At 41.3% G+C, this 72,089-nt stretch overlaps 2 protein-coding genes across 5 annotated transcripts; both read right to left on the reverse strand.

Moving 5' to 3' along the window:
• Nucleotides 1-33,808: 33,808 nt before the first annotated feature.
• OTOR (otoraplin) lies at nt 33,809-38,188 on the reverse strand. Of its 2 annotated transcripts, XM_063633991.1 has the most exons (5): nt 38,103-38,188; nt 37,492-37,575; nt 37,001-37,140; nt 35,988-36,095; nt 33,809-34,894 (listed from the first exon to the last, which is right to left on the reverse strand). In XM_063633991.1, the coding sequence occupies exons 1-5, from the start codon at nt 38,128-38,130 to the stop codon at nt 34,871-34,873; spliced, it is 384 nt and encodes a 127-aa protein (XP_063490061.1). In that variant the 5' UTR covers nt 38,131-38,188; the 3' UTR covers nt 33,809-34,870. The 2 variants fall into 2 exon arrangements, with proteins under 2 accessions (XP_063490061.1, XP_055122772.2); XM_055266797.2 differs by lacking the exon at nt 38,103-38,188 and having other exon boundaries at nt 37,492-37,606.
• A 6,521-nt stretch (nt 38,189-44,709) lies between these two features.
• SNRPB2 (small nuclear ribonucleoprotein polypeptide B2) lies at nt 44,710-56,315 on the reverse strand. Of its 3 annotated transcripts, none has more exons than XM_055265823.2 (7): nt 56,182-56,315; nt 54,480-54,578; nt 53,915-54,087; nt 48,845-48,985; nt 47,042-47,092; nt 45,517-45,605; nt 44,710-45,089 (listed from the first exon to the last, which is right to left on the reverse strand). In XM_055265823.2, the coding sequence occupies exons 2-7, from the start codon at nt 54,541-54,543 to the stop codon at nt 44,930-44,932; spliced, it is 678 nt and encodes a 225-aa protein (XP_055121798.1). In that variant the 5' UTR covers nt 54,544-54,578; nt 56,182-56,315; the 3' UTR covers nt 44,710-44,929. The 3 variants fall into 3 exon arrangements, with proteins under 3 accessions (XP_055121798.1, XP_055121797.1, XP_063490059.1); XM_055265822.2 differs by having other exon boundaries at nt 56,082-56,221; XM_063633989.1 differs by having other exon boundaries at nt 56,032-56,212.
• Nucleotides 56,316-72,089: the final 15,774 nt, after the last annotated feature.

Raw genomic sequence — 72,089 nt, forward strand, 5'->3', positions numbered from 1 at the left:
TTCCTGCCCTCTCAGCAGCATTTGACACAGTTGATCACACTTTTCTTCTTGAAATATGCTCTTCCTTTGTTTCTGGTTCACTGTTTATTCATTGATCAAATATTTACTGAGTGTTATTTGAGAAAATCATGTCATACTTTGAAATAGGAGAAATACAGATTCCTGGAGTCCTTTCAGAGCCTGCTTCTGGAATTGTCTGCCTTTTATTGACTTTGAGATAGTTTATAACTCTGTAAGTTGTAGAAAACTAATAACAAAACAAATGATTTTTGTCCATAGAAATGCAAATGATTTATGTTCTGTGGAATGCAATTAGCTATTCCTTATAGACAGATCAATTTTGCATCCATCTGAAAATTCTTTTCAGCATTTCTTCCTACTTATATACATTAGGTTCTTGTAATTCTCTTTTGAACCAGTTGTAGTATCTTATTGGTTCTCTCATTAATAAATCAGTTAAATAAGATCTTAGACCCAGTCTCATTTTATATTTCTTGAAGAGTCATAATTTTACCTTCAATAAGTTTGCCCTTTAACATTTTGGACTGTTTTCTACCATCATATTTTTAGGGCCTAGAAGAATGGCACACAGCGTATGTGCTCATTCAATATTTGTTGAATAAGCATTTGTTGAAAAAAATGTTGGAGCCATTTTTTGTTGAAAAAAATGTGGGTTCATCCACTACCATTTCCTATGCATAGCCTTCTCTGATCTCAAATAGAGTCAAATAAATTCTACCCAGTCCCTAATAGTAAAATAAAAGAAGAAAGAAGCATATTTATAAAAGAACTATAAATTAGTCTTTGTTCTGCTTTTAGGGATAAAAATTACAACATCAAAAACTGTCATCACCTCCTTTCTCTTTCCCTTCTCTTTCATCTTTTCAGGAGGCTCATCAATCGGCTTCCCAACCAGCTATTTGCTATCTGGAGACCCAGGGGGCAGAACCTTTACCACCTGCTGGCTGATGCCTGTGGCAGTGCCATCCTAAAGGGCTGCCTATCTCTTTTATGTCTCACCTGCTTTCTCTTCTACCTGGGCAGCCAATTTACCAAAATAGTGAGACTTCATTATGTTATTTTGAAGGTTTTCCATGTACTCTGAAATCGCAAATAAATGCTTTCCTTAGCTCTTCAGGCATCTATTCATTAAAACAGAAAAAGGAAAAAGAAAAAGAATCATCCACTTTTGAAGACTTTTCTAACTCACAAAACAAATGGAGATGGTGATTTGACAGTTGCTTGACACAAACGCTTGACCTTTACAAGAGTTCCTATACAACAAATACTACCACAATAACCATGATACTCACAGTATTTCACTGGCCTAGAAATTGAAAGTATTTCAAAACTATTTTTTGTATAAATAAATGCTTCTCCCATTAGGAAAATTTCTCATCTGTGGTACAGCTGAAAACATGGGGGCTCGTAAGAAGACAGAAAACATTTTAAAAGGGGCAAAAAGCAAACTGGAAAAATAAAGATATTTCAGGATCCCCATTATCTCTTTACTAAATAAATTTTCTAAAATGGAATGACAAATGCCCTTCCTATGTCTATGCAGCATTCCCAATTATTGGGACACATTTTCCTGCAGAGCCTGGGCCATGTTTCAGTATCCTTTTCAACAATGTGTCTATACAGACTCTGCCAGTTGATCAGAGTTTTCACATGAGATAAATTCCATATGTTATCCTTGGCACAGGACCAGTGTTGTGCTGGGAAAGCCAGCTGTGTTCACATCTTCCTAACTCTTCACTCAGTAACATCTTGTTGGTAGCTTGAAATCAGCAAGGGTGGGAGTATTTGCACCATGAAAATTGACAAATGCTACAAATCAGGATTTGTTTTTTCTCCTGAAGAGTTTGTTGTTAAACATTTACCAACAAGCCTAAAAATGAGCTTGTTGTTGTTCACCCAAAAAATGGGCACTTACTATGTCTCAGACCTTCTTCTAAGTATTAAGGTTACATGCAGTGAGCAAAACAGATAGAAATCCCTGCCCTGGTGGTGCTTAATTTCTACTGGAGGAAATAGAGAGTAGACAATAAGCGCAATAAACAAATAAATTGTGCAGCACATAGAAGATAACAATTATTAATAAAGCTGGATAGAATATGAGGGTTTCAGAATGTTGTGAAGATGGTCAAACTTACATAAAGGGGTCAGGGAAGGCCTCAATGAGAAGGTGAAAATTGGGCAAAGATTTCAGGAAGGAGAGGAACTTCGCCAACAGGATATCTGGGGATGAAGGTTTCAAGCAAAAACAATGCAGCATAGAGAAAGACACTTTCCCAGAATGTTTGAAAAACAATGAGAAGGTCATTGTAAATGGAAAGGAGAGAGCATGGAAAAGAGAAAAATGAGAGGATATCAGAGGGGTAAGAAGACCAAACTTTTAGTGCCTTGTAAGCAATGATGAGGACATTGGTTTTAATCTAAGAAAGATTGGATATCACTACACAAGAGTAGCACGGTCTACTTTGCATTTTAACAGGAGCACTTGATCAGTGTGTTAAAAAAGATACAGAAAATGTACACCACCCTTTTACTATACAACACCCTTTTACTATAAAAATACACAACAAACTCAACAAACTAGGAATAGAAGGAGCCTTCTTCAACTTAATAAAGGACATCAATGAAAAACCCACAGCTAATGTCATACTTAATGGTGACAAAATTGAATGCTTTCCTCCTAAGATCAGGAAAAAGATAAAGTCTACTCCCCCTACTTATATCCAACATTGTCTTTGAAGCTCTAGCCAGGGCCATTAGGCAAGAAAAAGAAATGAAAGACACATACAGATTGGGAAGAAAGAAGTAAAACTATGCCTTTTCTACATATAGGATGACATCATCTTATACAGAAATAATACTTTTTAAAAATTCACGAAAAAATGATTAGAGCTAATAAGTAAGTGCATTAGTCCACTTGCATTACTATAAAGGAACACCTGAGACTGGGTAATTTATAAAGAAAAGAAATTTAATAAGCTCTCAATTCTGCAGGCTGTGCAGGAAGCATGGTGGCAGCATCTGCTTCTGCTGGGGCCTGAGGAAGCTTACAACCATGGTGGAAGGTGAAGGGGGAGCAGGCACATCACATGGCAAGAGCAGAAGCCAGAGAGAGTGAGGAGAGAGGTTTCACACACTTTTAAACAACTAGATATCGCATGAGTAAGAACTAACATATCACCAAGGGAATGGTGCTAAACCATCCATGAGGGACCCACTCCCATGATCCAATTACCTCCCACAAGGCCCCCCCACCTCCATCACTAGGGATTACATTTCAATATGAAATTTAGAGGGGACAAATAACTAAACCATATCGTTCTGCCCCCAGTTCCCCAAATCTCATGTCCTTCTCATATTGCAAAATACAATCATCTCTTCCAAACAGATCCCCAAAGTCTTAACTCATTCCAGCATCAAATCCAAAGTCCTAAGTCTCATCTGAGACTCATCTCCTTCCACCTATGAACCTGTAAAATCAAAACAAGTTATTTAATTCCAAGTTACAATAATGATACAGGCATTAAGTAAACATTCCTGTTCCAAAAGGGAGACATTGTCCAAAAGAAAGGAATAATAGACCCCACACAAGTCTGAAACCCAGCAGAGCAGGCATTAAATCCTAAAGTTCCAACATAATCCTTGACCCCATATCCCATGTCCTGATGTGAAGAGTGGGCTCCCAAGGCCTTGGGCAGCCCCACCCCTGTGGTTTTGCAGGATGCAGCCCACGTAGCTACTCTTACAGGTTGGAATTGAGTCCTTGAAGGCTTTCCAGGCTCCAGATGCAAGCTACCAATGGATCTACTGTTTTGGGGTCTGGAAGGCAGTGGTCTTCTTCCCACTGCTCCACTAGGTAGTGCCCCAATGGGGACTCTGTGTGGGAGATCCAGCCCCACATTTTCCATTAGCATTGCTCTAGCTGAGTTTATCTGTGGGGCCTCTACCCCTGTGGCAGTCTTCTGTTTGGGCGACAGGCTTTCTTCTTCTTTCTTTTCTTTTCTTTTTTTCTTCCTTTCTTCTCTTTCTTCCTTTCCTTCCTTTCCTTTCTTCCTTCCTTCCTTTTCTTTTCTTTCTTTCTTTTCTTTTCCTTCCTTCCTTCCCTCCCTCTCTCCTTTCTTTCTTCCTTTCATTCTCTTTCTTTCTTTCTTTCTTTCTTTTCTTTCTTCCTTCCTTCCTTTCCTTCGTTCCTTCCTCCCTTCCTTCCTCTTTCTTTCTTTCTTTCTTTCTTTCTTTCTTTCTTTCTTTCTTTCTTTCTTTGTTTCTCTCTCTCTCTTTCTTTTTGACAGAGTCTTGCTCCATCACCTAGGCTGGAGTTGCAGTGCTGCAATCTTGGTTCACTGCAACCTCTGCCTCCTGGGTCCAAGCTATTCTTCTGCCTCAGCCTTCCAAGTATCTGGGACTATGGACATGCACCACCATGCCCCACTAATTTTTTTTTTTTTTTTTTTGTATTTTTAGTAGAGACAGGGTTTCACCATGTTGGTCAGGCTGGTATCAAACTCTTGATCACAAATGATCCACCTGCCTCAGCCTCCCAGAGTACTGGGATTACAGGCATGAGCCACCATGCCCAGCCCAGGCTTTCTGATACATCCTCTGAAATCTAGGTGGAAGCCACGAAGCCTTCATCACTCTTGTATTCTGTGGGCCCACAGGCTTACCACCACATGTAAGCCACCAAGGCTTATAGCTTGTGCCCTCTGAAGCAGTATACCAAGTTGTACCTGGGGACCTTTTTATCTGAGGTTGAGGCTGGAGCAGACTGAATACAGGGAGCAGTGTCCTGAGGCTGCACAGGGTGGCAGAACCCTAGGACATTAGGGTTTCTAAGAAATTATTCTTCCCTTCTAGGCCTATTTTCCTCTGATGAAAAAAGCTGCCTCACTGATCTCTGAAAAGTCTTCTAGGCTTTTTTCCAAATGTCTTGGCTATCAGCATCTGGCTCCCTTTTAGTCAGGCTAATCACTCTAGCAGGTGAATAATCCACAACTCACTTGGATTGTTTCCCAGAAAATGGGCTTTTCTTTTCTATCACATAACTAGGCTTCAAATTTTCCAAACTTTTATGCTCTGCTTCCCTTTTAAATGTAAGTTCCAACTTTAAGTCATTTCTTTCCTCCCACATATGAATATAGCATTTTAGAAGCAGCCAGTCCAAACCTTGAATGCCTTTGAATGCTTTGCTGCTTAGAAATTTCTTCAACCATATGTCCTAAGTTATCACTGTTAAGTTCAAATTCCTAAAGATCCCTAGGACATAAACACAATATAGCCAAGTTCTTTGCGAAGGCATAACACAGGTGATCTTTACTACAGTTCCCAATAAGTTCCTGATTTTTATCTGAGATCTCATCAGCCTGGCCTTCACTATTCATATCCCTATCAGCATGTTGGTCACAACTACTTAACAAGTCTCTAAAAGGTTCCAAACTTTCTCTCATCTTCCTGTCTTCTTCTGAGCCCTCCAAACTCTATGAACCTCTGTCCATTACCCAGTTCCACAGCTGCTTCCACATTTTCAGGTATCTGCATAGCAATGTCCCACTCTTCAGTACTAGTTTTCTGTATTAGGCCATTGACTTTACTATAAAAGAATACCTGAGACTGGGTAATTTACAAAGAAGAGAAGTGTAGTTAGCTCACAGTTTTGCAGGGTGTACAGTAAGCATGGTGCCAGCATCTGTTTCTACTGAGGGTCTGAGGAAGCTTACAATCATGGCAGAAGGTGAAGGAGGAAGAGATGCATCACATGATAAGAGCTGGAGAAAGAGAGAGTGAGCTGGGAGGTGCCACACGCTTTTTAACAATCAGATTTCACATGAATTAACTGAGCAAGAACTAACTTATCACCAAAGGGATGGTGCTAAATAATTCATTAGGGATCTGCCTCGATGATCCAATTATCTCCCACCAGGCTCCATTTCTAACACTGAGAATTACATTTTAACATGAGATGTAGAGGGGACAAATATCCAAACCATCAGTGAGTTTGGCAAAGTTGCAGGATGCAAGATCAATATTCAAATATTGATTTCTATACATTTGCAGTGAACAAACAAAATAAAATTTAATTCCATTTGCAATATCATCAAAAGAAATACAGTACTTATGAATAAATGGAGCAAAGTAATTGCAAAAACTTTAGATCAAAACAACAACATATTGTTAGAAGAAATTAAAGAGGACCTAAATAACTTGGAGAAAAGCCTCATAATCATGGATTAAAAGACTTAATATTCTTAAAATGGCAATACTTCCCAAGCTTATCTATATATTCAATTCAATTCCTATCAAAATTCCAGGTTTCTTTTGTATAGAAATGGACAAGCTAATCCTAAATATTATATGAAATCATAGGGTAATACAAATAGCTAAAATAATCTTTGAAAATAAGAATAAAGTTGAGGGGCTGGGCATGCTTGCTCACACCCGTAATCCCAGAATTTTGGGAGGCCGAGGCGGGTAGATCAAGAGGTCAGGAGATTGAGACTATCCTCGCTAACATGATAAAACCCTTTCTCTACTAAAATTACAAAAAATTAACTGGGTGTGGTGGCGGGCACCTATAGTCCCAGCTACTCAGAAGGCTGAGGCAGTAGAGTCACCTGAACCTGGGAGGTGGAAGTTGCAGTGAGCCGAGATCACGCCACTGCACTCCAGCCTGGGTGACAGAGCAAGAATCCATCTTAAAAAAGAAAAAAAAGGCCGGGCGCGGTGGCTCACGCCTGTAATCCCAGCACTTTGGGAGGCCGAGGTGGGCGGATCACGAGGTCAGGAGATCGAGACCATCCTGGCTAACACGGTGAAACCCCGTCTCTACTAAAAATACAAAAAATTAGCCGGGCGAGGTGGCAGGCGCCTGTAGTCCCAGCTACGCGGGAGGCTGAGGCAGGAGAATGGCGTGAACCCCGGGGGGCGGAGCCTGCAGTGAGCCGAGATCGCGCCACTGCACTCCAGCCTGGGTGAAAGAGCGAGACTCCGTCTCAAAAAAAAAAAAAAAAAAAGAAAAAAAAACAATAAAGTTGGAGGACTCATACTTTCTGGCTTCAAAACTTACTACAAAGATACGGTAAACAAAAATGTGTTACTGGCATAAGGACAAATATATGTAACAATGGGATAAAATTGAGAATCCAGAAATAAACCCATACATCATTTGATTTCCAACAAGGATACAAAAGTCATTTCATGAGGAAAGACTATTCTTTTCAACAATGGCTCTAGGACAACTGAATGTCCACATACAAAAGAATGAATTCGAGCCCCTTCCTCAACATCACGTAAAAAAAAATAACTAAAATGAATCAAAGACCTCAATGTAAGTGATAAAACTCTTTGAAGGAAAAAATAGATGCAAATCTTTATGACCTTGGATTAGGCCATGGTTTCTTAACTACAACACCAAAGCACAAGCAATAACAAAGAAAAGAGATAAATTTGACTCATTAAAACTAAAATGTCTTGTGCATCAAAGAACACTACTAAGAGGTCTAAAGACAATCCACATAAAGGGAGAAAATATTTGCAAACCATGTATCTGATAAGGGTCTAGTAACCAGAATGTATAAAGAACTCTTACAAAAAGACAAACAACTTCATTAAAACATGAGAATGGGACTTGAATAAACATTTATCCAAAGAAGATATACAAATGAGCAATAAGCACATGAAAAGATTCTGAACATTGTTAGTCAGTAGGGAAATGCAAATCAAAATTACAATGAAATACCACTTACATCCACTAGAATGGCTATAAGACAAAATAATAAGTGTTAGAAAAGATCTGGAGCCCTTACACATTGCTGATGAGGGTGTAAAATGGTACAGCCACTAGAAAATATCCTGGCAGCTTCTCAGAAAGTTAAACATAGTATTACCATATGACTCAGCAATTTAACTCCTATCTGTATATCCAAGAGAAGTGAAAACATATGTCTACATAAAAATTGTACATAAATGTTTACATAAGTTTTACTCATAATAGCCAAAAAGTAGAAACAGCCAATGCCCAATAACTTATTAATGGATAACAAAATATGTCATGTCCATACAATGGAATATTATAAAGCCATAAGAAGAAATGAAGTACTAATATATACTACAACATAGATAAACTTTAAAATATTATGCTAAGCTAAAAAAAAGTCAGGCTAAAAAGGCCACATATTATATAATTCCATTTGCAGAAAATGTAAAGAATAGGCAAATCCATAGAGACATAAAGTACACTAAGTTTTCCAGAGGCTAAGGGGAAGGTAGAATGGAGAGTTACTATTTAATGGGCACAGGGTTTTCTTTTGGGTGATATTCTTTGGAATTAGATGTTAGCAATGATTGCATAATATTACAAATTTTAAGAGTATAACCATTGAGCTATACTCTTAAAATGGTTAAAACGGTGAATTTTCAGTTATAAGAATTTTATTTCTAATTTCAATTAGAAAAAGAGAGAGTAAAAATGACTATAACGTAGGGGAGAAAACAATTAGAAGACCATCAGTGTCTGTTAGGAATAAAAGTTTTTTAAAGTCCCAAATTCCAATTTTTAGATTTTTCAGGGAATATAATAAACGAATTTAAACTTTGAGCCACAGTTGTCTCATAATATGATTGCTATGATAGTGAGCTTCCAGTCAAATCCTAGTTTGGTGTTGTTGTTAGGTTACTTAACCTCTCTATGCCTCAATACTCTCATTTGTAAAATGGGAAAATAAAATTGTTCATCTCATCAGATCAATTTGTAATTCAATGAGGCAAGGCAGTACTGACACTTAGCAAGTATGCTATGTTTTTAATTATCATTAAAAAAGCAGGCCGGGCGCGGTGGCTCACGCTTGTAATCCCAGCACTTTGGGAGGCTGAGGCGGGCGGATCACGAGGTCAGGAGATCGAGACCACGGTGAAACCCCGTCTCTACTAAAAATACAAAAAATTAGCCGGGCGTGGTGGCGGGCGCCTGTAGTCCCAGCTACTCGGAGAGGCTGAGGCAGGAGAATGGCGTGAACCCGGGAGGCGGAGCTTGCAGTGAGCCGAGATTGCGCCACTGCACTCCAGCCTGGGCGACAGAGCGAGACTCCGTCTCAAAAAAAAAAAAAAAAAAAAGCATTAAAAATGAATCCATTATTTTCACATGACAAAAACAATAGAACCCCATTCACCTAATTAGCTTTTTCCAACTCCTTATTGAAAAGGAATCACTCTTGAGATGGAAATTTCTGAGTGGTCCAAACTAGGAACACAGAGTGAATATTATCTTTTGATACTTAAGTCTTGGTTCATGTCTTGTGGCCCTGTCTGCAACATTTTCAAAACATATTCCACCTTTAAAAAAAGGCTTTTCTTTCCCCAAATTTGTTTCCAAGATTAAAAGATCTATCCAACGACAGTTTCCTTTTCAGTTTAGGGATCCTAAGCTGAGATTATTGATGGATTTAATATGGACACAAAATAAGCCTTCTTGAAATTAAGCTGAATGAGTGTGTCTCTGTGCCTATGGACAAGGTATAAGCACCTCATGAGAAGCAAGAAACCATCTTTATTTTCTATTTGGCTTGTCTCTTCTCACATTACACAGACATTACAAACCACACAAACATTAGAGCAAGCAGAGCCAAGCAAGAGGCTCCTAATTACATGACCGGTTAACAAGTCCCTGAGGTGCCACATGGCCGTATCATCATGTGCTCCTCATCCCTAACCTTGGGTCCTCCACCTGTGTCTGTTTCTGGAGGAAATGCATGAGGTTCAAGTCTTCAGAAAGTTACTTCACCAACAGTGCGTTGTCAAGTTGTCTTCTCAACAATAGCAGCACAGTTGCAATTAAGGCATTCTCCCGATTTGATTCCAGAGCCAGAGTTCTTGCCTTGGTCTCCAAATCATTCACACTTTGGTGCACCTAGGTGCAAGTGTGGGAATCAACCATTTTTATTTATCAAGAAGTGGTTAGATATTTCATTAAGGATATATATAACAGTATTTTTATGATTTAACATTATGCTATGGTTTGGATGTGGCTTGTCCCCAACAAAACTCATGTTGAAACTTGATCCCAATGTGGCAGTGTTGGAAGGTGGGACCTAGTGGGAGGTAGATTCCTCATGAATAGAGTAATGCCCTCCTGCAGGGGTAAGTGAGTTCTGGTTCTCATAAGAATGAATTAGTTCCTGAAAGAGCAGGTTGTTAAAAAGGTTCTGGCTTCCTTGGTTTGTCTCTCTTGCTTCCTCTCTCACTGTGTGATCTCTTTGCACATGCCCACTCCCCTTCCACTTTCTTCCATGAGTAGAAGCAGCCCGAGGCCCTCAGCAGATGCAGCTGCCCAATCTTGAAATTCCCAGCCTACAGAATCATAAACTAAATAAATCTCTTATCTTTATAAATTACCCAAGCTTAAGTATTCTATTACAGTAACACAAAACAGACTATTACAATCTATCAGGCATTTTTCTCATTACTTTACATATGTTTCCTTACTTAGCACCAACCAGGTTACTATTATCGTCATTATATATATATTTTTTTTTTACAAATGAAGAAACTGAGACACAGCAAGATTAAGCTGCCATCCAAAGATCGTACAGCTGACAAGTGGCTGAGCCAGGATTTGAACCCTAGAAGTCTCGCTCTAGGGCTCTAAAGTTCAAAATCTTAACTGCTGTACTAAGAAAGTTGAGACAACAGGCCATATTCTAGCACTGTTGACTAAGGGAAACAAAAGAGTCACCACAATTTATAGAGTAACAGCACAGGGAAGCAGATCAGTTTCATGGTGACATCTGGCTGCAAGAAAAGCTGGGAAATGTAATTGTGTTAGTTGGGGTTTCTTCAAAAGCAGACCCTGAAATAAGGACTTGGGCACAAGTGCTTTACTTAGGAGGTGCTTCCAAAATATAGAAGTGACTGACTAATAAAAGTGAGTCAACAGAAGAAGAAAAACAAGTAGAAGGAGTGTCATTGAGCTTCTTGCTGCTCTAGGCATCTGGGGTTCAATCCCACAGGAGGCCTTTGGGGAACCTTGTAGAACACAGCTCAGAGTTAGTCCATCCAAGGAAGAGAAGGTGGCGGTGTCTATCCACCCACTACCATCCCCCATTGGCCAAGGGCAGTTGTCCCTACAGGTCCAGGTTATGCCCACACTTGTCCTTCCACAGCTTCAGAGAAGAAAGAATAGAAAGACTCCATGTGTGCTTGATGCCTGAACCTGTCTCCCAGGGCTGCCATGAGGTTACACGGACTGCAGGGCAGCAGCATGAAGCTTCACAAGCACCTGAAATAGGAATCTTGATTCTGAGTGGTCTGTGCACTGCTAAAATTCAGGAACTTACTGCTACTAAAGGAAGAAGGAGAAAATGAATTTGGAGATTCAATTGGTGGTCTCTGTCAAATACCCTTTGACTTTTATCTTTAATTTTTTTCTCAAAAAAGCCACACACAGGGGCCTTAAAACCAGTATCATTTAAAGGTTGGGGCCAGAACTGCCTTTATATTTCTGCCAATCATCTCCACAAGGAAAGACCTCATGCCAGATCTAGATAGAGGCTTTATTAAGCCAGAGCTTTGCCTTTAATGTTTGTTGGATCAGCTAATGTTCCTGGTACACTGTATGTCTCTCCAGGTTCTTTCTCTGTCTTAAGCGATATCTGAGCAACTCTCATAAGCATTACACGCAGATATAGGGAAGAGGAGTTAGCTGTTGCTGCTTGAAAAGCCACTCCTAAACTTAGTGGTTTAAAACATGTATTTTCCCTATGAATCTGAAAAAGGAGTTTCTCAGTGGGGACAGCTCATCTCAGCTCCACGTGGCATGCTCAAAGACTGGGGCAGGGATCTTCTGAAATCTCATTCATATGGCTGCTGCAGATGATACAGATGATGGGTGGCCAATGCAAGCTGTCATCTAGGACCTCAGATAAGGCCTGTGGCCAGAACAGCCTATAGTGGCCTTTCCATGTGGTTGGTGGCAGGATCCAAAGTCAAGAGTTCCAAGAGGGCTATTGAAAGTTGTATGGCTCCGAGGACTTATCCTTAGAAGTCACACATTATCCTGTTCACCTAGTCACAGGCCCACCCAGTGCCAAGAAAAGGAACATGGGTAATGGGACATGCTGATAGGGCCATATTTGGAAAATTCAATGTGTCACAGAAGGCATGAAATTTAGACAGGCTATTCCTACCACTACCAGTGTATGTGTGCGTGCATAAGCATTTTAACTGTCTCCTTTAATCACTTATACCCATGCCTAATGTCTGACCTCGGAAAAAGCCCTTTATCTCTCCCTATTGCAGGCTGTGGGACACCTTGGGAGGTTTCAGGCTTTATTTAATACTTTTTAATAAAATCTGCAGAGCTCTGAGTGTTATAAATCATGTGCCAAAAGTTTCAGCTTTGTGCTTAATGGCAAAGCTAAAACAAAATGACTTCCTCTTGAGTTGCAGCAATTTAACTTAGAAATATTACCATTCAGCAGTTTCCAAACCTTTCTCTCTAATAACCATTTTACCCTGTTAGTATACTTTATGGATCTCTTCCCCTTTTGTTTCTGAATGAAGAAATCCAAATTATCCTTCTCTGATTACCCTAAGTATTTACTTTGTTCTGGAGTCTGCTTGTTATAGTTCTCTTCTCTGATCAAGGCAGCTCGCCCAGTCTCCTTCCTTTAGACCACACACCCAAGTCGTTACACACATCAACATAGCATAGATCCACACATAGCACAGTCCTGGCCATAACAAGCTTAACAGTTAAGAATTCATTTGGCTGCAAGTAATCAAACTCTTAACCCGTAGGGACACATCTGTTTCACATAATACACGGATGGTTCCTGCTGCCAGTGGTGATAGGCTGGCTTATGACTTACCAACTCTCTCAATAAGAGAAAACAGAAAAGCTGCACAAAATATATGAATATGTTTGTGCTTTCAGAGAGCTACCAAAGCAGTGAGGTCTTGAAGAACCAGATCCCAGAGAGAAGGAAGTACAGTCTCACTGAATTAGTACAACAGAAAGAGAGCAGGCACCAGCCCATCAGAATGAAGCAGAGTCCTGGAGGACAGATGCTCTTCCAGGCATTCACCCTGTAACTGTTTGAGGTCCTGGTGATACCAGGGGAGGGGCTTATGAGGCAGGTGTGGCAGTGAAGGAACACTCTTGGGGGCTTCAGGGAAATAACTATTTACCAACCAGTAAAGAAGTGTTTCAAAATATATGAGTACAACTGGTACCCATGTATCTAGGTGAATTAATCTACCTTCCATACATCTCACAGAGGCAACAACATCTATCAAATCCAGATATTCAAAATGTCACTTCTACACAATATAACAAGTACAAAGAAGTTCCTGAGAGGGTTTGATTAAATCAGATTTGGATGAGAAAATTTGCTGGAATTTAGAGAGCGTGGTTAAGAGCTTGGGAAAAAAACAGCATCCCCAACTCTTCATCTGACCGTGAAACAAGTATGTATTGACTGGTGCTTGCTTGAAATCTTGGTGGCCTCTACACGTGGGGCTTCCAGAAAATTGAGAGGCTTCCCAGACCTGGGTGTTGTACCCAGCTCCCTGCCAGCCTCACAATTCCTTCCTGTGGCAGAAAGGCACTGTGCTAGCTGCATCTGTGAAATGTAATATTTCTGGCCCCAGAACAAGTTCAAGAGTTGCTGCTGCATTTCCCAACCCAGTTGTGCCCTTGGGAAATGGGATCTGATGGAAAGGGTGAAATGGCAGCAAATGGGGCACAGTCTGGCAATCTGGAACACGGAGCTGCCTGGAGAAGCCAGGTGCTGTGAAGGAGCCGGTTAGGTCTTGCTGGGAAGGAGGGCGGCTGGCACCTCCAAATGCTTGAGAACTTGCCTCCTGTTTAAATTGGAGGCTGCACTGAGGGCCAGTTTAGTGGCACTGCTTCAATTATATATTTGTTTTTAAGAATAATTGTGTTTCAAAACTGACATATGAATTTTTGAAACTTTGAAAGAAGAAGCAAATCTCCACTTAGAACCTTCAGTCTCCCTTTAAAAAAAAAAAAAAAAAACTATTTTAAACTATTTTTCTTTCCCATTATGTTTTAGTTTGACCTTTAAGTAAAGACCTTTCTCAACCTAGCAGCCATTTTATTCAGCCTCCTGACTTGAGAAAATGTTCCCTCTTTGTTGAGTTCTAAGGCATTAAGCAAATGTTTGCCTAACCTTTGCTTCGAGCATTATCTTGTCTTTTAATAAAATGCACCCAAAAGGCTGTACTACAAGGTTTTCATAGCTCTGAGTCATGTTCCTACCAGAAAGTGGAGAAATTAAAGAACTGTCTTGTTTGAATAGTCAGTCCTAGCTTGATGAATTTGAAAGTGACAGGAGGCTGGGAATGGTAAGAAGCTTTGAATATGAAATAGAGACAAATAGTATTTCTTCTTCCTGTAGGGAAGCTTTCAGAGAGTTCTGACCGAGGGCAGCTTGAAGTGTCTGCTACTCTGAAGTGGAAGTAGCCTGGGATAAACCTGAACTATAGTGAGGAGAAACATTTGTTTCAGCTTTGTTCTTTTATTTGGAGTGTGGAGTGTGAAATGAAAACCTGAAAATAAATTTTGCAATTATTTTGCTACTGTGCTTTCCACTGTCACTTCCCCAGTGAAGAAAGAATTGGAAACCCTATTGGTCAGAATCTGAGAAACTCGTGGGCCAAGTTCCACTAGTGGGTAGTGTCTCACTCAATTTAGTGTTCCTATAAAGGAACAATTGAGGCTAGGTTATAAAGAAAGAGGGTTTGTTTGGCTCATGATTCTGATGACTGGAAAGTTCAAGGTTGGGTGTCTGCATCTGGTGAGAGCCTCAGGCTGCTTCCATTCATGGCAGAAGGTGAAGGGGAGTCACTATGTGCAGAGACACCACACGGTGAGAGAGAAAGAAAGATGAAGAGGGGAGTTGCCTGGCTCTTTTCATCAACCAGCTCTCTCAGAAACTAATAGAATGAAAACTCACTTGTTCCCCCAGCCAAAGGAGGGGATTAGTCTATTCATGTACGACCTGCCCCCATGACCCAAACACCTTCCTTTAAGCCCCACCTCCAATACTGGTGATCAAATTTCAACTTGAGGTTTTGTGAGAACAAACATCTAAACCATAACAGGTGGACACTACAGGGCTGAGAGGGCATGCAGCTATGTCGACACATTTCTTTCACCTCCTGTGCTTTTGAGTGCCCAGGTGCTTCCCGTTCTCCATGCTTTCAGCAGCTTTGGACAGGATCTGCCTATTAAGGACAGAATCAGTCATACATTTGGTCTTAGTAGAGGCTTCCCCAAGAAGCAGACACTGAAATAAGGATCTGAGTACAAATAATGTATTTAGGAGGTGATTCCAAGAAACATCAGTAGGAGAGTGGCAAAGTGAGGCAGGGAAGAGAAAAAAGCCACAAAGGGTGGGTGTGTTATCAGCAAAGCCATCTCTGTGTGTCCCTGAAGCTCAATTCACTCTAGACCTCTGGGAGACAGAGCAGACTGCATACCTAAGAGGTATCCCCTCACAGGGTGGAGTGTGCTGATATATTATTATCCACCAACCCCTGTCAATCATTGCTTAAGGACCCTCCCAGGGGGGTGTTCATTGCCTGCACTTCCAAACTGCCATGAAAGAATAGAGCAAACTCTGATGACCATAAATGCCATCCGACAAAGAGATGTGGGAGGTGTGGACCAGGTATCAATAGCACCTAATCTTCTTCCTCTCTCTTGCTTTAGCTTCTCCATCTGTAGTTGACAGCATCGGCCATTGGTCTAAATGGCTAGTTGAATCCTGTTTCACAGACCAGGTGACTTAGATTCAAGGAAGCCAGAAGTAGAAAAATCTCATGTCTACTTCCCAGGCTGAGCCCCATCATCGAGTCCAGCCTATGCTACAGAAGCTCTTTTTTGGGAGATGCTGGCATCTTTGGGTGCTTACCTAATGGTTAATTAAGGTGACATTTTGCAGCCCACTGGGTTCTTTCACCTTGTGGATGCCCTTCCCTGGGCAGGTCTCAGGGGCAGAGAAGGCACAGAGTGCAGGGTTTGGGGTGATCAAACTGATTTCCAATCCCTGTTATGTATTTTAGCCATCTTTTACTTTCTTAGTTCAGATTGTCTATTTTGAAAAACGCAGGGCGGGAGGTTTTTGGGAGAAGGGCGGGGAATGTTTTATTTATTGTAAACTTAAATTTGATAGCAACATCAAAAAAATGTCACGCAAGCCCTATCCAAACTCAAAACCAATAACAGCCTGGCCTAGAACAGGGATTAAGTTTAGGATTCATTCAAAATCTATGTTCACAGATGCTTGGAATATGAGATAAAGTAACACATTTCAAATGAGGCTTTGGGTCTCCAATTACACATATATTTCAAACAAACTCACAATTCTAATAGATGAGAACTGCATGATCTCTTTCTCCCTGTCTTAGAATTGATGCACTAGAAAGTACTTCGCACATCTAGTTACTAATGTTTAAATAAATTTTTCTCTACAAAATGAATAGTGTCAACATTAGACTAAATATGCAGTGTTTAAATTTTAATTGTATCCACAGATGCACAGAGACTCCATAAATATAATTGTGTGCCTAGGAAGCTCTTCTGAGAAAGATTGAACAGGATGACAATAGCAAAGGAGGGGAAATAAAGAAAAAAAGAGATCCACGTTGGGGAGAGACAGCTGGTGCTATTGAAACCGACACTGCATACATTACAGAGGGGTAAAGAAGCACTATTTTTACTTGAAAAATAATAAGATGTTGTAATCATCTTTGGGAAGAAGCTGTAAAGCTAGGAGGACATGATAGCTGTTTGAAAAGCAATTAAGCAATCTCCTAGAGGAGACAGAAAACAGACCCAAGAAGAAATGCAAATAAGCCTTCAGACCCCATCATGTGTCAACCCTTCACACCGGGAGGCTTGCTGGAGCACATGAAGGGCATTTGGTGAAATGCTAAATCGGGAGCCAGGACGTGCACAACTCAAGCATGAAGCAAAAGGAACGTGCTTAAAATCATGGAGAAAGGGAATCGCCAGTGCTCATTTGCAACAAGCAGAATGAAGGTTCTGTCTTGACAGTTCTGGCCAGTGCGATAAGATGTGTGCCAGGATAAGCATGAACAAACATATTTTTCAGGTACCAGCTCTACCCAATGGCTTGTTAGTGAGCAAATATGCCCCAGAATAGACTTAGAAAACAAATGCACACCCAGATAATTGCTTAGGTCTTCCAGCATTCATCATTCTTCATTCTTTCAAAATTCACCTTTTGATTAATATCGTCTCTTAGAGTAGGGTTTCTTAACCTAGGCATATTGTCGTTTGGGTCCTGATTATTCTTTGTGAGGAGATGTATTGTGCTTGTAGGTTGTTTAGCAGCATCCCCGGCCTTTACCCACTAGATGCCAGTAGTGACCCCTTCAGTTGGAACAAGCAAAAATGTCTTTGGACATCACCAACTTTCCCTGGGGAAAGGGGAAGAGGGGAGGAATGAGAGGTCAAAATAGCCCTGAGTTGAGAACCACCCTGTTAGATGAAGTAGAAACCCAGATTTGCATTTGTTTAATCATATTCTGGCAGGGTGTTGTGGACAGCTTGTGGGTCTTGAAGCCAGGTTATCTGGTTTCAAATCCCTGCTCCCAGAGTGTTTGACTCGAGACACCAGGTTCTGTGCCTTCCAGCCACCCCATGGTGCTCCTGGAGGGAACTACAGGTTGTGTTAATTGTTTTCTAGGAAATTTCTACTCTCTGAGCTCAAGGTGCTATTGCTGCTTTTCTATAAATGGATTAAATCAACTAAAACTATCTACGAACTCTGCAGGGCTCCATATCAAAACAAACATACAAGTAAGTTTGAAAGTGAAATGTCATCACGCTACCTGACTTCAAACTATACTACAAGGCTACAGTAACCAAAACAGCATGGTACTGGTACCACAACAGAGACATAGATCAATGGAACAGAACAGAGACCTCAGAAATGATGCCGCATATCTACAACTATCTGATCTTTGACAAACCTGACAAAAACAAGAAATGGGGAAAGGATTCCCTATTTAATAAATGGTGCTGGGAAAACTGGCTAGCCATATGTAGAAAGCTGAAACTGGATCCCTTCCTTACACCTTATACAAAAATTAATTCAAGATGGATTAAAGACTTAAATGTTAGACCTAAAACCATTAAAATCCTACAAGAAAACCTAGGCAATACCATTCAGGACATAGGCGTGGGCAAGGACTTCATGTCTAAAACACCAAAAGCAATGGCAACAAAAGCCAAAATTGACAAATGGGATCTAATTAAACTAAAGAGCTTCTGCACAGCAAAAGAAACTACCATCAGAGTGAACAGGCAACCTACAGAATGGGAGAAAATATTTGCAACCTACTCATCTGACAAAGGGCTAATATCCAGAATCTACAATGAACTCAAACATATTTACAAGAAAAAAACAAACAACCCCATCAAAAAGTGGGCAAAGGACATGAACAGACACTTCTCAAAAGAAGACATTTATGCAGCCAAAAAACACATGAAGAAATGCTCATCATCACTGGCCATCAGAGAAATGCAAATCAAAACCACAGTGAGATACCATCTCACACCAGTTAGAATGGCCATCATTAAAAAATCAGGAAACAACAGGTGCTGGAGAGGATGTGGAGAAATAGGAACACTTTTACACGGTTGGTGGGACTGTAAACTAGTTCAACCATTGTGGAAGTCAGTGTGGCGATTCCTCAGGGATCTAGAACTAGAAATACCATTTGACCCAGCCATCCCATTACTGGGTATATACCCAAAGGACTATAAATCATGCTGCTATAAAGACACATGCACACGTATGTTTATTGCGGCACTATTCACAATAGCAAAGAGTTGGAACCAACCCAAATGTCCAACAACGATAGACTGGATTAAGAAAATGTGGCACATATACACCATGGAATACTATGCAGCCATAACAAATGATGAGTTCATGTCCTTTGTAGGGACATGGATGAAACTGGAAAACATCATTCTCAGTAAACTATCGCAAGGACAAAAAACCAAACGCCGCATGTTCTCACTCATAGGTGGGAATTGAACAATGAGAACTCATGGACACAGGAAGGGGAACATCACACTCTGGGTACTGTTGTGGGGTTGGGGGAGGGAGGAGGGACAGCATTAGGAGATATACCTAATGCTAAATGACGAGTTAATGGGTGCAGGAAATCAACGTGGCACATGGATGCATATGTAACAAACCTGCACATTGTGCACATGTACCCTAAAACCTAAAGTATAATAAAAAAAAAAAAAAAAGGAAATACTACAGGGACTCCTTCAGGCTGAAATGAAAGGACACCAGACAGTAACTAAAATTCATATGAAGAAATAAAGAGCACCACCAGTAAAGGTAACCATATAAGTAAAAAAAAAAAAAAAAAAAAAAAAAAAAAGAAAGTGAAATGTCAGCTTTCCCCTAATATGTGAATTTTCAAAATCAATCAAAGTTACTATTGTTAGGTAACAAGAGCACCCTAATGGCACTGGTTCCGGGTTCTTCTTCCTCCCCAACACAGGCCCGCCAAAAGGAGCCAATCAGAGGTCACGCCTTCCCGCCTCAGCCTAGACCCAGCCCCTCAGCCAACCAGCCACCCCCACGTAAGGTCCCTAGGCATAAAAGACGGAGGCTGCAGAGCCCTCGCTCTCTTTCTTCTTCCTCTTCGGCTCTCCCTCGGACTCCTCCAATAAAGATCTCTTGACTGCAACCGGTGTGGGGTGGTCTGAGTCTGAGCCTGAGCCTACAGAGTCACCCTTTCATTGGTGCCGTGACTCAGATTGGGACTCCCCGCCTTTGGTGGGACCCCAATCCCTCTCAGGCTCAGACCAGGCCCCGGTCAGTCTTCGCCCATTTTCCTGTTCGCCATGCTCTTCGCCCACCACCAGCCTCATCTCGGTAAGTTTTCCCCTCCTGGGCCTACCTCTCGGGCAAATCACCAGACCGTAGCCACTCCCGTGACAAACACATTTTGCTCGACGCCCCTATGGCAGTGGTAGGCCCCTATCATTCGCTTCCCCTCCTCGACCCGCAGGGAACGGAGTTTTCTCCCTCTCCTCCTCGCCCCTCTGGCCTGAGCCTCTGCCCCATGCCATACTGTTGGCTACATACAAAATCCTGGTACCAGGTGGCTCATGGTCCCTTGGCCATCCTGTTGGCCCTTCAGTCCCTTCACCTTGGTGATGACCAACCGAAGGCTCTGAACCTGGTTACAGTGTTCGGCTAATTAGGGGACGCCCTCTTAGCCATCACTGCCCCTTCTCCCACTATCAGAGGCTCCACATCCCTGCTGGCCGACTCCCCACTAAAATGCCTTCTAGACAATCTGGCTACCCTAGACCTTGCCGCCAACCTCAAACCTAAACGCTTAATCAAATTCACAACCCCTTAAACAACCAAAATAAATGACCCATTTATGGGCCTCTAAATATTGTGAATGAACAGGAGAATGGGAAGAGATCCCCTATGCCCACAGGCCCGTATAACCCTCAACATCGTATCGCTGCCCTCACCTTCCCCCAATCTTAACTCCATATCACCACCCTCAGCCCCACCCTCCGGCCGCCACCTGGCCAGCGGCAGCCCTGCCCTTTACCACTTCCCCCAACCTCTCTCTCCTTTCCCCTTCCTCCACAACCCCTCCAGCTCCCTCCCCTCCGCCGCTCAGCCCTCCCACCTCTCGTTCCACATCACACCTTTCTGTCCTCGCCCCTCTTACGGAAGTTACACGAATAAAATATATTGTTCCTGTCCATGTTCCCTTCTCTATGACTGTCTTGTCAACGCTTAGGCTCATACACTTCTAACTCCACCTCTTACATCAGAATTTCTCTAACCCCCTCCTTCTCAGAAAGCGCAGACCGGTCTAGGAGCAGGCCCGTACTTATGCAGATCAGGTTCACCAAACAACCCCAGCCCTACCCATCGGGGCGCAGGCAGTCCCCGAACACGACCCTGGCTGGGACTATAACTCCCAGAATCGTGTCTTGGCCCGAGACCACTTCGCCACCTGTTTAATAACAGGCCTCCGCAAGGCAGCCCAAAAGGCAGTCAATTTTGAAAAACTTCACGAAATCATTCAGGAAAACATGAAAACCCGTCCATCTTCCTCGCCCGCCTTACACAGGCACTCCAACAATACACCAACATAGACCCCGAAGCCCCCGACGGCAGGCAACTTCTCATGTCCCATTTCTTAGCACAAAGCTTCCCAGACATTCGGGCCAAACTAAAAAAGCTAGACAGAGGTCCCTTTTCCCCGCAGACTGAGATCCTCGCCACTGCATTCGAAGTCTACCACAACCGTGACAAGCAGGCAAGGAGGCAAAAGTGCCAGATGTTGGCTCAGGCCTTCAAGGCCTCAACCCAGCCTATCAGACGCCATGCCTCTATGTCCACCACTCACCGCCAACCCCCTGGACCCTGCTTTAAATGTGGGAATGAAGGTCATTGGGCTCGTGAGTGTCCTAATCCCAGGCCACCCAAAAGACCGTGCCCCAAGTGCCAACAATCCGGCTACTGGGCGACCGACTGCCCCAGCTCCCTCGGGGGAGCTGGGCCAGACCCCCGTCCTGAAGCTGATCTCATTGGGTTAGTGGCCTACGACTGACGGGGCCCTGGGACCTCTTCCCCGACACACACCATCACCACGCAGGAGCCCAGGGTGCCTCTTACAGTGGATGGGCGTCTCGTCATTTTCCTCCTTAATACCGGAGCTACTTTCTCGGTTCTGCAGGAGTATTGGGGCGCTGTCTCCACCTCTGGCCCTCCCATAGTCGGGGATCATCAGCTCAGGAATCCCAAGACACCTGTGAACAATTAGAGGACTTGCACCTCCTATTTCAGAAAGAAACATTCCAGACTAAAAGGCTCCTACCACTAATCCTGAGGAATGACTGTTTCCTCCTTAAAAAGATAAGTGAAAGAACTCATACTAGATTAAATGATCTCGTTTTCCAGAGCACCCTCTTTACCTTCCTTTTTACTCTTTGCCTATCTGTCCCTCCTACTTCCTTCAACACCTCATACAACCACCTCTCCCCTTCCACTAGCTCCTAATTACCTCTACAAGACTCTCAACTTAACTCACACTGTGTTAAACCAGTCCAATCCTTCCCTGGCAAATGACTGTTGGCTGTGTATCTCTCTATCAACCTCTGGCTATGTTGCCACTCCCATTCCCGCAAAAAACTGGGTCTTCACCAACTTGACCTACCACCCTCGTTATGAAGGAAAAGACCCTTTCCAACTTCTAAACATGCAGTCATTAGCCGACTTCCCCATATCTGATAGGACCAAAAATACCATGACAGGACGTGCAACCCAACTTTTACGTTCTTACATTTCCAACCTCACCTATTACACAAGCAATAAAAAGCCCATACACGGCCCTGTAACCACAAATACTATTTTAACTTTCCAAGCCCCTTTATGCATACAACACAACCTGTCATCTGGCCTGCCTCTAGGGCACCTACCACCACATCAGTGTAATTACACCCTACAACTTCAAGCCCCAATGGATCATGCTAGCTTTCAAGTCACCCAAACAGATCCATTCAACCAGCCTGTCCACTTCTCTGGGCCTCCCAAAACCCTCACCTCCTCCCTGCTCAACAAACAGTCCAGGTTCTGTGATGGCAGACACACTCCCTGCATGACCATTCACCCCTGGACTCCCTGCAGCAGCGCCCCCACCACTAGTGAGTGCCTTCTCATCCCCTCTTTCAATCGCTCTCTCGAATGGCTCCTAGTAGACACAAAACGTTTTTTCCTCCAATGGGAAAATAAAACACAAGGAGCCATTCAGTTTACTCCCAACACCTGTTTCCAGCGGCTCACTGGAGCCACCTTAGCAAATACTCTAGGAGTATGGGAAAATGAAAACAACAAACTCACACACCTTTTTAACATATATAACGAGTTCTGTCTACCCAGCCAAGGCATATTCTTCTTATGTGGAATGTCAACCTATATCTGCCTCCCCACTAACTGGACAGGCACCTGCACCTTAGTCTTTCTAAGCCCCCACATTGACATTGCCCCAGGGAATCAGACCTTATCAGTACCCCTCAAAGCTCAAGTCCGTCAGCGAAGAGCAGTGCAACTAATACCCCTACTTATAGGGTTAGGAATGGCCACTGCCACAGGAACTGGAATAGCTGGCTTATCCACGTCATTATCCTACTACCACACACTCTCAAAAGATTTCTCAGACGGTTTACAGGAAATAACAAAATCTATTCTTACTTTACAATCTCAAATAGACTCTTTAGCAGCAGTGACTCTCCAAAACCGCCGAGGCCTAGACCTCCTCACTGCTGAAAAAGGAGGACTCTGCATCTTCTTAGGGGAAGAGTGTTGTTTTTACACTAATCAGTCAGGGATAGTGTGAGATGCTGCCCAGCGTATACAGGACAAGGCTTCTGAGATCAGACAACGCATTTCAGATTCTCGTTCCTTCTCCTGGGACACTCTAAAAATGCCTCTTTTAGCTTGGGTCCTACCGTTTCTCGGACCCCTCTTAGGCATAGTGGCCTTGTGTATTCTCCTCCCTTGCCTAATAAAGTTCATACAACAACGAATCTCCTCCTTATCTAACCAGACGTTTAACCAGCCTCTCATTAGGCACTACCAACTCCTAGCAACCGAGGAAGACTACCAGGACTCCCGTGCCTATGACCTCCGCCTCCAGAACCTGTAATTTCTTAGATTTCCTCCAGGCCCTCCAAGAAGATACGTGGCTCATAGCAGATCCTTCCCTGCCATACGGATGGCTCGCGTCCATAGATGACCTCTACTTACAAGGGACATTTTAGACTTCACACCCCGGGAAGTGTTCACCTTCAGCGCCGTCTTCTTTGGCCTCCTGCTGTTGCTCTGCCCCTACGGTCCTCCAATATCCGTTCCCCACGACGCCCCCGTTCAGCAGGAAGTAGCCAGACTAATAGTGACGCCCACCTCCCCACTTCTTAAAAAACAAAAAAGGGAGGAACGTTAGGTAACAAGAGCACCCTAATGGCGCTGGTTCCAGGTTCTTCTTCCTCCTCAACACAGACCTGCCAAAAGGAGCCAATCAGAGGTCACGCCTTCCCGCCTCAGCCTAGACCCAGCCCCTCAGCCAACCAGCGACCCCCACGTAACGTCCCTAGGCATAAAAGACGGAGGCTGCAGCGCCCTCGCTCTTTTTCTTCTTCCGCTTCGGCTCTCCCTCGGACTCCTCCAATAAAGATCTCTTGACTGCAACCGGTGTGGCGTGGTCTGAGTCTGAGTCTACAGAGTCGCCCTTTCAACTATAAGGTTAGCAATAAAGGCATATTAATACCCATATCTATGCCATGTGTCAAGCAGATTTTAAATTCATGTGTGCTGGGAGTGAGGGGGAGTAGGCAGAGTACCTGAGAAGGCAGCCCTGACAGTGACAATTCCAAATGCTGTTGAGAACTACTCACACCCTGGGTTGTTGATTCTAGTCCAGAAATGTCTCTCTGGATGCCAGATCTCAAACTAACCACTGGAGGTCACCCTTGTCCCACCAAAGCTTCTCACTTAAGACTAACTTGCAAGCAGAAAGTTTCAGCAGAAGCAAATCAAGGAGGAAATGTGAGGCTGTATTAGCGACCCAACCCACAGTGGATGTGGCAGGGACTAGATTGTGAAAGGATGAAATGAAATGAAATGAAAAGCCACCTTGGGTGGAGCCAGTAAAGTCAATGCAACACCCAGATGCCCTTGAATGCCACTGTAGTGTTTTCACACACCTCCTGGCTTCGGTGGTATTTATTGCCAATGCCAGAACTTCCAGCTGCCTTGAGACCTCTTTATCTATATGTAAAACTGCCTAAAAATTATGCTTTCTCATCAAAACCCTGAATCCATAACAGACAGGCCACAAGAAAGCTCAGCTTCCTCTCCTTAGGTCCAGGCAACTCTGAGATGTAACTTTCCAGCACCCAAAGGCCCCTGTGGGATCAGGCACAAACCAGCCACTGTAGGACCTTGACTGAGATTGCAGCTTGTCTGAGATTCCTCCCCTTCCGTGTCCTGCAGTCCCTCTCTGCCTTACCTATTTTCCCTGGGAGTCATTATTTAATAAATCATTGTACGTAAATCCTCATTTCAGGGTCTGCTTCTGGGGAATCTGACCCAAGACACTGGTTTAAAACTTGATGCTCAAATTTTTTGATTTTTTCCCCCATGATCATCTACCTGGCTGCTTCAGGTAACCGTGGGATTTGGGAACACATATTACCTAGGTTAGCCTCCGTGCCCCTTGGCCTTTTCCTGCAGGACAGACCAGCATTGCAAGTCTATTCCTAGGCCTCAGCAGGCTCAGCTGACCTCTCCGTGTCTGTCCATCGCGACATTGGCTAAAGTGGTTCGCAGAAACCAATGTGTCTGCTTGCAGTTCCTGGGAATCCAGGCTTGAACTTTGTCTGCTTATCCATTTGTGGCAGCACTCAGAGTCGTAATTTAAACCCCAGGAAAGATCTAGGAGCAGATAAAAAGATCCTGAAATTATTTCAGAGTCATGAGGGGCAAGGGAGGTGAAGGAGCTGGAAGAGATGTGACAAGCCATGAATGGATCCAGTGAAAGGGTAGGGTGCACACCTGGGTGGGTGTTTCACCTGGGTAAAAACCTGGCTGTGACTCAGGATTTCTGCCTTTGGTTTGTAGAAACCTAAGCCCCAGCACTGGCTTTTTTTTTTTTTTACCTCAGTTCAACATAGCATTGCTCAAACAAATCAGCATTCTCATCTCAAATGATTCATTTGGCCATTATAAATTCATAAGCTGAAGTGAATAGAGAAAAGGGAGGGAGAGTTGGAAGAGATGGGAGGAGGGAGAAGTGGTGAGATATTAGCAGCACCACCTAATTTTTTACCCCTACAACATGCTGACTTTAGCATAGCGTGCGCTTGAGAAAAATGATTAAAACAATTGCTCACGTGTGACAGAAAAGTAATTTCCATTTAGAAAATATTTAAATCAAAAGATGGGGAGCATTCTCTTTGTTAATAATGGGCTAGATTACACAGAAGGTAGATTACATAAAGTGTGTGGATCAATATATCATTTTTCTGATTAAGTTACTGATATACTATGGTATTTGCAAGGGATGCAGCCAAGACGAACTTTATGTGGTGAAATTGTGTTTCAATGGTATAACAAGGAATATTATTAGCTTTTTTCTGATTTTTTCCACCATTTTCAGATAGTTGAGGATGATTGTTGAAGAAATTAGATTTTTTTTCCTAGTGCATTTGATCTTATTTCTTCTCTCCACTCATAGCAGAAATACCCACCTCCTCCAGAGATTAGTTTAAATACTACATGAATAAGCTAAATATTTCCCTGTACTAAACCTGATCCCTGAGGATATTCACATCCCCTCAGCCAATAAACCTTAGAAGCAGTGATGGGCCCCATTTATCTGAGGTCAGAAGTGGGTGATGCTAGAGAGAATGACACTCTGATCTTCTAAGCTTAGGAAATACTCCATGGTTTTCTAAAACTTTACTGCACAAAAACTGCTGTTACATTTAGTCACAATGTTCATTGTGAACAATGAACTAAGTCATCTGTGACTCAAATATTTCTCACACAGACTATGTCTTCACAAAAGCAGTTCAGGAGTGGGAAGGAGGGATTGTAGGGGGATGGTGACTACAATAACCCAAATGCTTCTGGTAAAACTCTACTGACAATTCCGACAACTACTTCAGTTACTCCATTTCATTTTGCCATTTCACACAGCAATTCTGAAAAAAGCCTTGCTAGGCCTGCTTCAGAAAGGATCTTATGACTTCCTGGCCAGGCATTTAAAGGATTGGTTTCTAATCTTAATATCTGATGGGGATTCTGATTTCTGACCTACCTCTTACAGTTTTGCAGAAAGCAAAAGTAGCAGTTTCAACCACACGCCCCTTGAAAAAGAGACATAACTTTTAACAAAAGAAGTGCTATTACAGCAGCAATACGCTGCCCAGTCTTCAGGGAGGAGCTCATGGTGCTTTCAGCAGATAATCGAAGCCCTGCCATAAATAGCTCTTTCTTGCTATTTCCTCAATGTTTGTTTCCATGAAATAGCCAAGAAAGGGAACTCAAAAGCCCGTACACTGAAAATGAGGTGTCCTGCAGATGTAAAGACCCATTAACTAGGTCATTATTAATAATTTCTACAGCACTATAAATGTTTTATTCAAAAGGATCACTGGCCACTTTTGTAGTAGTCATCCCAAGGACAAGTGCTCACAGAATTGGCTAAAGTCGAGTGAAGTCACCATTGGCTGGGTGTCGGACAGCAGGGAGAGTAGAATCGCCTCCTGCCATGTTATTCATTCCAGGATCCAAGAGACTGAGGGGAAGAAGGACTTAAGGTAGGAACATGGGAGCGTATAAGAGAACAAGACCTTCCTGATTTGATCTCTTTTGCCTAGTGCGCACCCAGACATTAAGAATAACATTTGTCAAGAAACAGAGAGAGAGAGAAAGAGAGTTTTCATTGTTATGCAAAGTATTAGTAACATGCCTTGCAGACCATTTCAGAAAAAAACTGTGGAGAAAAACAAGAGTGTTCTAGAAGGAAAAGATGCTCAAGATATACTTTTAATTCACTAGAAAGAAGTCTAGTTCTTCAAACATTTCAAAATGTTTTAAAACCCTCTCATTTTAAAATTTAATTTTACTACCATTTATTACATACAACTGTGTACTGTGTAGTGTGCTGGGTGATTTTGCATACAGTATCTAACTTAATCCTCACAATTATCCCAAAGTTAGTTACCTACCAAAGGCATTACGCATTTTTTAGATAAGTGAATTGGGAAGCAAGTGGTTAGATGAACATAGTCCCACAAACAAAAGAAGCCTGAGCCGTCGTTCCTCACAATGTGGAAAAATTCCTGAGGTTCTGAGACCTATAATGATCCCCACTTCATGTATTCCACTGACATTTACATAATGTAAGGAAACCAGTAAAACATAGCCTATTCAAATTACTCGTATTTATTATAGGATTACTTAACAAAGTTATATCCAACATAAAATCACGCAATCTCATAATCTATCCAGAATAAACTTCTCATTGGCATGCATCCCCCACCCATGTATACTTTTTTGGAGGATGGTATGGTTCAGCTGTGTCCCCACCCAAAATCTCAGCTTGAATTGTAATAATCCCCACGTATCAAGGGCGGGACTAGGTGGAGATAATTGAATCATGGAGGCAGTTTCCTCCATACTGTTCTTGTGATAGTGAGTGAGTTCTCACTAGCTCATGAGATCTGATGGTTTTATAAGGCTTTTATAAGGGACTTCCCCCTTTGTTCGGCTCTCATTCTCTCTCCTGCTGCCATGTGAAAAAGGACATGTTTGCTTCCCCTTCCACCATGATTGTAAATTTCCTGAGGCCTCCCCAGCCATGTGAAACTGTGAGTCAGTTAAACCTTTTTTCTTTATATATTATCCAGCCTCAGGTATGCCTTTATTAACAGCGTGAGAACAGACTAATACAAAGGAGTAAAAGCCACAGTACCTCAGTGTCCAGATGGGCACCTGTTGTGGTCTATGGAGGCATTCTGTCTTCACTGTGCTTTGGATCTTGCACAAGACTCTTTTCAGAGTGAGGTTCAAAATTTCTAACCAGAGACTTGGACTTCTAGCATCAAGAAAGCAGAGGGACAGAATACACTTCTGTCCTCATAGCAAGTGTCATCAAGCTATGGAAACTCAAGGTGCTTACACTGTGGTGAGAAACTCTCTTTTGGAGATTGCTTCCCCCAGAGATATTGTTACATGAGCTTTGGAGAAGACAAACATCCAAACCATATCACCATCCTTGCTAAGATGGTGATTCTTGCTAAGATGGTGATATGGTTTGATGTTTGTCCCCTCCAAATCTCATGTTTAAATGTAATCCACAATGTTGGAGGTGGGGCGTGGTGGGGGGTGTTTGGGTCATGGGGGTGGATTATTCATGAATGGCTTGGTGTCCTCCCCAAGGTAATGAGTGAGTTCTGGCTGTATTTGTTTGTGTGAGAGCTGGTTGTTTTAAAAAGCCTGGCACCTCCTCCCCTCTCCTCTCTCTTGCTCCCTCTCTGGCTGTATGACATGCTTGCCCTCCTTTCCCTTTCCACCTGAGTACTAGCTTCTTAAGGCCTCACCAGAAGCCAAGCAGATGCTTCCTATACAGCCTGCAGAACCAGGAGCCAAAAACACCTCTTTACTTTATAAATTATCCAGTCTCCGATATTTCTTTATAGCACTACAAAATGGACTAACACAGAAAATTGGTACCAAGGAGTCTGGCATTGCTATAAAAATACCTGAAAATGTGGAAGTGGCTTTGGAACAGGGTAACAGGCAGAGGTTGGTACAGTTTGGAGGGCTCAGATGAAGACGGGAAGATGAGAGAAAGTTTAGAACTTCTTAGATACTGGTTAAATAGTCGTGACCAAAATGCAGATAGAAATATGGACAACGAGGGCCAAACTGACAAGGTCTCCGAAGGAAATTAGGAACTTAGTGGGAACTGGAGCAAAGGGCATCTGTGTTACATCCCAGCAAAGAACTTGGCTGCATTTTGTCCATGTCTTAGGGATTTGTGGAAGAGTAAACTTAAAAATGATGACCTAGGGGGTACATGGCAGAAGACATCACTAAGCAGCAAAGCATTCAAGATATGGCATGGCTGCCATATCTACCAACCTGCAATCAGAGATGGAAGCAAAACAATGACTTAAAGTTGGAACTTATAATTAAAAGGAAAGTAGAACATAGAAATTTGGAATATTTGCAGCCTGGCCATGTCTTAAAGAAGGAACAAGCATTTTCAGGAAAGGAATCCAAGCAGGCTGGGAAGCAACCCTTGCTAGAGTGAATTGCATGACTAAAAGGGAGTCAAATGCTAATAGTCAAGACAACAGGCAAAAAGTCTTGAAGGCATTTCAGGAAGCTTTGAGGCAGCCCTTCCCATCACAGGCCCAGAGGCCTAGGAGGAAAACAGAATGGTTTCAGAGGCCTGGCCCAGGCTACTGCTGCGTTGTGCCACCTCAGGATGCTGCTGCCTGCACTTGGCTCTTCCAGATCCAGCTGCAGCTCAGAAGGCTCCAGATACAGCTTGGGCTGTTGCTCCAGAAGGCACGAGCTGTAAGCCTTAGTGGCTTCTATGCGGTATTAAGCTTACAGGTACACAGCAAAAGAGTGAAGGAAGCTTGGGAGATTCTACCTGGATTTTAAAGGATTTACTAGAAAGCCTGGGTGGTCAGGTAGAAGCCTGCTGCAGGAGTACAAGAGCCCCACAGAGAAACTCTACTAGGGCAGTGCTGAGAGGAAATATGGGGTTGGAGCTCCCACACAGAGTCCTTACTGGAGAACTGCCTAGTGGAGCTGTGGGAATGGGGCCACACCCTCCAGACCCCAGAGTGATAGAGCCAACAGCAGCTTGCACCTCGAGCCTGAGAAAGCCACAGGCACTCAACTTCAACCCATGAAATCATCCATGGGGGCTACACCCTGCAAAACCACAGGGATGGAGCTGCTCAAGGCCTTGAGAGCCCACCCCTTGCACCAGTGTGCCTTGGATACAGGACATGGAGTCAAGGATTATTTTGGAGCTTTAAGGTTTAAAGTCTGCCCTACTGAGTTTTAAACTTGTGTAGGGTCTGCGGCCCTCTTGTTTTGGCCTATTTCTCCCTCTTAGAATGGGAATCTTTACCAAATGCCTGTATCACCATTGTAGCTTGGAAGTAAATAATTTTTTTTAATGTTACATAGATGGGAGGAATGTGGCCTGAGTATAAGATGAGACTTTGGGCTTTGGACTTTGAGTTAATATTGGGATGAGTTAAAATTTGGGGAGACTGTTCAGAAGGGATTATTGTATTTTCCAATGTGAGAAGAACATGAGATTCTGGGCGCCAGTGGGTGTATTAGTCAGGTTCTCTAAAAAGACAGAACTAACAGGGTATATGTGTATATGAAGGGGAGTTTACTAGGAGAATTGACACACATGATCACAAAGTGAAGTCCCACAATAAGCCATCTACAAGCTGAGGAGCAAGAAAGCCAGTTTGAGTCCCAAAACCTCAAAAGTAGGGAAGCCGACAGTGCAGTCTTCAGTCTGTGGCCAATGGCCCAAGAGGCCCTGGCAGACCACTTGTGTAAGTCCAAGAGTTCAAAAGCTGAAGATCTTGGAGCCCAACATTCAAGGGCAGGAAGCATCCAGCACAAGAGAAAGATGAAAGCCGGAATATTCAGCTAGTCTAGTCCTTCCATGTTCCTCTGCCTGTTTTTACCCTAGCCATGCTGGCAGCTGGTTAGATGGTGCCCACCCAGACTGAAGGTGGGTCTGCCTCTCTCAGTCCACTGACTCAAATGTTAATCTCCTTTGGCAACACTCTCACAGACACACCCAGGAACAATACTTTGCACCCTTCAATCCAATCAAATTGACACTCAATATTAACCATCATAGTGGGCAAGAGAAAGGATTTGGGAATGTTGGCTTGGCTGGGTCTTATTGGAGGGCTTTAAATTTGACCATTTACAGAAAGATATGTTAAGGAGGATTTTAACCCCAGATCTTTAGGGCCAACAGACCCCTCACTTCTGAAAATGTTCTGGCATTCGGGTTCCAGTCCTGTCCTGGTCTTCTTGGTTCCAAAGGGAGATTTGTTGGTTTTGGGTATTGTTAGAGGTCAAAGCTTTTTGTATTGTGCATGCCTAGGCAACAGGACTTGCAGTTTTGGTCTCTGTTATACTTAAAAGACAACTCAACATTTTGTTATCGACAGAGTAGGTCCGGTTTGGGCTGGTCCTGCATTTATAGTCAGAACCTTATCTAAGTATACACAGCTAGAAAACGGCAGCCAAGTTATTTCAAAGCTCCAAGATGCCCTGGGATCTTTTATCATCACTTCACTTTTCTGAGCCACCAGTGCCACCCAACGCATTTCCTTTCAACATGATTTCATTTTGTTGCCAACTATCATGTGCCATGCCCTGACTCCTCTCACTTCTGATCAGTTTCTTTACTTGCCTCATCCTGCCCTGGCAATGCCTTGCAAGGGCTCTGCTGTAGGCAAAGTCTACCACTTGCCCCAAGCTGGCTCATGAAACCTACCTGCCTTTCCTCCCCACATCCACTGCCCTGCATTTGTTCTTTATTCTTCTATAGGTAGATGTCTTACTTCCCATACTCTGTGAGGTCAGAGATGGAGGATTAAATGTCTTCTTTCTCTCCCACAAGGAGGCAGTACAAGCTGCATAGTAAAACTTAAGCCCTTCCTACACGAAATTAACTATCTTTAGACTAAAAGATAAACAGTAGCAGCGCCCTTGTTCTGTTTGATCTTGGCTAAAACAGAATGAGTTTGCGTAGCTGGGGACTCTCCACAATGGAGCCGGGTCACAGGTACTCAAGTGGCCAGGCCCAACTACCTGGTACATGATTAATAAACTAGAGCAAAGACTTGGGCTTCTTAAAATATGTAAGTATTTAATATAGATAAATAGAGAGATATATAGAGATATATCATTTAGCTTGGGATATCAAGGAAGCCTACAAGTTAGGGTTAGACTAAAATTCTTTTTATGTTAACAGTTGACAACCTTTTAGAGGTGCGAAGATGCCCTTTCTCTTAGTGGGAAAGAGAGAAAAAGAATTCACCAAATGGAAAGGGGTCCCAAAGGCCTCATTGCCTACGAACTCTCACCCTGGCACCACTCTGCCCCCTTTTCTCTGGGTAGACCTCAGTGGAGAATCAAGACAGTGCTGTGATAGGGTTGGGAAAGTACTGATAGGAATGTTGCAATCCTGTTGTTTAATTTGGAGAGAGTTGCTCTATCTCCTATGTACTCTAGCCTTTTGTTTATTTCTTTTTCTGTAAGATGAGTACAGGGAACTAAAATCAGTGTTTCTCAATCTTTAATGTGCACAGGAATCCCCTGAGTTATTGTTAAAAATGCATATTTTGACACAGAAGGCATGCAGTGGGCAGAGATTCTGCCTGCTAACCAGCTCACAGGTGAGGACCAGCTGCTGCTGCCGCTGGTCCAGGGTTGGCCATTTGCATTTTTAGAGGACAGATGCGTGTTTAAAGTCCTGCAAGTGCTTGCTTTCTTTTAATGCAGATAGGCCCCAGGAGATATAAATCAGTCAATGACCTTCCAACTCCTGGATGAGCTCGGTTTTGATGGGTTGGAGCTGACTGAGTTAAGGAGGGAGTTCTGCCCTGGAAGCCCCGTGCATGGGGAGTGAAGCTGTGTGCCTAAGGCCAGGTGGGAGCAATGGGGGTGCTGGGCATCTCAGGTGTTCTGGGTGTTTCTGGAATGGAAAGGCCAGGAAGTGAGAGGCAGATAGAAGCAGAAGTAGGATAAATACTTCTTAGTCTAAAATTGTGTCGAGAGCCCTAGATGCTACTTGAAACCTCTTTGGAATAAAGTAAAATAGAAACAAATAAACATTGGTATTTTGTTTTATTGTGTTTTGCATTTCGGTACCACTTTACTTGACTGACCTACATAAGAATTTGGTAAAAAGATATTCATCCAAAATCACAGTTGACAGAGCTAAAAAATGACCCTGGGACAAGTCTGTGGCTTACCCTAAATGCCCTCTTCTGCTCTCTTCTTCATGCTTAGGGGATGTCCAGATCACAGAGAACTGAAAAACAAGCTTCATTCCTAACTCCCCGACACTTTTATTCTCGAAGGTGAAAAATGTTTAAGAAGAAACTCAGAAATTGTGACATTAAGTAGAGTACAGGCATTTTAATTATATGCAAACAAAGAAAAACTCATGACTACATCAAAAGAATTATATTAATAACACAAAATCAAAGCATATTTCCAGTTAAATATAGAAAAACTTGTGGGCCCATCAGGACCACAAAACCTGCATCCTCCTCAGATTTCTTGATATATCACACTTGACTAGAGGAATTTGCACAGGAAGAGGAAATTCAAAGTTGAAATAGAAGTAGAGAAAATAACCTACAGACTTTTTTGTTTTTTTTTTTTTGCTGGGTCTTTTGATGACTTTAAGCTTGAATAATATCCAGCAAGGATACATATTAAGGGAAAACTATTCCATTAAAAATATTTCCATAAACTACCTTCCCCTATTAAATATACACATACTTCTTTAAAATTGGGGGACAAGTAAATTGATCATTTAGAAGGCAAGTTATTCAACTGAAATCATTTTTGAGATTTTTCTAAATGACAAATCAGAGACATCATCCAAACATCTATGGGTCCAAAAACTCTTCTTCCCCCAACAGCTTCACCTCCAAAAGGCATCAAATATTAAAGGTAACAAAAATACTAGAATACTCTTTGATAATACAGCCCTTTTATTAATAATTCAATTGGCCAGAGAGACAAATGAGTAGAAAACATCATGTCTAAAGGGAAGACCTATGACCCACCTATTTTATATATGAGAAATCAAAGAGCTGGGAAGAATCACTACTTAGAAATAACTACACATACATGATCTGTTATATGCATCCCCCTGTAAGAGGAGATTCTCAAGGTTGAAAAAATAATTTTCTGGTCTCGATTTACCCATTTGAGCTCAATATTTCCCCGCTCTAGCTCGTGGGAAGACCAGGCCAGCAGGAAACAAGACTTGAGTTGAAAATCCTCTTTCATCTGCCACCTCCAACTCCTAAGCCCTCGCTCTTCTGTAAGGTAACATATTCTTAAAACATCAGTCCGAAATTACAGACATGCATTTTTTGGTCACTTTTGCTCTTTTCTTTATTTTTGGTGTTTTCTTTCTATTTGCAGTTTTAACTAACTCATTACTCGCAGAAGAAGTCAATATCCTGGAAAAAAACAAAAACAAAAAAAAAATTGAAGCTAAATAGCCTAGGCTAAAAAACAGATGTAGATTCTGTATTTAAAATCATATCTAATCAGAGAAACTTGGATTTAAAGTAAGTAAAGTTTGACCCCCCCAAAATATGAAATATTTACCACTTTAAGTGAAAAACTACTTACAGTGAAGGTCCTCAAATGAACCTTTAATTTACAGTTATCTGACAGATTTCAGCTTAATGCTAAGAAGTGATGACAAGTGAGTACCATTTAGGATGGGCAGTGTTTGAAGCACAGCAATTTGCTCCAGAAGAATCACTTCAAAACAAGCACTTTGCAAAGTAGCTCAGAAAGCATCTTTTATTTCTGTCCTGAGTTTACAGGACCCCAGGGCATTAGGAAGAGTATAACTTTATTTCATACATAAATGGAATCCATTTACCACAAAAATAAGACATTCAAAGATTGTTCTAGAATATTTTGATTTGATCAAAAACGTGAGAATATTTTTCTCAGCCTATCTTTAGTGAAAACCATCTGTAAGAGTCAGTTAGTACTGACTTTGGTTTCTTTATTTGTTACATAGACTGCTTTGCAAGATAACTTGCATCTAAAACAAAAGAGGTACTGTATTGTATACTTGAAATTTGCTAAGAGGGCAGATCTTAATGTTTTCACACACACACACACACACACACACACACACACAAAGGTAACTATGTGAGGTGATGTATATGTTAACTAGCTTGAATGTGATGATCATTTCACAATGTATATCAAAACATAATGTATGCATTAAATGTATGCAATTTTTATTTGTCAATTATAACCCAATAAAGCTGAGAAATGTAGAAAAAAGATGAGACGAAAAATAGTAAACTGAAATAAAACAAAAGGGTGTGGTAGAGAGAAAGTTTACTTATCTTTCAATGTTGACAGTAGTTATAAATGGTCCCGCAAACCTCATTATCTCAGAAAAGTCGCCATTGAAAGTTGGAGGCTTTGTTCTATACAACTTGTAAGTTGCATGATGCATTTTTAACACCAGCCTACATTGCCCCAAGATCTGAGTCTTTGTCTAGTCACTTTTGAGATGCTTACCGTGGTGGGAACTTCCTTGGTAGCTTCCTGGTACACACGCTGCTCCTTGACCAAGTTGCTGGGGAAATAACCCACAACTCCCATCTCGTCCTGGCCATCACCATAAACCTAAGTGCCCAGAAGAATAGCAATCAGGAAAAAGCTGATGCTGAGTGTCTTCTGAGAAACTCACAGGCATCCTCTTTGCTGATGCTGATGGTGAAAATCATAGCTGCCAATACCTCCCTTTCACTCTGGGGTCCAGGGGGCTCTGCGGCAAATCCAAAGTTTACTTGGAGCACTAAGTTAACCCGCAGGAATTGTGCATCTACTGTTTAGTGGCTCAGTCTTATTTCACTACTTTAGCATGACTTTATTTTATGCAGTCTTGTGAGTTGCCTAAAATCTTTTTTGAACTCATAAATAAATATATAAAGACAGTACATTTTTTAAAAGTACTGTAGACACTTATTTTAAATGATGCAAATTTCTCAGTTTTCAACAATTCAAATGAACAGACTTAAATGGCTTTAAATTTAATCCTTCATTAATTTAGAACTCACCTTTAGTGTTGCAGTGAGGATAAAAAATCATCCCTGCTTCATCCCTCCCCAGGGACCACCCCTGTATATTTTAACTGAAGAACGCTGATTCTTTTGAATTAATTAGGGTGCAAAGTTTCCTAAAAGAATATTGATACTTAGACTCGCTGCCAACACACATGCCTTCTACTTGGCAGATCTTCTCAGATGTTTTCGGATAAGATTCAAATTCTTTGGGATGTTTAAGCCCCCATGTATTTGACTCTTTTTTGCCAAAATATCACATTAACCTACATTTGGTTTTGTTATGAAATTGATCTTTCTTTCTTTAAAATGCAATAGCAAATATACCTGAATTTTTGCATTTCCATCTACAATCGCTACATGGTTCTTAACAACTAGTATTAAGCATTAAAATAGGTTGAAGGCAGGTAATCAAGGAAAAGTTAAGAGCAATATGTGTCAATAGGTGTTTAAATTATCTCATCTTACACTGCCAGCCCAAAATTCTCCAGCTCCATTTTCTTTTACCAGCTTTGAGTACACATAGATCTGCTGCCCTTTTTTAACGTTAATGAATCTACAGTCCGGAGCATTATAATCTTGTTGAGCTCTAGCCAGAGAAATAGTATCTGGAAGAAAAAAAAATTTAAATGATTACATTTTAGGCTCCGGAATTTTATAACAGTAAAAGGCAACGTATATTAGAAAATCTAGAAAATCAGAGTAACTGACAATTCCCAGTTTACAGCTGGTATCTATCCAAGAGAAAGAAGATAGCCAAGATATTAAAGCTGCAACAAAACTCAGCCAAGTGAATTCTCCGTAGTAAGACACCAAACATGCAGACCAGAAGAAACAAAGCTGATAAGATACAGATTGGAGAAGATTCACTTCAAAGTACAATTCGATTTTATGCTATTAGTGGATATATTTTCAGTTATGTAATAGAAAGATAACGAAAAGCATAAAAAAGTCCTTACAGACACACTCATCATCTGCACAGAGCTTCTTGGAAGCTAGATGGTCCATAAATATTCCATGCACAGCACATACAGCCACAAGACCTGGGAGGAAAAGTAACAATATTCTTGCCATCTTCCTTTTTTGTCTTTTAACTTGAACTCTGATTGGAAGCAGGGACTGACTTCAGTGGTTCCTGCCTTTTATGTGAAAGCCAGACCTCTGGGTAAATACCCTGGCCAATTAGAAGGGCCTACCAGCCCTCTGTTTTCATAACAGGCTACTCGGCTTCAGGGGCTATTTAGCGTCTGATTTTCCAAACAGAGTCAAACTCTGTGTCTTTCTACACACAGATAATATCCAAAATGGTCCACTATTGTTAAAGGCGCTTTAGCAGTGGTCTATTGTATCAATCAGTAGGGCTTTGTCGAGAGGACTATGAGAATTTCAAACCATTTTTAGTTTTAATTCACCCCTAATTTTCTTTCAGCTTATGAGCAAAGACATACTAGCTGTAGGCATTTGTTGAAAATGTGAGATCTATAGCACGAATAATTTGATTTAAACACATTCAATTAATAAATCTGGATTTACATAATAGATAAATGAAGGATTCTTAACGTTTACAAACCTTTCATGATAGGATTCTCAGAAGGCATGTCTGTCCCAGGCCAGAGATGAATTCTAACATACTAGTTGATGCCACATTTAGACCCTACCAGTGGGGAAAGAGATGGGTGGGTTGGGAAAAATAGGTCAATCTTTCCCCTACCTCTTCTCTCTAAGACTTTTGCAATTCAGTCTCAAATGCTCAAGGGTGACAGGTCAAAGAGAAGAGAGTGAAGTTACAAGTTTATGTTACCCGGAACTTCCTGCTTCTGAGCATGTTTCCCATGGCGAGAGGAGCACTCCTAGAGGCACCAAAGTGGAACTGCCAGTCCCTAGCTCCATCTGTTCAGCAAATATTTACTGAGCACTTACTGTGCCAGGTATTGTTCTGGGCACTAAAGATATTGCAGTAAATTAAAAAGAAAGATTTTGGCCCCAAGTGTTGCTTTCTATTAGGAGAGACAGACAGTAAGTTACTGCTTTTTATAGGGTGTTTGAGGCTGGCATCTCTCCCATCAGGTGGCCCTTCCCCTGTTCTTATCCATTGCTTCTAGAATAGAGATCCCTGTCAGGATGCCCTCTCCACCTTGGTTGATGATGTGACTTCAGAGCAGTGCCTTCTCCCCCAACCCCAAAGTCGTAACCTCATAAAACGAGGGACAAGAATTTAACTTACTAAATAATTTTGTGCAAAACAATTTTCCAAGGGGTAAATTGTTAAGCAAAATATAATAAAAAGGTTTTTTGTTTTGGGTGTGTGTGTGTGTGATAGAGTTGTATTGCTTTGAGTGCATCTGTGTGTGTACGTAAAAGAGTTTTGGTGTGGGTATGTGTGGCTGTGTGTGTGTGTGTCTGTGTGTGTATGTGTGTGTGACCTTCATGGGAGGATCTTTTATATAGCTGGTCTTGATTGGAAAGTTTGTTTTATTCAATACCTTCATTATAGACAAGGAAACTGAGGCACAGCAAATGCCAGAGTGGTCTTTTTTTTTTTTTTTTTGAGATAGAGTATTGCTCTGTCACCCAGGATGGAGTGCACTGGCGCAATCTCGGCTCACTGCACCCTCCGCCGCCAGGGTTCAAGCAATTCTGCTGCCTCAGCCTCCTGAGTAGCTGGGATGGCAGGTGTGCACCACCACGCCCAGCTAATTTTTGTATTTGTAGTAGAGACGGGGTTTCACCATTTTGGCCAGCCTGGTCTCAAACTCCTGACCTCAAGTGATCCGCCTTCCTCAGCCTCCCAGAATGCTGGGATTACAGGCATGAGCCACTGCACCTGTCCTAAAGTGGTCTTTTTGAACCATCCTATCTAAAGGTTACCAGAGGGATCATGGTTCAATGCTATTTCAATTCATCATTGTCAACTTAGAATTGGCAAATTAGAATAAATCATTTATTTCCTGTTTCACATCAAGGCAAGATTGAATTCAATATTATTTTTGAACACAGAATGCCTTTCCAATTTTTCCCCTGTAATCAATCTAAAGGTCTAAATTTCTGGGAAAACTAAAGCATTGATTAAATCTTCTTAATCCTGATTGCACAGCTGTTTTATGGACTGTTCCAGTCTCAAACCAGCCCTCAGCATAGGAGAGTTAAAAGACAATTGTCATTTAAGAGGCACTTGAAGAAATGGGGACTGCAAAAACTCCCCATTGGGGAGCATATACAGACTCCCAAAAGCAGAATAAAATGATTAAAAACGAAAAGCAAAATGTGACATTCAAGCTATCACAACTTAGAAAATCAGGCTAATGCTAACTTGAAGCCATTATTGGACATTTGAAGGTGAAGAAATAAAGTAATGAGATAACCAAGCCTTCTGAGTGCAGCCTGGGAAAGCTGGTGGTGTTCTGGCATTCTAAAGTGGCAGAGGCAGGACAGAAGCTAGAGGCTTCTTGGTAAAATTGCATGAAAATAGGAATTTGAACTTGCAATAATTGAGCGAGTAGCTGTGTCTGGCAGTTATGCCGAAGACACTGGGGCCTCTGGGGGTTCAGTAAGGGTTCTGGCCCCAGTTTTCATACTCATTCCTCTAGATTTTCAGATGTATTCTCCAAACATTTAATCCCTAAATGACATTTTTCCCCTTCAGTTCCTAAATTAGATTCTCTGTCTGGAGTTCTTAAATGGAGGCCATGGCTCCTTTAGGAATCTGAGCATGGGATGGTCAACTGCAGGCAGCCTCCTTGTCATGGCCTACAAGCTCCTGTAGGATCAGGCCCCTCTACCTCTGGGATTTCTCCTCTTGCTCTCTCCTCCACTCACTCTGTTCCTCCCATACCAGTTCTCTCTATCTTTTGAAAACACTAAACTCATTTCTGCTTCAGGTGCTCCGAACTTACTGCCTAGGATGCTTTTCCCCAGATACTAGCATTCAGGTTCCTGGCCAAGATGCCTCCACAGACAGAACAATTTAAAGAGCCACTTCAAACCTTCCTCCACCCAATCCTTGTATCACGTGGCTGCAGTACACTGTCCTAAGGCACGTATCATAGCTGGCATGCCTGCTTTATTTACTTAGTTTGTCTTCCAACCAACACTATAATGAAAGCTCCACAAGGCAGGCATCTTTGCTTTCTTGTTCCTCACTCTGTCATTAGCACCCAGAAAGATACTTGGTGTGCATTAAACAGGTATTCACTGAATGAATGCACAATTGCTCTGAAATTGTATGCATGGAGGTGTGTGTGTGTTGTATGTGTGGGTGGGTGTGTGTGTGTATGCATGTATTTTTCCCCTGGGCAAAGTCCCTGGCTTTAAAAACAGATTGATAACACCTCTAAGAGTCATTGAATAAATCCTCAGGGTAGAAACTCTGGGGTCTTGCAACTTGCCACCAAAACATGGTCCTCAGACCAGTAACTTTAACATCACTTTATAGAAATGAAGTTTCTCAGACCTCACCCCCGACACACAATCTAAATCTACATTTTCACGAGATACTCAAGTCACTTGTATGCACATTAACATTTGAGAAATACTGTTTCCAGGCAAGTAAAATACCGTAATTTTAGCTCACATTCTTCATAAGGTCTTGGCTGGATACATTTTCAAGGGAAAACAAATGCTTGTTAAATACTCAAACAGAAGATACTATAAGGCTTAAAGTTTAAAATGGAGTTTTGAGTTTCTTGCAACTGAGGTAGGAGACCAGCAGAACTTGTTTTCTGGCCACAACCCTGCTGACCAGAACAGGATCTGGTCCAGGCAGTAAAAAGTGAAGAAACCAGCAGGGACAAGGAGATGTGAAGAAAAGCGATCCTCAGCTGTCTTCATTGTTCATTAGCATAAGCCACTCCCATAATGCCATGACAGTTACAAATGCCATGGCAACAACCTGGAAATTACCGCCCCTTTCCATGGCAATGACCCAGAAGTTACCACCCCTTTCCTAGAAAGATCTAAATAATCTGCTCCTCAATTTGTATTGAGGCTCCCCTTAATTTGCATGTAACTGAAAGTGAGTTTAACTGGGTATAAATGCAGTTGCCAAGAGCCAATACTTTGCCAACTCTGGGCACACCGTGTATGAATTAGCCCTGCTCTGCAAGGGGCAATACTATTTACCAAAAGACTGTCGTTTAACACCACCAGCTCACCCTTGAATTCTTTCCTGGGTGAAGCCCCAAGTTTGAGGCTTGCCTGCCCTGCATCACAGCCATTTCCAGAATTAACGTTATCCTCTATTTATCAATATACTACTTTTGAAAAACACCATTTCAGTCAATGATCTATGATACCCTACTTCATGGAAGTAGAAGCCTGCTTTGTTAGTTCTTAACCTTGGGTGACAATGGAATCACCCTGGGTGGGGGGAGGTTATAAAAATATTGATGACTAGGTTTCATCCCTGGAGACTAATTGATCTGGGGTGTAGATTGAGCATGGGTGTTTGAAAATGGCTCCCAGATGATTCTAATATGCAGCTAAAGTTAAGAACCACTATATTAAATAACATCTACTCCCTTCAATCATTCCTCAAAACTCACACTCCCAAAGATGGGTGAGATAGGGAAGGTCAAAAGATCTTAGTTTCATCAAATCTTCTTTAAAGCATTGCTGTCTCCTTTTTCCTTTCCCCTGCTCCCTGTTGAAGCCTTATAGAGTTTGATTGCACAGGAAAGATTTGGGAAAATAAGCAAATATAATATATTGAAGTTAATGGGACTGGTGGAGAAGTGATTTATGCACAGGGGAAGGGGGAGAGCCAGGATGAACTCAGTGCTGTTAAGACTGCGGAGACATTCTTAGACATTCATAGTTTTTAACATAACTGTGTAGATATATCCAGAGGTAGACAGACTATCTCTATATAAAATTCACATCATGAAAGACAAGGAGAAGCTGAGGAATCAGCAGGAGGCTAAAGAAACATGACAACTACATGCAACACAATCCTGTATTGGATTCTTGAGCCATTATTGGAATATAAACAAAACTTGGATTAGATGATAATATGGGATTATTTCATGTTTTGTTTGAGATAGGGTCTCACTCTGTTGCCCGGACTGGAGTATAGTGGCATTATCACACATAATGGTAACAACCTCCTGGGCTCAAGTAATCCTCCTGCCTCAGCCTCCCCGGTAGTTGGGACTTCAGGCACACACCACCACATCCAGCTTATTTTTTTACTTTTTGTAGATACAAGGTCTCACTGTTGCCCCAGCTGGTCTTACATGACCCTCCCATCTCAGCCTCCCAAACCGCTGGGATTACAGGCATGAGCCATCGCACCCAGCCACATTCCCTGGTTTTGATGGTCATATTGTGGTTATGTGGGAGGGTGGTCTTGTACTTAAGAACACACATTGAAGTATCGGAATAATGGGGTATCAGGTCAATGTAACCACAACCTCAAATAGCCCAGAAGCCTAGAAGCATTAATGATTAATTTGAAGTCTTTATCAGAGTTCTGTGTACTATTTCTGCAACTTTTACATAAATTAGAAATTTTATCAAACTAACTTATCTCTTCTGCTTGAAATCTAACAGAACATATGCCCAGACATGTATGTAAATTTTCATAGCCACTTTCTTAATAGCCTCAAATTGGAGAACCCAAATGCCCATTCATTGGTGGAACTGCTGATATAGGCAACAATAGATACATTTTCAAAGCATTCCAGACAGGGCGAACTGTTGGGACAGAAAGCAGATCAGTAGTTGACTAGGGCCAAGGGTAGGGGCGGTAGACTGCAAACGGGTAGAAGGGAAATTTTGGGGGTGATGGAATGCTCTGTACTGATTATTACGTGACTATATACAATTGCTCAAACTCACCAAATGGAACACTTACATGGGTGAACTTGACTGTACGTAAATTCTAACCCCCTTTAAAAAAAGTCTCTAAAATAGTTCCCCATTTCACTCAGAGTATAAGCAAATCCTTAAGAAGACCTACACGACCCCTCTTACTATTCACCTCCCTCATTCTCACCCCAGGTGAGCCACCCTGGCCTTTCTGCTCCAATACAGCCACTCAAAGCATGGCCAGGCCTGGGCACGGGATCAGTCTGTGAATTATTTTCAGTTCTTAGACAAGTACGGTATCCAAGAGTAAGCAGTTAGAAAATTTATCAGCAATTGACATCACTGTAATATATAAGAGCATGGCCCATTTTCTAGTAATTCACTGTTAATATATTTTACAAAAGTACAGGAGCTTGACAACTGGGTTTTAAAAAGTTATTCAGAAGAGTCAGACTAAATGTGACAAAGTTATAGGAAACATTTTTTTCCTCTTTATGTATGCATAAGAGTGATGTGATACTGTCTACATAAGCCTAAAAGTAGTCTTTCCATAAGTAGACAATAAAAATTCCAAGTGATAAAGGTTTTGTTCAAGGAATACTAAAACAGGAACACCAGAAAAATAAGTAGTTTTCTTTTTTGTTGTTGTTACCATTCATATGTAGCATACTTGTAAAAACAAATTGTCCACTTCTGGAGATACCCATGGTTTACTCAGCAGAGGACTGAATCAGTAGCCTTAAACATAAATCAAAAGCTAAAGAAAATGGGCTTTGGAAATATTTGAACATTGGTGTTGAAGAATTACAAAGAAGTAGCAAGCTTAGCACTGGCAACTCTTTATTAATCAGTCTATTTGTCTTAAGGGGGAACAAATACTATAGATCAAAAAATTTTTACCCTGGAGGTCTTTCAATAAAGAGGTTGCGTATTAACCTTAGAACAGTCCTGCCTCATGAAGGAAAGAGCATCAAATGCAAAGTGTGAAGACAGCATTCCCTGCTGTTTTCTCAGTAAACAGTAAGCACAGTCTTTATTTAATACTGAATGAAGAAAACTTGTGGAATCCCTACTACCAGCAAAATAATATATTCATTTCTTAAAAGGATACAAAGATCAAATTTAGATCCTGCCTGGGTCTCATTTTCTTCTAATACCCAGAACAATCATTGTTACCACTAATACAACAGTCATCTACTAGCTTCTGTGATCTAATTTTACTTAACTTTTATTGAATGGTTCAATGATGTTGTATCATTAGCTCCTCCAAAATGACACTAGAAAAGCATCCTATTACACAATTTTATAAACCTTAAGTGTGTTCTAGACTAGAAGTCATTTGATGATAGGGCGATGGGTCAATAAAGCAAGCATTATATACATAGAATACAAATAAAAGTTTATTGTACAAAATTAAGGCCTTCGTATTTCACAGTTCACCAAGGCTAAAGAAACACTGGATAATTTAAGTCCATCACAAAAATTTCACTTTTAATCCCCCTAATCTCTAACTATTAAAATGACCCAGCCAAATGTTATCAAAACAAACACTATAAATAACACCAAGTCTTTTAAAGACGACTATCCCAAATGTTATTTCTTGGCATAGGTGATCTTCATAGCATGGGACGGTGTGATCTTAAATCCCTGTAAAGCATCCCTGGCAGCTCCAGCCTGCCCATCATTTTCAAATTCAACAAAAGCAATGTCATGCCTCCCTGGTACCAGACGTACTTCCTTGAAGCCAGGGAACCTATAAAGAAGAAAAACAATTCATATATACAGCAAGTACATAAATGTTTGCTTTGTGTTAAAATTTGTTAAGCAACTTCCTAATACTAGTCCAAGAAAACCATACCCTAACCAAGAATACTGAGTAGACGGAAAAGCCTAAAATGTCTTAATACCGTGGAAGAATTGAAAGAATAAACTAATTCTATTTTATATTATATCAAAGCTTTGTTATTACATCAATCAGAGTTAAGAATTCAAACATTAGAGGAAATTTAGCTTTTTATTTGCTAAATCGGCAAATTGGCTCCAATTCATGATTCATCCCAAACCAAATCAATGAAGCTGTAAGGAATTACTGCTGTGTGATAAATGGATTCAACCCACGGAAGTGCTACTTGTCCTGTGAGGAAGCTCTCAGAAACAGACTTATTTATGAAAAAACTTACTGATTAAACAGCATGGATAACATCATCTCATTAGTCTCTTCTGGTAAGTTATTAAGGAATAAAATATAGTTTGGAGGGTAATCAGGGACCTATTAAAAAGTAAAAAGCCAAAGTTAGCTTGTAAGTTTAAATAGCATCGTAAGCTAGGCATGTGAAATCTTACTGTATCAAACAATAAAGCTGAAAACCAATGACACTGGAGGAATAAATGAAAACCTTACAGGAACTAAGCAAGGCAGACATTCAAGTAAAGACATTAAAAGTCTGAAAAATTACAAATCTCTTAAGTGTTTAGCAGTATATGAAACAATTATGTTTTAAGCTTCTGGAGGTGAGTCGTGATTGGAGAATTTTGTCACCTGGATAACATAATCAAAGATCTTAACAAAACTAGAGATGGCCAGCAATGTCACCCCTCCATAGCTGGTTACCATACTCAGTATCAGTCAGATACTCAATTCCTCTGTACTGTTACTACTTCCCAGCATACTAAAAAAAAAAAAAAAAAAAAATGGAACTAGAAAGATTACCACCGAGAACCACTGCTTAGGGACTTTTAATTTACTTATTTTTGGCAAATAAATGAGATATACACAGCATCTAGTTACATACAAACAAGCAGTAACAAACACTTAGTTTATTAGATATTACTCATTTGATATCCCACCCAGAGGTTATGGGGAACTAAAGAAAGGGTCTTGTATATAAGAAAAGAGCTCTGTCTTCAGGCTACTGTCATAAAAGAGAAAAGAGCAAGTATAAAAAACAATTAGTGAACAACTCAAGGCTTAGAGGATTAAGTGCTGGCATTTGTGAACTGGACTATAAGTGCTGAGGAGATAAAAAATCCAAGTAACTTATAACAAGAGGAGAAAAACCGCAGTGGTACAGAGAATTCTATGGATTTAAGGATCTTGCCAGACCCCGGCATTTGGGAAAAAAAAAAAAGTATGAAACCATCAGCACATTACTGAGGCTTTCTCTTTGAGGTACGTCATGGGGAGATTTAATACGGAGTTTCTAAAACATTTGTACAAGGAGGTTTAAAAAAAAAGGCTGAAATTTATTTGTGTTCAGGAAGTGAGAGCAAAGGTAACTATAAAACTATGTGCCCAAAGAGTGTGTGAGTCTCCAGAAAACACTGTAGTGTTTCAACCAACTGGAATGGAAGAGAGCCCCTGACCCTGCCAGTTACCCTCACCTATGCAACTGTGTAAAGCTTTAGGTACTGTAGAAAAAAACAAAATGTTTGCTCCCAGCCCTCAGAATTTAAAGTCTGTCCTTTTGATTCTGTCATTGATTCATTATGGAAAATAAATAAAGTCGGGTGTCGTTTTCTCTCTCAAAAAAAGAATTAAAATGTTCTTCAGGAGTGAGTTTTTACATTACAGTGGCAGACAATTTAACGCACTGTGTCTTGTAGATGCAATGATTTTGTTTTTGGAGACATGCAAATTGTTTTATACCACTGCTGTAATTTTTACAATCTTATTTTAAGGTAAGCACGACATGGCAAAAAAATTACCTGAGGATTTGGTGTTGAATTTCCTTGGGTATTAGCTGAATTTGGAGTTCCCTAAGCAAAAGAAATAGGAAGAGTTTAAATATCAATCCCTCCAAAAAGACAGCAGGTATTTATATTTATAATTACTGCATTAAAAATAACATTAATTCCAACAGATATCCTTCTTACTCCATTTAATTTTACTTTAAGAATTTATATCTTAACACTGACTCAAACACTCATGTTCTTAATTTGTCAGTTTTGTTAAGGCTAGCCCTAAACTTTAAATAGCGTATTATGAAATTTAACCTCTTAGCTTTAAAATTATGGAGAAATATATAAGAGAAAACCAAGGTCTAGTCTTACTTTTAAAAACAACTGGACATAAGTCATTTAGTAAAACTGACTTTTAATCACTTTCAATCCAGAAGTAATTACTTTTTGGTTAATTTCACTTTTTTTTTTTTTTTTTTTTTTTGAGATGGAGTCTTGCTCTTGTCACCCAGGCTGGAGTGCAATGGCATAATCTCGCCTCACTGCAACCTCTGCCTCCCGGGTTCAAGCGATTCTCCTGCTTCAAGCCTCCTGAGTAGCTGGGATTACAGGCATCCACCACCACGGCCTGCTAATTTTTTGTATTTTTAGTAGAGACGGGGTTTCACCATGTTGGCCAGGCTGGTCTTGAACTCCTGACCTCAGGTGATCCACCCACCTCAGCCTCCCAAAGTGCTGGGATTAGCTCATGCTGGCATGAGCCACCATGGCGCCCAGCAGTTAATTTCACTTTTATCTGGTATTTCAAATTATATTTTGTATTACTGAATTGTTCAAAGAAAGACACTTTTTTTTTTTTTTTGAGATGGAGTCTCGCTCTGTCGCCCAGGCTGGAGTTCAGTAGCACAATCTCGGCTCACTGCAAGCTCCGCCTCCCAGGTTCACATCATTCTCCTGCCTCAGCCTCCAGAATAGCTGGGACTACAGGCACCCGCCACCAAGCCCGGCTAATTTTTTTTGTATTTTTAGTAGAGACGGGCTTTCACCATGTTAGCCAGGATGGTCTCCATCTCCTGACTTCGTGATCTGCCTGCCTCGGCCTCCCAAAGTGCTGGAATTACAGGCAAGCGCCAACCGCGCCAGGCCAGAAAGACACTTTGAGTGAAGTACTCATGATTAAAGATAATAACTACAGTATTATTTATAGGCAGCAAAACTTGAGAAATAAACTAAAAGGTATTAACATATTTTAGAGAATGATGGAATTAAATGCCATGCAAATTTAAAACTGCTTAATATAAATCTGCATGTAGGCCGGGCGCGGTGGCTCACGCTTGTAATCCCAGCACTTTGGGAGGCCGAGGCGGGCGGATCACGAGATCAGGAGATCGAGACCACGGTGAAACCCTGTCTCTACTAAAAATACAAAAAATTAGCCGGGCGTGGTGGCGGGCGCCTGTAGTCCCAGCTACTCGGAGAGGCTGAGGCAGGAGAATGGCGTGAACCCGGGAGGCGGAGCTTGCAGTGAGCCGAGATTGCGCCACTGCACTCCAGCCTGGGCGACAGAGCGAGACTCTGTCTCAAAAAAAAAAAAAAAAAAAAAAAAAAAAAAAAAAAAAAAAAAAAAAAAAAATCTGCATGTTAAGGTTTATATTTTGTTTCTTAATACTGAATTTTGTAAGTCAACCATTCTAGCTTCTTAAAACCACCTTTTAAACACACATTTATGCATATATACAGACAAGCCTAAGATCATTCCTCACCTGTAAGACAAGTATCTATCAAGTTTTTAACACCAACACATACAGGAACTTTTCTGGTCTTTCTTACCTGGCCAGGCTTTTTGTTTGTGGTTGTTGCAGTCTGTTCCACAGTTTTGGCTTTTTTCTTTTCTTTTTTCTTTTCTTTGTCAGCAAAAGTTCCACGCATTTTTGATATTATATCCGAATCTGTTTTTGCATACTGTATTCGCTGTTTTAATTATTTGAAAACAGGTTACTTCTCATGCGGAAGGATGTTTACACTAGTCATTAATATTTCAAATTTCATTACGCAAATACACTACAAGCTAATTTTAAACATATCCCTAAGGAAATCTGTCAGAATATACTGAGTGCCAAATAGAAGTAAACTGTGGGCTATAATTCATAATTTAGACAAAGTTAGATTCAAGTGTGTTTATTAGATTAAAAAAACATACATTTTCATGTGAGAAACACAGGACTTTGAAATATCTGTACCACGGCTTCTCTCCATTTAACCAAAGAATAGAGAAAACTGCATTGAAGTGTTAAAGGGACAAATGAGTGGGCTCCACCAGCGGGCTTTGGAATCCAGAACTGTTCAAACCTCCTCAGTGACTGAGGATCTGGCTCAAGATCAGCTATTCTAATCCAGAGTTTTTCAACAAACAACATATAAAACAAACAAAAGCAAAACTGCTCAGCTTGACATAGAACTGTGGCTCCAGAGCCCACTGGAGGCCAAATGCCCTTTTCTCTCCAAACCTACCCTCACCCCACAGTCACAGAGGGAGCACCCAGGGATGCAATTTGAGGGAGCTGGTGAAAAATAAAGAAAATCACCATTCTAGACTAATCCTGTTTTACAGATAGAATAGGCCCACAGAACACTAGGGCTGGTTTGGCAGAGCCCCCCCAGAACAACTTTTCTGGCAGAAAACTAGATGGAAAATTTCTTTTAAACCATTTTTAGTGAGTTTATTTGAATTTTTTTTTCATTTTTTAGAATTCTAAACATCATAAATGTGGGGATTTAAATAAAACTTTTTTGCATCGTAACTTTTTGGATGTACAGCTGAGTTGTAACACTTGTATAGATTAATGTATCTACCACCACAATCAGGACACAGGGCAGTTCTATCACCTAAAAATCCCCTCATGCTTCCCCTTTGTTACCCCACCCCTCCTCTTCCAAACACTCATCTGTTCTCTGTCCCTGCTGCCCTTTCCAGAATGTCACATAGATAGGATCATACATGACGTAACCCGGAGGCTGCCTTCCTTTACTTGGCATAATGCCTTTGAGATTTATCTACGCCGTTGCTTTTAACGGCGAGTAGTATTTCATCATATTGATGTACCAATTTGTTTTACATCATTCAATGAAGGATACTTGGTTTGTTTACAGTTTTTGGCGATTATGAATAAAGCTGCCATAAGCATGTGTGTTTAAAAAGACAGACACACACAGAACAAAAACAACAACAAAAAAATGCATTGGAGAGTTGCCTTCCCCTTACCAGTGACTCTCAATAGAAGCATTGACATGTGTCAACCAGCTGTGGAACGTGTCATATGGAATATTACTTCCAATAGTTACAAGTACAGAAGACTGGGAATGACTTTCCTTCGAATCTATCACCTTTACATGAAATGACTTCAACAGTGGAATCAACTTACTAAATTTTAAAATGTTTTAAAAGGAAACAAAAGAATGGAATCACAGATAGTGTGACTGGACCACTTGCATATTCCTTCCACGCCGGCACCAAGAGGCACCTGTTACAACAGGGAAAGGTTCAAAAACTTGTCCAAGATAGTATTTGATCAATTATAGTTTGCATTCCGAATGCCTGGAAAGCAGGTAAAAGCTCTGATGTAGTAGGTCTGGGCAAACCTGGGATTCTGCACTTGTAACAAGCACAAAGAAGATGGTAATGTTATTGGCATGGGGACCACACTTTGAGTAGCCCTGGCCTAAAGCATTATCACATAACTACATTCGGCGCCAATGAACTGTCTGAATATTTCTGCCATGAGTTAAACCATTATCTAGGTATGACTATTTGCAATCTCCAACCTCCATTTCAAGCAAACTCTTCCTCCTTGGAGCTTAAAGAATTATTGCCTCTCTGATCAAAATGCAATAATCCTACAAATTACTGCTTTGTAGTAATCTGTACAAATTACTTTGTATAAAACAGGTATGCAAAATTTTATTGCCTCGTATAACAAGAATTTGATCTTGATCTGAAGAGAACAAGAAACATTTTAAAGTAGTGTGGATTACAAAGCAGAGAATTTGTCAAAACCAGGATCAGTTCTTCCTCTTCCTTTACTTCAGCTAGAGATGACTACACTGGGGAAACAAGAGGGGAGGGAGTAGGCCTAAACCCACACCTCAGAATCCCAGGCTCTTTCTGGCTGTCTGGGCTGCTGTACCACAGTGGCTCTAAGTGTGCTTATCCCTGCATGCAACTCTGCTGGTCTTGCCATCATCATCTAACCAAAAGGAGACAGGCTGAAGGGTTAGACTAACTTCTGACTTGGTCCTAAGGGTTCCCTCACAACTCCCTTGGCTCTGCAACCTCATGCCTGACCTGAATAGATCTTGGGTGACCTGATTTGTCTGTCCTTATGACCTAGTCACCTGTGAAAATATCTGATCTCAGCATTAGCTCTTAGCTGGCTCATTTAAACCAGTGGTTCTCAACCAGAGGTGATTTTGTCTGCCAGGGCACAGCTGGCACTAGCTGGAGACATTACTCATTGTTATGCTACTGGCATCCTGTGGGTAGAGGCCACGGATGCTGTTAAACACAGTGTAATGATGAACAAGACAGCTCCCTGCAACAAAGACTTATTCATTTCAAAATGTCCAAAGTGACAGGGTTGAGAAACGCTAGTCTAGACTAAATACCTGTTAGAGATAAAAGTCTAACCACAACTTAGAGAAGGGCAAGATGTACACTTATGCCAAAGTTTTCATGACGAAGCCCTTAGGGAAGACAGTTCTACTTTACTAAGGTACCTTTGGCATTAACTAAATGCCCTTGAATCAGAGACAGTAATTCTGTTCTGAGTTCCAAGTTATAGCAAATTTTGTTCATTTCTGATCGGTATGTTGGAGTTAAAATAGAAGAGCAACTAAAATCACAGTAAGACATAAACAAGACAGCCCAAAGAACTCTATTTCCCCTCTTCTAAGATGGAGATTTGGCCATATCTGTTACCTTTCTGTAGGAAAAGAATAGACCTCCCAAAATGCTTCGATATAATAATCAATCTAATACACTTTCCCACTAATTTTAAAAAATAATTAGGTGGCAAGGTGAGGCTGGTGCCCAACACAGCAAACAATTTCCTTTCCTGTATCTGAGTAACAGACACATGCAAACTTGTCATCTCAACTCAGCAAAATAGCTCTAAACCCTCTATGGGAAGAAACTGTACTTTCAAGTTAATGTAATTTTAGATGTAAGCTAAAACCCAGTCCCTATGCTGCTGCCAACTGAGATCTCAATTATGGTGTTTCTTTATACTACTACGAGAGACCGCCTGGTTTCAGGAAACACCAATTTACTAAAAATTACATTACATAGGTACCATCCCACAGTTTCCTGGTATAGGCTTTTCCACAAAAATGGTGTCCAGTCAGCTGGGAAGTGATGGGAAAAGGAGAGCTGGATAGAGGATGAGAAGAACTTGCTCTAATAACAGAAAAAAAGGTGCTCAGTCCTGAATTAAACATCATGGTATAAAACAGGGGTCCTCAAACTACTGTCTGTAGCCAACACTGCCTGTTCTCATCTGTGACTGCTCTTCCTGCTATAAAAGCAGAGTTGAGTAGTAGTTGCAACACAGATTATCTGGCTTGCAAAGTGTAACATATTTACTATCTGTTCCTTTATGGAAAGTTTGCTGACCTGTAATGCAGAAAAAAAAAATCACAATACTAGCTGTTAGATTAGTTGTCAACTCCTGAGGCTGCCACTGGTTATATTACTATAACCTAGATGAACAATTAAACTTTCTATGCCTGTTTCTTCATCTGCAAAATGAACGGGTTAGATCAGCGGTCTGTACCACAGTCTGTGAGCCAAACCCTGCCCACAGCCTGCATTAGCATGGCCTACATGTTATTTTTTTAGATAATGTTGAAGGGTTGTTAAAAAAAACATAAGCACATAAAAGAACAGGTAACAGAAACCATATATGGCTTACAAAGCCTAAGGTATTATGTACTTCTTTACAGTTTTTGCTGTTGCCTGCATTAGACCAAAGAACAACCAATTTGTTTACCGGAGGTGGTAAAACTGACCGTGGGCACAGAGCCAGTTAATAGTACAACCAGAATGAAGACCCAGCTCCTCTAAACCCCGGCCCTTGGCTCTGTCCAACACTCCTTCACATCACATTCTAATCGCAGAAAAAAAGCAGTCTGGAATCCACACCTAAGGTATGGTGTATTCACTCACACATAGAAACCCCTTGCTTCACACTCTGTGGTCACCCTTATCTGATCCTCTACCATCTCTGACTTACGTCAAGGGCCTCCTAATTGAGTTTCCCACTTCCTTTCTGTCCCTCCCACAATGCGACCTTCATCCAGCAGCTAGATGTGAATCTCATTATGTCATTCCTGAGTTTAAAACTCTCCATTCATAACCATTTCATTTCCATTGTTATTCCTAAAACCTATGAGTTTAAACCTAACATTTTTCCTTAGATCACTGTTTGATCTAGACTTGTGTAGCTTCTGACACAGTATTTCACTACAGCATTTTCTAAAACTTCAGACTGAATTTCCTCTTTGACTCATGACTTTTGTTTTGTAATGTTTTACAAGTTTACAAACAGGTTTCTTTTCAAGTCTTCCAGGATATTATTAATTTCTAACTTTTTGAGATAAGACTATTGCCTAGACTGCCATTATTTTTTAAAAATATTCTACATCTCAATGTATTTTGTTTCTGCCCATCTGAACTGTCATAAATTAAACTCTACTGCTATTGTTTTTCTATAAAAATACATAAACCCAAACACACATAATTAAAAGCAGAAAGCAATAGCCACAGTTTCAAGCATATTTACAAATCTACTGTACCATCAATATCATTAATTTCTTGATTAAAGTGAAATAACGGAATTGGCTTACCATTGGTTTACCATAAAATGGAAATCCTTGTAGCTGTCTCAAAGCATTCGTGGATGAGCCCAGTTCCTTAAATATGACAAAGGCCTGCCCCCTCATCTTCATGGTCTTTAAAGCCACAATGTCCACCACATGACCGAACTGAGAAAACAGGGCATATAGGGATCTCTTCAATTCTGTCCAAATTAGAAAAGAAATAAATTATTGGTAATAAAATAACGACAAAAGTCTTCATAAAATGATACTGCATTGAGTTGCCCCCCCACCATTCACTTATTTATACAGTTATATATTTTAATATTTATAAAAATATATACTATTCCCATTGGCTATATATAATTTTAAAGGTTATATGAAACCATTATATCTATGAGTAGAAACAGACTGTACACACTGTCAGTTCCTATTTTTGTTTTTTAAAAGCCTTCAAATCCCTATAGGAAATGGGATAAACCATTATTTCAGGCACTAAGATGACAAGGTGAGAGGTTTTGAGGCAGTACAATTTTTAAGACAGTAGTAAATAAACACATTTTAGTAGTGAACAAGTATTTTAAAAAGCACCTACCTTCCTTTTTAATTTTGTCATTCATATTGTTGATATAAATTGTATGATTTGGTCTGATATCCATGTTTGTGTTAAATTCTTCAGGAGACAGTAAAAAATCTGTTATAAAAAGGAAGGAGTAAATTACACTGGACTGTGGCATAAGGACACAACACAAGAATTACTAACTTTTCACTTCTCTTTCAATCCCAATTGTCAGAAAATACCAGTTTGGCTGCAGCCTTTAGTGTATCTCCAGCACCTACTAGCCCTCATTTTCATAAAGAAAGAGAACAGTTTCTCATGCTCAAAACTTGGAGCACCAATACCTAGCCAGATTTTAGTAACACCATTTAATTCAACACATTTATTTTTACACGTTTCACTTATGACAAGTGACATTTTCTTTCCACCTCCTCGATGAAATAATTTTAAAATGTAGATTTGAAGAAAAATGACCAAAGTAGCAAATGTACATCCAGTAAAAATCATAAGGTTAGACATTAATGAAGTTTGCTAACTACTTAATGGGTGCACTTAAAAAGTCCTTCCATACCTATTAATTTGTATACAATTGGAGTCCACCAAGCTGTCTGGACTCCAAGGTTATCTGTAACCGACTTGAAAGAAAGGAACTCAATGACAGTAGTGTGGCATGACGGTTAAACTCAGATTCCAGTACCAGCCAGATGTGAATTCAAATCCTATTTATGCTTCTTACTAGCTGTTTGCCTGAGGGAAGTTCCTTAATCTTTCAGGTCCTCATCAGTAAAATAAGAATCGTAACAGAACCTACCCAATAGAACTCAGAAGACTAAATGAGTTCTAGCACAGTTCTGCATCAGCGGTAAGCACTTAGAGTAGCTATTATTAACAGCTATTACCAGTTAAGGAACTTGCTGAAGGTCACACAGCTAATAAGCATCAGGCCTGGAAATTCAGCCCTTGTTTTCTCCTCTACACTCCTCTACCTCATATACCACACTACTGCATTTTTTACATGGTTTTTACTTGCAAATTGTGAACTTGGTTGATTTCCTTGTGTGCCCCACATATTCCTTTATCTCACAATATTTACAGAGCATCCACTGTATGTGAACAGCATTGGATGATTGACAAGGGAAGAGCCTACAAGCAGGGGCTGCACTTGTGCAGGTAACAGGTAAAACGTAACGCTTCTCAAAGCCTTGCGACCCCCTAAATCGAAATCTGGAGAAGGGGCAGGGGTCGCAAAGGAGACGACGAAAGGGAAGTGACTGAGGCAGAGATCAAAGTGAAGGTAGGGGGACAAAGGGGAGGCTCTTGCAGGGTTTCATGCGAGGTTTGATCGTGGGCTGGATTGTAACAGGGGCACCCTGAATTACGCGCCACCACCGAAAGGGAGCCGCTGGAAGACACCTGAAAGCGCAGTGAACTGTCCACGTCTCGCACAAGCAGACTGACATTAACTATCCTTTACTTCGTACGCGCAAGCTTCCCGCCTCTCCAGACACAAGCACCTTCGCCCAGGGCCCCCTAACGAAGTCCAAGGGAGCTGCCACGCGATACCCGGCCCCAGAGTCAGTCTCCTCACCCCCAAGCCTGCCCCTCCGAGATCCAAACCCGGGCCAAACGCGTATCCACCCCAGCTTCGCGCTTCGTCCGCTCCCAGCTGCAACAGGGGAGAAAAGGGCTGAGGAGCCAGGAAAACCGAAACAGCGAGGAAGAGGGCGCACGAACCTACCTAAGGCCTACGCCGTCTACTGTAAGAACCAAAAGCAGGAAACGGAGCCAAACACCGGAAGCAACGTAGCCACGCTCCTCAATCGAGCGCCGACAAGTCTAGAAGCCGAGCACAGAGCCGATCGATGCTTCCGGGTCTCTGGCGGCCAGGGCTGGGAATCCCTCTAGGCGTGCGTATGCCCTGCGGGCAGGAGAAGAGTCCAGAAATGGAAATGGGGAAAGAGAAGGGGGTTGTGAGGACCATGCTGCGAGGGAATAGGGATGGGGAGTGAATCATTTCCCCTACCACGACCTTGCGAAGCTTTACCTGGCGCAACATTGCCTTCCACCTTTACAAATCCTGTGTAATTTTACAGGCGCTGCCCCTCATGCTATGGGGCAGTTAGTCCTGGTTTCGCCCTTCTTTGGGCTCTGGCTACCCCGGTTTAAAATCACCTTTAGGATAGCCAGTTCCTCCTGCCTCCGAGTCTCCTCTGATTCATGGGGCTCTGCAGGAACTGTCCTCCAACACTCTGCTGATGAACTTGAATCTCAGAAGCTACCCAGTTTGAGGGCCCAGGGTGGACAGAACTGGTGTCTGCCCAATTCTCATCTCTCACCAGATAAGGCAACCATGCTGAGTAGAACCCAGTCATCTGTAAGATCATCTGCCTCAAGTCGCTCGAAAAAATAATTCCCTACCACCCTTCCCACTCTTTTCTTCCCACAAAATGTCTAGATTTTTCTAGGGTATTCTAAGGAGTTAGTATTTATGCCAAGCTGAATGGGAATTCCCAAAAGTGCATGCATTCATTCATCCATCCATTCATCAAATGTCTGTAAAGCATCACCTGGAATATGAAATGGTTGTTAAGAGTCAATTGGAACCTAATGTTGTACCCTCTGTTTAACTAATCTCTCTGACCTTCACTTTTATCATCTGTAAAATAGGGATCCTAATAGTACCTCCTTCTAGTTGTTGTAAGCATTAAATGAGCTAAAACAAATGTAAAGTGATTGGCACATTGTCAGACACAATAAATGCTCAAAAATGTTATTTCTGAATTCTGGCTATAACTTGGTTATATTGGTGAGGCAGGTAGCTGTCAAATAAGTTGGTTTTATCAGCTGGGAATTTTTATGTTTTAAAAAACACCCAAAGTTGCAACAACTTGAAAATAATATAAGCTTTTTAAGGGTGGGGGTTTTGTCTGCTCTGTTCACTCAAGTACCCTTAGTAATGAGAAAAGTGACTGATAATTAATATGCATTCGATAAATAAATGAATGACATGGAAAACTAGGCACCAGTAAAACAAATATGCTTTGAACATGCACATGAGTGTAGAAAATGTTAAGGGATCACAGAAAAGCATCCTTTTATTATATAGATCTAAAACTAGAAGAAATGGCTGAGTGTAGTAGCTCACACCTCTAATCTCAGCATTTGGGGAGGCTGAGACAGGAGGACTGGTTGAGGCCAGGAGTTCAAAATCATTTTGGGCAACATAGTGAGATCTCATCTCTAAAATAAATAAACAAATGATAAGAAATGTCCTATCTCAGTCAAAGAATTAGAAGTATATCTTTAACAAATTAAAAGAGAATATAAACTTAATATAAACAATTTCTAAATAACAAAGGACAAGCTGTTTTGCATATTAGTATGAGCATCGCAGCAATTAGTTCTGTTTGATGATAATGAGGATGGCTACACTACTGAGAATAAACTATACTCTGTATTGTATAAGGGGATCTAGCCACGGGTTGGTAACTGTTAAAAGAGAATAAGATGTGATTATGCAAAGACACTCCAACCTGGGAAGAAAATACCACAAGAAACACAGAGGCCTGAAGACAGACTGCATATCGTGTTCTATTAACAATTAAATTACAGCTATTGTACATTGCACTGTGAGAAGGAAATCATCCATTGCCAACTCAGCCACAATGGTCTGCATGCACTTTTCCGGTTCTTCTAAAAAGAGCCAGTGCATTTTCCTGTCCTTGGGCAGTCACTCTGGGCATTCCAATAACCCGTTAATGATTCTCAGTGGTTTCCTGAATGATTTGAGAAGCCAGTTATTGAAAACAGTACAGGAAGGGAATGATAGGGATCAAGTAGCTTTTCTGGTTTTGTGAGAAACCTTGCATAGCCTGGTTATATAACTATATTAAGAATATTATAGCAGCTAAACTATGGTCACATGTACTGTAAAACATCATCACTTTATAACCAGATCCACTTCTTGAGGGTCAGATCAGGAATCAGATGTCCCAAACTCACATTTTTAAAAACTGGAAGAGTTTTGTTAGTTCTGCTCAGTCTGTTCTTTCATATTTGGGTTAGGCATCATGATTAAGTTTCCTGTGAAACAGGTTTTTTTTAATCGAGAGAAACAAGGAGGCAGCGTTATAACCACCCTATCCAAGTGTCATGTATCTGCACATGATAAAACTTGCTTATTTTGGGAGTAGCAGAAAAATTACTACAAACAGTAGGGAATAAAACTGTGCCAAGATGTCTAAATTATAAGGATGATAACTGAGGTGTGTCTTAGTGACTCTGAATACACATACATTTCCCTACCTTATCTGCACCTGTTTTATGTTTCTCATTAAATGTTGTTGGTATCTTGCTGCAGTAGTTTTGAGAAGGAGCCATGTATAAAGGAAAATGCATCATAAAACTGGTGGATAAATTTTGTCTTATTTATGTTAGATAGAGCCACAAAGGGTGTATGGCAATTCGTTTGTATCTTCTTTCTCTCCCCAGGTGGTGATTACATTAAGAAACTTATCTAGAGTGAAATTATTTTCACAACAAGCATTAAACAAATCTAGGCATTATTGTTGAGCACCAAATCAGGTTTATGTTTTCCAGGGAGGTCGGGATAATGTTGGCTGAAACTTCCTAAAAAGCACCACTCTCCCTCCCCTGATTCAGGGAGGAAATAATTTTGTGAAATTAATTTTCTTTCATTTTACTTAATTCTTACATTTTATTCTTTGTGGATACATTCTTGTTTTTAGGAATGAAAGAAACCCGAATATGACTATTGCCTCTGATGTGTACCACTGTATTAATGTTGAGAATAGTGTGTCTTCGGTGAAACCCCGTCTCTACTAAAAATACAAAAAATTAGCCGGGCGAGGTGGCGGGCGCCTGTGGTCCCAGCTACGCAGGAGGCTGAGGCAGGAGAGTGGCGTGAACCCCGGGGAGCGGAGCCTGCAGTGAGCCGAGATCGCGCCATTGCACTCCAGCCGGGGTGAAAGAGCGAGACTCCATCTCAAAAAAAAAAAAAAAAAAAAGAATAGTGTGTCTTTCACATGCACCAAAATACCCTCTCCCCAGAATGAGTGATATCTCAGATAGGCTATGAGAATGTGCGCATTCCATAAAGTTTGGAAACGGTAGTTTTTCTTTGAGGACCTGATCATTAATCCAAAGAAGTGTGGGGAAAACCTGAAGTTTTTGGTGAACTTTTTGTGAGACATGTAGGTGTGCTCAGTATTGTATCACCTGCCCTCCCCTAAAGCCAGCTAAAGTAGCATCATACAACTGTCATTCTCTTCGAGACTAGAAAATTAAGATTTCAGTCCCATGAGATGCCCCCATGAAATAAAATATTATGCACACACAACTTTTAAATATAGTGGGTTTTGCTTCTCCTATGATTAATCACTAAATTTTTTTGTCTTAAGCCTTAGGACAGTTTGAAAATACAAAATTTAAAAAGAACAGCTTTAAAAAAAAAAAAAAGACTGTCAGGCCCTGATTGTGTAATTTCAAAAGTGATATATCGTTGATTTCATGGGCATTCCCCAGATATCTTAATCCAGTGCTGAGAAGCTGCGTTTGTAGCAAACTCCCAGTGATGCTGATGCTGCTGGTCCCATACTGCATTTTGGGTAGCAAGAACCTAAGCATTTCTTTTTTAAGAATGGTTGGGGCCGGGCACGGTGGCTCAGTTTGTAATCTCAGCACTTTGAGAGGCCGAGGCGGGCGGATCACAAGGTCAGGAGTTCGAGACCAGCCTGGCCAACACAGTGAAACCCTGTCTCTACTATAAATACAAAATTAGCTGGGCGTGGTGGCAGGTGCCTGTAATCCCAGCTATTCTGGAGGCTGAGGCAGGAGAATTGCTCGAACTCAGGAGGTGGAGGTTGCAGTGAGCCAAGATCATGCCACTGCACTCCAGCCTGGGCAACAGAGTCAGATTCTGTCTCGAAAAAAAAAAAAAAAAAAAGAAGAAAAAAAAAGAATGGTTGGTAGGCCAGGCATGGTGGCTCATGCCTGTAGTCCTAGAGCTTTGGGAGGCTGAGGTGGGTGGATCACTTGAGGTCAGGAGCTTGAGACCAGTCTGACCAATATTGTGAAACCCCGTCTCTATTAAAAATACATATATATACAAAGATTAGCCTGGTGCGGTAGTGTGTGCCTGTAGTCCCAGCTACTTCAGAGGCTGAGGTGGGAAGGTGGGAGAATTGCTTGAACCCGTGAGGTGGAGGTTGCAGTGAGCTGAGATCACACCACTGCACTCCAGCCTGAGTAACAGAGCAAGACCTCATCTCAAAAAAAAAAAAAAAAAGGAAAAAAATGGTTGGTAGATTATTCTAGTATCAAACTGTAGTTATCTCTAGAGCCATAGAGATACTATCAGATATAGAATACTATCTTCCTATCCAAACACAAATCAACTATTTCTTTCAAAGGAGCTCATATTTATTTAAAACTTTATTTTAACTGTCTTCTACTGGGCATTTAGAAATAAACCTGGAGAGAAAGAAAGTCTGGAATATTTATTCTCTTTAACAGGCGATTGCTTGTTTGGGGAGCCCTGGGTCACTTTCTAATTTCTGGTAGTCATTTCAGCTGTTCACAAATACTGTGATTCTTGCTCCTTCCAGGCTCATGGAAGGCTTGCACTACTCTACATCCTTTGAAAATTGGCATGGCCGAGTCACTGCTTTGGCTAATAAATTGTGAGAGTATGAGACATGCATCACTTCCAAGTAGGAGCATCACAGGCCAGTGTACAATTTGCCAGGTGCCCTTTTTCCTGTCCTTGTGATCTTGGAAACATATCGCAAGATGGAACCTCTGTCAAGTGTAGGCACTAATGATCAAAGGACACCCTCCTCCTGCCCAACACACACACACACACACACACACACACACACACACACACACACACACACAAGTTCAAACTGGTCATGTAATAAAAGCAAGAAATAATTAACTGATATTTAGGGAACATTTGTTAATGCAGCATAGCCTAGTGCCTCCTGACTTTATATATTGATCAAAATCACCTCTGAGAAATAATTCTTGGCTGGGTGTGGTGGCTCATACCTGCCCTGTAATCACAGCACTTTGGGATGCCAAGGCAGGCAGATCGCTTAAAGTCAGGAGTTCGAGACCAGCCTGGCCAACATGGTGAAACCCCATCTCTACTGAACATACAAAAATTAGCCAGGCATGTTGCATGCTCCTGTAATCCCAGCTACTTGGGAGACTGAGGGAGGAGAATCGCTTCAACCCAGGAAGCAGAGGTTGCAGTGAGCTGAGATCGTGCCACTGCACTCCAGCCTGGGCAACAGAGCAAGATTCTGTCTCAAAAAAAAAAGAATTTTGAACTATTTCACAACTACAAACTGTTTTTAGTACATAGAGGTTATATATCTGAGGTGACTCATACCTTTTAAAGGGAAAGTCAAAGTAATCAATGTTTTTCTGCCTAACTGACATTGCAAAAACAAAAAAAAACCAAAGTAATCAATGTATAGCTATATGATCCATCTTCTGAGTGACCTTTATCGAGTGATTTAACCCCACATTTATTAAGCACCTATATAAGACGGCTATATGTGAGAAAATATGTTAGGGCCAAGCTTAGAGAAGAAATGGTGGTTCATAGCATTTTCACAAACCTTTAGAGAAGGATTCTGAAGACATAAAGAGATATCATGCTCACTGTCTAATTTTAGGGTGGTGAGAATCATCTTGTAACACAAGATCAGATATGTATAAAACGTATCAGGCAAGATTTAACCTCAGGAGACAGGTTGGATTCTTATCACAAAGAAGTTGAAAGAAAAAATTATGAAGCCTCGAGTTTGAATTGCAGATTATGCATGGACAAGACAACCCTGAAAATTATTTCTGTCTAGGGAATCCGAAACAATTATGTAAATGAGGCTGATACTTCCTATTCTATTTTAAGGTGAATGTGGGTCAATTCAAGTATTGTAAATTTCTGTATCATTCACTGGCAGAAACATCATCACAAGGGTTAATGAGTTTATTAAAACTGGTGCTGAAAAAATAAGAAATTGTGTTTGTCTCTTACTGATATTGGATGGTCTCTCTGTAATCATAGTCTTTGTTCAGCTTTAATATGAAGCTACTTCCTGACATTTAATGTTACCAAATTACTTCAGCTTTCCAAAGATATTAATATAGCTTATAATACATTTTGTCATCTCAGTAGAAGATTAGGAGTAAGACTGGTCAGTTTAGAAGCCTGAAAGAAATTAGTTCTAAGTTATTTCCTCGTGACTGAAATTGCAAATGTCAAATTCCATTACAAGAGGCTCATTCCTTCCTTCGGTTAACATAGGATATCCCAGAAGTCTTTGTACAGTGTCAAGCTTTAAATACTTTAAGTAGCCTAAAACCATACTAAGACTTTGGGACTGTCTTACCTTTATTTGGCACCTACAACATAGCAAATCTTATGTCTTACCTTTACTGGGCACCTTTACTGTCTTACCTTTATTGGGCACCTACAACATAGCAAATCCTATGTTAGCTATTGGAGATACAGTAGTGAGGAAGACAGGCATGGTCCCTGCTGTCACAGAGCTTCCCGTCTCACAGATGTCAGACCAACATGTCAACGTTTGGGAGTTGTGAATAACTACTATGGAGGTGCTCCCATTACCGTTGCTGTGTGACAAACTACCTCAAAAAGTTATTATTTAAAATAACAACTGTTAGAGTATGCCTCATGAACCCAGTAGATCAAGAATTCAGTCAGACTGTGGCAGGTGAATGGCCTGGTCTAAAGGATCCAAATAGTTTCACTCCCATGTTTGATGGTAGCAGTGGCTAAAAGGCTAAGCTCAGATGGGACTGTCAACTGGAGCTGCTACACAGGTTGTTTTCAGCCTGGTGGTCTCAGGGTTGTTGGATGTCTTACATAGGTGCCAGGTTCCCCCAGACAAAGCATTCCAAGAAAATTAAGTGGGAGCTTCATGATGCTTTGGACCTTGCCTGGAAAGTCACACAACAAAACTTCCAGCAATTTCTGTTGGCTGCAAGTGAGCTATGAGGCCAGTCAGCTTATATTCAAGGGGAAGGGAATTGGACTCCATTACTTGATGTGAGAATGGAAAATTTACATTGTAGACCACTTCTGGGAAGGAAGAGACTATTCTGGTGGAGGGACAGGCTTTCTAGACTTAAAGATAAGAAGGAGCTGGTAGTTAGAAAAGTAGTAAGTAGGAGGAAGGCAATAGAGAGTTCCTCAGGCAGAGAATACTTCTTGCAAAGGTCTGAGATGGAAAGGAATTTGCCAAATTTGGGGAACTGAAAAAAAAAGCGGCAGGCAGTTACAGCTGGAACACAGGACATGAGAGAGAAAGTTGACTGAGATGAGGTTTCCAGGATCAGCTAGCATCTTGTAAGCCATGTTAAGGCATTTGAGGGTTATGCTAAAAGCAATAGAAATCAGACTTCTAAGCAGGAGAAGATATGATATAAAGCTATGTGTGGATCTTTCTGAATGGAATGGAGGGATCAAGTCTAGGCTAGTGAGGAAATGGTGGCAGTGTCCAAGGTAGAGATGAAGGTGGCCTGAATTAAAGTGGCAGCAGAGAAGTAGATAGATCCCAGTTCTATTTAGAGACATGATTCAAAGCCTTGCTGATGGATTGAACATGGAGGGGGTGAGGGTTGGAAGGTGTATTTATTTCCTGAGGCTGCTACCACAAACTGGGTGGCTTAAAATAACAGAAATTTATTGTCATAGCTCTGGAGGTCAGAAGTCTGAAATCAAGGTGTCAGCAGGATCATGCTCTCTCTGAAAGTTCTAGGGAGAATCTGTTCGGTGCCTTTCTCTTGGCTTCGGATGATTGCTGTCAATCTTTGGCATCTCTTGGCTTATAGATATATCACTCTGGTCTCTGTTTCTGTCATTACATGTGTATCTCTTTCTGTGTCTCTTCCCTTCTTATAAGGACACCAGTCACATTGGATTAAAGCCTCATCATACTCCAGAATAAACTCAATTTACATCAAATTGCATCTGCAAAGACCCTATTTCCTAATAATGTCACAGTCACAGGTACCTATTTTAGGAGGGGTGCGGGGGCACAATTCAACCCAAAACAAAGGAAAAGGGAGGAGTAATCAAGAGGCACCTTCCAGGTTTCCAAAGCAAATACCTGGGGATATAGTAATGGATAGTGTTGGGGCAGCGGCAGGCTAGAGGCAGCTGGTAGGGAATCAGGTGTTTTATTTTGGATAGCTTAAGTTTCAGTTGACTGTAAGATATCCAGGTGGAGATGGGAAGCAGAGAGATGGCTAGACAAGCCTGGATGTTTTGGAAACTGTACCCTGCTGAGTGACAAGCAAGTGCAGGATAACTGGCTACTATGACAGAGAAAGAAGAGGGACCCAAGGGACCTCCATTCAACCTCTCAAGAAAATGGAGAAAAAATCAGGGTCAATGATGTGCTGATAAATGCTTGACAACCAGCTCTCCAGGGATAGGAGAAGAGAAGAATGCCCTGATTTTTAGTCTGCCAATTTCTATGGTGTAAATACCCCAGCTGGCTGAAAAAATTGCTGAAAACTTGAAAATTGGGTCTCAAGCTAGAACAAGCTGTCCCAGCACAGCACTGAACTCAAGGCCCTGTTTCATGCTACTAGTTGTGTGAGTTGAACAATTAACTTACCTGCTCTGGGCCTTGATGCCTTTATTTATAAAATGAATGGCTGCTCTGAATGGTCTCTTCAATGTTCCTTCCTGCTCTCACATCACATAAATCCCAATAGCAAAGCTTTGGTTCTACCCTGATAGCAATGAAAGGGGCCCTTTGAACAGAGTATGTGAAACAGTTGAATGGGTAGTGACACTTCTGTTCATGGACTGTCAAGTCTTGGCTTATAAATTTATATACACACACATACGGGAAGAATTTGAGCTTGAATCCTTAAAGAAAACCACACAGGCATGTTGAGGATGGATAGAGACAAATAAGAATTTGTTGGTCACATTCAGGGGACAAATGAATAAACTTTGCCAGAATGTTAGAGTCAGAAAGAAATGTGAAATGAACTTGAATAAATAGTGGTGAGCAGCTTCTATTCTTGATGTTATGAAACGGGGAGTCATGGCAGCCATACAAAAGAGTGAGTTCCCTGTCCTTTGCAGGGACATGGATGAAGCTGGAAGCCATCATTCTCAGCAAACTAACCCAGAAACAGAAAACCAAACACCGCATGTTTTCACTCATAAGTGGGAGTTGAACAATGAGAACACATGGACACAGAGAGGGGAACATCACACACTGGGGCCTATCAGGGGTGGAAGGCAAGGGGAGGGAGAGCATTAGGACAAATACCTAATGCATGTGGGGCTTAAAATCTAGATGACAGGTTGATAGGTGCAGCAAACCACCATGGCATTTGTATACCTGTGTAACAAATCTGCACGTTCTGCACATGTATCCCAGAACTTAAAGTAAAATAATTTTTTTAAAAGGTGGAGTCATTGAAGGTTTGCTTTTCTTTTTATATTTTTTTAAAAAGAGATTTTTAGTTTTTTGCTTGCAAATTTTATTCTTACAAGGAAGATAATCTGTAGACGACAAATGAACCAAGGCAAATACAGGATTTATAAGAGAAAGGAGAAAAGAGAGAGAAAAATTGTATGGTCTGGGAACAGTGAATTTGGTTTACTTGTTTGGATAAACTGACTTGTGGGCAGCCACCTGACAGGTCAGCTTGACTGTCTGACCTTGAGCAAGGGTGCTAAATACACTCATTTTGTTTCTTTGTAGATGTGGTAAAAACCCTTGAGAGTAAGTATGGCACACTTGTGGCAAGCCTGGAAAGCCTGGATGAAATGAAAGGCTTCATTAGTGTCTTCACCTTCCCTAGGCTGAAAAGTATCCTTTCCCTCTTCAGAAGATCTCAAATGCATTATATGTAAGTAATTTAACAATGGTATAAAAAGTTTGGAAAATCAGGCAGAAAATCACACTTTTAGTTAAATATTTCTATTGGGGATATTTCCTTGAAGCCTATTTCATAGGTTTATTTTACACAATTATAATTCCAGTGAATACATAATTTCGCATCTTGCCTTTTCACTTTCTATTACATCTAGAAATCTGGAGATTTCTCTGCACAAAAAGTTTTTTGTTTCATACCATTTTCTCTCACTCTTAGCTCCTCAGGGGTGCTCACGAAGAGATTAATGACATAAAAAAGCAATACTTAGTATTTAGAGAAGCAAAAACCCACAAGAAGCAAGAAAGATGTCTTTAAGTAGTTTCAGGGTTGCTTGTGGAGGAGGAATCCGGCTTGCTCTGAATGGGCCCACACCCCTGAGCTAAGACCAAGAGGTGGATGCCCGAGGGAGATAGAATTTCAGCTTTTACAGAAGATAAAAAATTACCTGGGCTTCCCAAGGGTAGTGAACCCCTGTTACTGGAGGTGCTCAGGTGAACTGGGAAGGACCACCTACCAGAGACACCTCTGCAGGTATCTAAGCATAGATGTAGGGCAGGAAGAAATGGCATCTCAGAGACCTGGCATTCAACTTGTTGGGCTGATCTAGTTTTACAATGCTGTGAACAAATCATCTTAAAAATCAGTGACTTGAAACTACAATAATCATTTTATATTATCTTTCATTGTTCTGGGAGTTTTGGTTTTTTCTTCTTCTTTTTCTTTTTTTTTTTTTTTTTTTTTTTTTTTTTTTGAGACAGGGCCTCCCTCTGTCACCCAGGCTAGAGTGCAGTAGCGTAATCATGGCTCACTGTAGCCTTGACCTCCTGGGATCAAATGAATCTCCAACCTTAGCTTTCTGAGTAGTTGGGACCACAGGCACATGCCATCACATCTGGCTGATTTTCTTTCACACCCGGCTGATTTTCTTAATTTTTTGTAGAGACGGGGTCTCATCATGTTGCCCAGGATGGTCTCAAACACCTGGGCTCAAGCATTCTCCCCACCAGCTTCCTACAGTGCTGGGATTACAGGCATGAGCCACCACACTTGACCATAGGTCTGAGGGTTGACTGGGCTCAGCTAGGTGGTTGGTGCTCAGGGTCTCTCATGTCAGACAGTGGCTGGGGTTAGAATCATTTTGACTTCCTCACTCCTATGTTTAGTATCTGGGCCATCAATATTTAAACAGATTGGAGCAGTTGAGTTTCATGGGCATCTTTACTTCTGTGTGGTCTTTCTAGTGTGTTGACTTTATGGTAGCAGGCTTCTTACCAAGTTAGAAACACACCTGTTCCTAGACACAGAGCTAGGCAGAAGTCGTACTGCCTTTTATGACCCAGTCTTGAAAGTCACGTAGTATCTCCTCTGCTGTCTTCTATTAATTGAGATAGTCACAAAGACCTTCCTAGGTTGAAAGGGAGGGGACGTAGATTCTAGCCTTGATGAGGGAAGTAGAACATTTCTGGAAGTTTGTGTGGGACCAGAGATATTCTTATAGCCATTTTTAGAAAATATCGTCTGTTTCATGGGCTTTCTATAGGAATGGCTTTTTCACACTTCTTCATCGGTGAGGGTCACCATGACTTTCCTCAAGGTGCCTCGAGCCTTTTGTTCCATGGATGCCTCTGATATAGAGGCCATAACAGAGTCTGCAGTTTTTACGTGAAGAGAGATATTAATACGTCTTATTTTCCCCACAGTCTTGCGATCAACCCAGAACTGAAGGGAAGGGGAATAAACTGGACAAGCTTGATAGTGACAGTCACAAATAGTGGAGGAAGCCAAGCACAGAGGTAGACTGCACATCCCTCTCCACTGGGGATCCTGTGAAGAAGAAAACGCCATCAGAATCCATGGACTTCTTAATCTTTAGATTGAGAAAGTATGGATTCTACATTTCTATCCATCTACATCAGTGGAGAGCTGTGTTCAGCTACTAGCAACAGAGACTCATCTGCAGTGGCTGAAACTCACAAAGGATTATTATGTAAAAGAAACCTGAAGATCAGCAGTTCAAGGCTGTTCTACAAAGTTTTCTGGACTGAGAGAACTTCTACTTTTCTGTTTTATTTTCTTGATCTATTTTTCTGCTTTCATTCAAAAGGTGACTTCATAGTCCTAAATGGCTGCTGAAGTTCCAGGCAGGAAGGAAGGAGAATGGCTTTGCCCACTGTCTTTTTTTTTTTCTTTTTTCAGAAACAGGGTATTGCTCTGTCACCCAGGCTGCAATCATAGCTCACTGCAGCCTTGAACTCCTGGGTTCAAGTGATACTCCTCAGCCTCCCAAGTAGCTAGGACTACAGGCGTATGCCACCATGTCCAGTTAATTTTTGTATTTCTTTTTCTTTTTTGCAGAGACGAGGTCTCCTTCTGTTGCCCAGGCTGGTCTCAAACTCCTGGCCTCAAGTGATCCTCTCGCCTCAGCCTCCCAAAATGTTGGGATTACAGGTGTGAGCCACTGTGCCTAGCCCCCACTGTCTTTTAGGTAGGCTTCAAAACTATGCTTCCATCTGTATTATTTGGCTAGAACTCAGTTACATGGGCTCACCAAGTTTAAAAAACAAAAAGGCCAGGAAATGTAGTTTCTTGGCAGGAGATGTTGCCCAAGATTTTGCTATCTGAAGGCAAAGAGTAAAAATTAATATTTGGAAGCAAGAAGCCCTCTCTGTCAAATTTACTACTTAAGAGATTTTTTAAAATATTTACCCACCAAGTTACATGGATCATAAAGACCTTTGTAGTGATATATAATTTCAACATTTGTCTTTTTTAATTGCCTACAAGAAATGTGAAATTTACTTCAATATTTTGAAATCAGAGGTGGGAAGCATATTTTGTAGAATCCATTTCCCCCCCCTAAACAGTTGACAAACCATGTTTTCAACCTCCCCTAATTTCAAAGCACAATTCCCTCTCTTGACATAATCACTAAAGTTACAGCTAATGTAAGAGGTAAGAGGATGATTAGAAACTTCAAGGAGTTCTGAAACGTTCAATGTAACTTGTTTCTGATGCTAAGTGACAAAGCCAGCAATTTAGGCCATTGTCAATATTAAGATATTTGCTCAGTGTCATATACATAGCAATGTGCATGACAAAAAAATGTTTTGAAATATTTCAGTTTTCTTCATCTTACACTCAAACGGCTTAGCAAAGTTTCATTTCTTTCTTGAGGCTTTTCCCAGTGCCAGTGTTCTGCCATCTCTCATTTCTTTGTACTCGGGGACTGATTCCACTGTTTGCATTTTACCATTAGTACCAATATTTCAGAAACATTAAGCGAACGTTTAACATTACTCCTAGACACTTCAGTACTTCATTGTGGCCTGCTAGTGTCGTGTGTAGAGTTACTATCTTTCCAAGTTGAGTGTGAGCTCTTTGAGGTCAGAGTCCTTGCTTCATATTTTTTTTTATATCATTGCATTTTAGGCATTAAATATTTCCAGGCAGATAGAGTCCTACAGGTTGCCCTGGCAGCAGGCAGCAGAACAAGAGGTGCATATATCAACCAGCTCATTGGATGTTTCCACTAAGGAAAATATTCCTCAGTTATTTGAATCTCAAAAGCAAACTGTATCATGTCTTTTGGAATGGCTAAAATGAAGAAGACAATTGTTGATGGAAGTGCAAATTTTTACAACCACTGTGTAAAACTATTTAAATTTATCTATGAAAGCTGAACGTATGGCTGGGCGTGGTGGCTCACGCCTGTAATCCCAGCACTTTGGGAGGCCGAGATGGGTGGCTTATTTGAGGTCAGGAGTTTGAGACCATCCTGGCCAACATGGTGAAACCCTGTCTCTACTAAAAATACAAAAATTAGCTGGGCATGGTGGTGGTTGCCTGTAATCCCAGGTACTCGGGAGGCTGAGGCAGGAGAATCGCTTGAACCCAGGGGGCAGAGGTTGCAGTGAGCCGAGATCACGCCATTGCTCTCCAGCTGGGTGATAAGAGTGAAATTCCACCTCAAAAAAAAAAAAAAAAGAAAGAAAGCTGAACATAGGTATATTTTATGTCTCAGAAACTCCACTTTAAGTTAAATACTCATCAGAAAAGCACAGGCACATGCAAAAACAACAAAAACAAGCACTAGAATGTTCTGAGCAATATTCATAATAGCCCCAAACTGGAAATTACTCATAGGTCCATCAACAGTATAATGGATAAACATTAAACGTAGATTGTTCATACAGTAGAGTATAAGACAACAACAAAAATGAACGGACTATTTCTACACACAAACAGCCTGGATGAATCTCACAAGCATAATGTTGAATGAAAGAAGCCAAAATTGGCGTTCCTGTATGGTTTCATTTACATACATTTCAAAAACTGGTGAAACTAATCTATCTTATTAGAAATCAGGGTAGTGGTTATCCTTGCTGGGAAAGAAAAGGAGCAGTATTCAATGAGGGCTTCTGGGCCGATGGGAGTGTGGAGTTCTTAATCTGGGTTCTGTTTGCAGGGATATGATGTGTTCACTCTGTGGAAAAGACGCTGATCTGTATATTTATGATTTGTGCATTTTATCTGAGTATGTTATACTTAATGAAAAGTTCACTAGAAAACAAACACAAAAAATGGCAAGCTGTGGGACGCAGCAGGCAACCCTCATCCTCAGATCTCCGCATGCTACTGCACGCTGTAAAATCCCCAAACATGCTTTTGCTCTAATATGGTTCTAAGTGTCTATTAAAATCCCACTGAAAAAAGACTAGAGAAAAATTCTTTCATTTTAGGCCACTGGAGGAAATTCCAGTCACTAGGGAGGAGGCTCTGGGGCCAACCACCCCGCTGTGCTGGAGCTGACCATCCCCCATGTGTGTGGCAGGGCAGAGCATCCTTTACAGAAGAATGAGAGACTGGAAGTCTGCTGCTATAACCACATTTTCTAGATTTCTTCTTATCTTCTCTTGCATGAGCCCCTTTTCTCTCTTTCTTCCGTTGTCAGCGGGCTTCTGGGCTGGCGCCATTTGCTTTCAGGGCTGACAGTTGGCTGGGAAAAGTGCCTGTATTTCTCTTCTCTCATTGGCATCTGTCTTAACCCTCCTTATCGCAGCTGCTGCTGTGAGCTCGTGCATCCTCTGTGTGCTGTTTTCCACCCCCAAATTGCCGAACCTGCCCTGTTTGCTGTTTCTGGTGGTGCAGAGCATTTCAAAATTAAAAATTTAAGACATTCTCCCTCTCTGCCTGCTTTCTTGATGGCATACTTGTCAATCTCGAAGTGCTACACTACACAGCTCAGAAAAAACATATTATCAAGGAGAGAAAATGAAAAAGAGGCAATACGGATGCGCAGACTGATGGAAGGTGAAAATGGACGTGTGGCCAGCTGCTCCCATCCCATCAGCTCAGCTCGTTATGGAGCATGCTCTGCTCATGCAGGAGCACAGGTCACAAGAAGCACAAAGGACACCAGGCGGACTGTCCACAGGAACCACAGGGGTTCCAAGATGAGGGCAAATGCATATGTAATCAACAATGAGAAGGCTCAAATTAATAATAACACAGTGATGAAATGGAATTTACACAAGGGACACTGAAGGGCCGTGGGGCCCTCTGGGACAGTGTCAGTTTCATAAACAAAGCCTCATGGAATGCAGACAGGTTAAAATTGGAAACACTTTCCTTGCAGCCCAAGTCTGAGGCTGGTTTGAGAGATTAATGGAGCATGCAGAAGGCTGG

The sequence above is a fragment of the Symphalangus syndactylus genome, chromosome 24, assembly GCF_028878055.3.
Source record: "Symphalangus syndactylus isolate Jambi chromosome 24, NHGRI_mSymSyn1-v2.1_pri, whole genome shotgun sequence".
Classification (NCBI taxonomy): Eukaryota; Metazoa; Chordata; class Mammalia; order Primates; family Hylobatidae; genus Symphalangus; species Symphalangus syndactylus.

Bases quoted from the DNA above. Each gene is read 5' to 3' on its own strand.
- OTOR (XM_055266797.2), bottom strand. From the start codon at position 37,606: ATGGCAAGAATATTGTTACTTTTCCTCCCAGGTCTTGTGGCTGTATGT. The intron at 36,096-37,000 runs GTAAGATGAGAT...CTGGGCACTTAG, and splicing joins GAGAATTTTGGGCTGGCAGT to GTTTATGGTGATGGCCAGGA. The intron at 34,895-35,987 runs GTAAGCATCTCA...GTTTTTTTCCAG, and splicing joins CCAAGGAAGTTCCCACCACG to GATATTGACTTCTTCTGCGA.
- SNRPB2 (XM_055265823.2), bottom strand. From the start codon at position 54,543: ATGGATATCAGACCAAATCATACAATTTATATCAACAATATGAATGAC. The intron at 54,088-54,479 runs GTAGGTGCTTTT...TAATTTGGACAG, and splicing joins TGACAAAATTAAAAAGGAAG to AATTGAAGAGATCCCTATAT. The intron at 45,090-45,516 runs GTAAGTTTTTTC...TCTTCTTTATAG, and splicing joins TTATCCATGCTGTTTAATCA to GTTCCCTGGCTTCAAGGAAG.